Genomic DNA, 54,022 nt, shown 5'->3' with positions numbered 1-54,022 from the left:
GCATGTATCCTTGCTGCTATCGATAGGTCTGATCCAGGGTGTGGGGACAAGAGTGACTTTATTTGAAATGCTAATCTGCCATGTAACTTCTGACTAACCCCAAGTCCAGGAATGCTCCCAAAATGTCTAGTCGATGTATTACTCTTTAAGTAGGAACACCTATTCACTGTAAATTTCCTCCAAAACAACCCTTGATGCTGTTGCAGAAATCACAGGCTGTGATACCTGTAGCCACCTAAACATTCCTTCCAGAGTACGTATATTTTCCCCAAGATATAAGCCCTGGGTTTAGAGGGTTAGCCCTGGGTTTAGTGGTATGGAGATCTACCTGTCTTGCAGCCACTCAAGACCACGCTTCTTTCTGTAAGTTACCCTAATGAATCACCCAAGACCAACGTACTCGATTTTTCTGCATTTTTGGGTTCTTGGCTTCTTCAGCATTTGGGGGTTGCTTTGCATATACAGCCCTTTCACAGAACACAGGGAAACAGACTGAGATTCAAGACTTGCCACCTGATATTTATTGCAGAGTGCTCTTTGGGAATAATAACTGTCAGGAGTGAGGAGACAGGATTCTACAGAGAGATAAATTATGCTGCATTATTAGCAACAATCTTCAGACAATCTTACAGGAAGTGCAGAAGCTGGGATGGCCCTCCAGAATTGTCACTGTTGAGGCTAGAGGGTCATGTTTCTATCAATGAATCAAGAAGTCTTTGGATATCACTGAATCAAATCCAGAGAGGAGGGTTAATCTTGGGTGAGGCAGCAGCTCCCTTTAACCAGAGTGCAGTTTTTGAAGTGGAACTTGGCCTAGAGCCCTCATCAGTGAGGGAAGAAAATCCTTTAGTCCTGAACAAGGATCTAGGCAGTGTACCAAAGGTCCTACCACACATACTTTTTCAGTTTTCCAAAGACAAAGATATGAATGGCCTTCTTTCAGCTTCATGCCTCCTCTTTCTCATCCTTCTTATTTGGTCTTCCTCCTCTAAACAACCTCTAAATGTTGGTGCCAGGCCTCTTTGCTGCATTGGCCCTCTAGGTGATACAACATACTCCTGTATTTTTAAAAGCCATCTACCTATAAACCACTTTCTCCCAAATTCAAATCTCCATCCCTGACCTCTTCCTGAAGGTCTAAACTCATATATCAAACCTCCATTTGGATGTCTGATGGGCATTTCAAATTTAATAAGCCAAAACAGATTTCTTGATTCTATCCCATTCCGCTTTGTTCCTTTCTCAGGCCTCTTTATCTCTGTAATGACACAACTATGCAGCCAGAAACTCTAGCTAAAAAACTTACAAATTGGCCAGTCGCGGTGGTTCATGCCTATAATCCTAGCACTTTGGGAGGCCGAGGCAGGCAGATTACAAGGTCAGGAGTTCAAGACCAGCCTGGCCAATATGGTGAAACCCCGTCTCTACTAAAAATACAAAAATTAGCTGGGCGTGGTGGCGGGCGCCTGTAGTCCCAGCTACTTGGGAGGCTGAGGCAGGAGAATTGCCTGAACCCGGGAGGCAGAGGTTGCAGTGAGCCAAGATCGTGCCACTACACTCCAGTCTGGGCGACAGAGTGAGACTGTGTCTCAAAAAAAAAAAAACTTAAGAATCATTCTTTACCTTTCCCTTACCAGTGCCTCCTGTCTTTTGCTTCTAGCTCCAAAATAGTCCACGTCTTCACCTAGTCCATCTCTACTGACACTTCTCCTAGCATTCCATCATTTATTTTGTAAACTGCAGCAGTATCCTAATTAAGCAATTTGTACCCACCTTGACTCCTTTACAATCTATTTCCTGTCCAGAAAGTGTAGTAATTTACAATTAAATTTTTATTTATTGTAATCAAATAATACAAATATATCATTTAAAGGGTCCAATAATAAGTTTGTCATGAAAATAAACACTTCCCACCTGACCATCCCCAGATGCCACTCCCCAGAAGCTACTATTTTCAACCTGTTTTGGTGTTCTTATTGGTATCTCTTTTCTAATTAAATATTTTAAAATCATATACTGCCATTTCTTGATTTTTAAAGCCATAGACATTTTCTATTGTTATAGATGTAAAATGAGAATATGTTACTCATAACTGCACTAACCTGCCAACATACACATTTACACAGACTTCCTGATCTCACATCCTCCAATATAGTTCCATCAAAATTATTTTGGTTAAATCAATATTTAATTTTTATGTAAATAATTATATTCCTTGTATGGTTTTTTTTATTGTTCTAAAATTAATTGCCTGTTTTCTGTCATCATCATTTGCTTAGTTTTCTAACTACTCATCACTAACTCATCTTGAAACACACTGCTGGAGATGTGTATTAGTTTCCTATTGCTGCTCTAACCAATTACCACAAACTTACTTAAAATAACACAAATGTATTATCTTATACTTTTAGAGGTCAGAAGTCCAAAATGGGTCTCACTGGGCTAAAATCAAGGTGTCAGCAAAGTTGTGTTTCTTCCAGAGCCTATAGGGGAGAATCCATTTCCTTGCCTTTTCCAGTTTCTTGAAGTTACCCACATTCCTTGGCTTCTGGACGCCTTTCAGCAATTACGTCTCTCTGACCTCTGTTTCTGTCATCACATCTCCTTTTCTAAGACTGACCTCCCTATCTCCCTCTCATGAGGACCCTTGTGATTATATTGTACCTACCTAGAGAAACCCCTCTTGTCAAGATCCTTAATCACATCTACGAAGTCCCTTTGCCATATAAAGTAAGATATTCACAGGTTCTGTTAATAAGGAAATATAATCTTTAAAAAAATGTTTAATATTAGAGATGGGGGTCTCACTATGTTGGTCAGGCTAGTCACCAACTCCTAGCCTTAAACAATCCTCCCACGTTGGCCTTTCAAAGTGCTGGGATTACACGTGTGAGCCACCATGCCCGGCCGGGACATAAATATCTTTGAGGGACATTATTCTGCTTAACAGAATATATTTCTCTCAGTATGGTCATAAACATGAAGTGATCTGTGAGTTGCTTCTTCCCTGCCTCCCTCCCTTTCTTTTTCTTCCTTTCTGCCTTCATTCCTGTCGTTCTCTCTCATCTAGGTAGAGTTTTTTTAATGGAATTCCATATGTTCCACTTTCTTTTTTGAAATGGAGTCTCAATCTGTCACCCATGCTGGAGTGCAGTGGCGCAATCCTGGATCACTGCAACCTCTGCCTTCTGGGCTCAAATGATCCTCCAACCTCAGCCTCCTGAGTAACTAGGACCACAGGCACACATCACCATGTCCGGATAATTTTTTGTATTTTTGGTAGTGACGGGGTTTCACCATATTGCCCAGGTTGGTCTCAAACTCCTGAGCTCAAGCAATCTGCCTGCCTCAGCCTCCCAAAGTACTAGGATTACAGGTGTGAGCCACCATACCCAGCCCCATACCTTCCACTTTCTTTGCTTCTTCCCTCATTTTGGTGGGAACTTCCTGGGGAATAATCAGAAATAATGTTTCAGGAGAAATTATTATTGAGTCATGAATTATCATGTCATTTCATTGATAACAAATTTTCCATTGTTTTTTGTTGTTATTCCTCTCTGTATTTCTTATTAGTTGGATGTGGAATCCAATTTCTCATTTGATTATTTTTCTTTCCTGTTTTTCTATCCCTTGTTCTTTTTGTCCTCTTTTCTGAGAAATTTCTTCGGCTTTATCTTCCAGGCCTCTATTAATATATGTATTTTAGAGTATGCAATATTTTTAATCCCAGCACTTATTTCCTATATTGGATTTAGAGATTCAATACATTTTCTCATCTATCTGAGGGTATTAATTGTGGTTTCCATTGAAATATTTTTCTCTTTCTTTCTTTGTCTGTTTCTTCAGAGCTTACTTTTTAATTTATTATTATTGTTTAGTTTTCCATCTTACTTGCCATAGGCTGTACTCAAATGCTTGGAACCCTTGAGTATCTATTCATATTTAAGAATAAGACATTAAAGAAACCTTCTATACACTGTGCATCAGCAGGGCTTGTTTATTCACCAATTGGCAGCCTTCCCACAGAGTGGTAAAATGGGGACCTGGCTGTTGTCATTGGATAACTTCCTTAAAGTTGACATCTGTAGGTCTTTCTCTTGGGACAACTGATTTCTCTGGGGAGGAATTTTCCAACCTCCTGCCTTGGAGGCAGAAATCACATATCACGATGTGATGGAGGAAAAGGAGCAAGAGGTTCATAATTTAGTATTTAGCCTTCACTATTTCCCATTTTCAGTCCAGTGCCTTTACCCTAAGGATAAGGTCAAGCCTTTGAACCCCCTAGGAAAGGGTTCATAGCTGTTTTTTTGTTTGTTTGTTTTCTTCATGAACTAAATCTGTAGTTTTCTGTCTGGAAAGGAAAGAGGAGTCTCACAGCAACCTAGCTGTATTACAGTTCTTCAGAGACACATAACCAATACTATATACGAGAGGCAATTTATTAGGGAATTGACACATGATCACAGAGGTGGAAGTCCCACAATAGGCCATCTTGCAAGCTAGAGCACCAGAGAAGCTGGTAATGTGGCTCAGTCCCAGTAGCCTCAGAACCAGGGAAGCAGAGGGTGTGGCCCCCAGTCTGAGGCTAAAAGCCCAAGAGTTCCTGGGAAGCCACTGGTGCAAATCCCAGTGTCTAAAAGCTGAATATGGTGCAATCTGATGTCCAAAAGCGGGAGGGAAAAAAGTGTCTTGTTCCAGAAGGAAGAGCGCAAAGAGAGAGGATTCCCTTTCTTTCCTGTTTGCCCCAGCCTAGCCCTCAGCTGACTGCATGGTGCCTGCCACACTGAGGGTAGGTCTTCCTCTCTCAGTCCACTGACTCACAGGTCAATCTCCTCTGGAAACACCCTCACACAGATACAGCTAGAAACAATGCTTCACCAGCCATCTAGGCATCCCTCAATTCAGTCAAGTTGATATCTAAAATTAACCATCACATTTGTGATGGAGAAAATCTAGAGTTGGAGTTCTAACTGTTCCTTATTCAGACTTTCGGCAAAATGATCTTTTATTTAGTTCCAAATGTCACCACCATTTTTAGAAGTATCTTGTCTTTAATTTCTGAAATTTTCAGATTTCTGGGAAGGAGGAGTGTATTAAGATGGAGTAGGGACCCTACTTAGGGGCCTATGGGCAACCCCCAAGCATAGAAATAAAGGAAAATATTGAGTTCCTTCAAGGAAAATTCCAGGAACCTAGCTAGTTCTGAGAAATAAATGAGCAATTCAATAAACAAAAAGGTAATAGTAGCTTAAAACAGTAGCCCCCCCGCCCAAACAAAAAGTCAGGAGATGTTTTATTCCCTATAGAAACTTATTATTTTAACTTATGACCCTGTGTTGTTTTCCAGAAACTCAGATCCCCCACCAAACAGATCTACTGTCCAACATGATTTGGCCCCTGTCTACAGATAAGGGTAAACTGAAAACTAAATCCTGATGTCTGTTCTTTGTTCTAAATTTCTTCCCAAGGGGCCTGGAGGAGATCACACCCCTGAGCCAGAGCTAATATTCTTTTCTGCTGATCCCAAAGTTTTAGACAAAGTTTTGCCTCCTTAGCAAATCAAACATCAGAAAATCTTTGAATCCACCTGTGACCTGTGCCCCCACCACTTCAAGATGTCCAGCCTTTTAAAATCAAACCAACGTATAGCTTCCATGTATTGATTTATGATGTCGCCTGTAACCTCTGCCTCCTCACCTTTAAAAACTCTTACCTGTAAACAATGTGGGAGTTCAGGTCTTAAGCATGAGCTACTCAATTCTCCTTGCTTGGTGCCCTACAATAAATGCCTCAACTCTCTTGCTGCTTTCCCAGTGTCAGTGTTTGGCTGTGCTGTGCTGGGCAAGCAGAAACCCGTACAAGTCAAGACAGTATGGCTTGACTTGTTTTTTGTTGACATCTGTTCTGAGTTAAGTTCATTATTAATCATTCATCTTTTTTTAGCTTTCAAAGTTTTGTAAAATCTCATTAGCTGTTAGTAGTGTTATTTTTATTTTCCTCCTATCATTTTAGTAGTTTTTGAGAGGCAGAGAAATATAAATGTACATATTTGATCTTCCATGTTTGTCCACAAATTTCCAGAATGATTTTTTTTTTTTTTTTTTTTTTTGAGACAGGTTCTAATTCAGACGCCCAGACTGGAGTGCGATGGTGCCATTATGGCTAACTGCAGCCTCAACCTCCCGGGGCTCAGGTGATCCTCCCACCTCAGTCTCCCGAGTAGCTAGAATTACAGGCCACATCACCACGCCCAGCTAATTTTTGTATTTTTTTTTGTCGATATGGGTTTCTCCATGTTGCCCAGGCTGGTCTGGAATTCCTGGGCTCATGTAATCTGCCCGCCTCTGCCTCCTAAAGTGTTGGGATTACAGGCGTGAGCCACCGCGCCTAGCCAATTTTTAAAAATATACTGTTTATCATCAGATAACATCACCCTCCTATTTAAATACCTCACTAGCTTTCTACCAGGTCCTACATGATTTGGCCCCTGTCTACAACTCTAACCTCATCTTGTAATTATATTCCCCCTTACCACATTATGCCTGGTCAAAAAGTGTTCTTTTTGCTCCAGCCTTAGGCCTTCGTTTTTGTTATTTTATCTGTCTGAAATGCTCTTTCCCCTGTTGGTGCAAGGTTTGTTCATCAGCACACTCAACTCTTCAGTGAGACCTTTTTTAAACCTTAGTATCTCTATAATCCAGTTTTTTTTTCTTTTTTCCTTTTTTTTTTTTTTGAGACTCAGTCTCAAAAATCTATCGCTCTATTGCTCAGGCTGGAGTGCAGTGGCACGATATCAGCTTGCTGCAACCTATGCCTCCCGGGTTCAAGCGATTCTGCTGCCTCAGCTCCCGAGTAGCTGGGATTACAGGCACCTGCCACCACATCCAGCTAATTTTTGTATTTCTAGTAGAGACAGGGTTTCACCATGTTGGCCAGGCTGGTCTTGAACTCCTGACCTCAAGTGATCTGCCTGCCTTGGCCTCTCAAAGTGCTGGGATTACAGGTGTGAGCCACCGCGCCTGGTCAATCCAGTTTTATTTTCTTCATAGCACTTATCGTGATCAGTTAATTAACTTTTTATTTCCTCTACTTCACCAGCATGTAAGCCTCAAAAGTCCTGAATTTTGTGTGTTTTGATTACTGCTGCAGCTCCTGTTCCAAGCAAAATGCCTAACAGACACTCTTTAAATATTTGTTGAATGAAATAAAGGCTGAATGACATGATATCTGTGATTTTGGGCTAACATGGTGGCTCACACTTTAGGAGGCCAAGGTGGGAGGATCATTTAAGGCCAGGAGTTCAAGGCTGCGGTGAGCTATTATAGCCACTGTGCTCTGGCCTGGGTGACAGAAAGAGTCCTCCTCTCTAAAAATACATACATACATACATACATACATACATACATACATGCATGCATACCAAGATATTTGTTATCTTGTAACCTTGAGGAAAGAACTTGGTATCCTCCACCTTCAGTGCATAGCTGGGAGCTTGATACCTAGCAGCATTATAAGCCCTTTATTGATACTAAAATAGAGCGCTACGCAGCAGGCCCTACAGGGAGTTTGTAGACTACTATTTGCCCCAGGACCTGCCCTATGAACTTATTCAGATTAAGTCTGAATGACCTCAGAGCCCAGTTTTCTCTCCTAGCAAATCAGGAGCAGGAAACCCGATGGAAGAAGGAAAAACTGGGAAATGGGAGGAATGCAAAAAATGACTACATCTCCCAGAATGCACTGCACACAGACCGGCGTCGAGCGGCGCATGCTGGGATTCTTTCTTTTCCGTGGGCGTAAGGAAGTGCTTTTTGAATGAGGTACTGAGGGCCGAGGTGTTGGAAGTACCTAATTCTTTCCTCGTTAACTGTGAAACTCTGCGTATTGGAAAGGCCTGGCCTCAGTCATCAGGCCGGGAGAGGTATTGGACGCCGCGCACGCACTCCTCTGCCAGCGAGGCCCGAAGGGGAAGCCTAGCGACGCGCAGTGTGGCAGCTGCTGGCCTCTGGGCCGGTAAGAATTGATGGTCCCCTCCCTCATTCCCCAGGCCCAAAGCCTTGACCCACTTAGTACCTGCTAGTTTCGCGTCCCTGGCTTGTGCCTTTGGCGCGGAACGTTTGGGAGACTCGGCCTTGCGGCATTCTGACTTCACCCACCAAGTGCCTAGCCTGGCACTGGGTACCTTCTTGTCTCTCACTTGCTTCCTCTGAGGCGCCTGGGTACCCTCTTGTCTCTTACCCGCTTCATCTGAGTCCATGCCCAAGTGCATCATTCTGTGACCGTGTCCCAGCCACCGGAAGAGAATAAACTCCGGCTGTGACTTTAATCCCACTGGGGACCCGGGAGAACTGCCTTCTAAAATCAGAGACTATATCCATTTGTCTGGAGAGAAATGAGAAAAATAAGGACAATGTAGGGAGGTATTTTAAAGGTAAATTTGTTTAAATGAAGGGAATAGTGCCATTACTTTTCCTGTTTGATTTTAAATAGTCTTTAAACACTTTTATGTCAGTAGTCAGCACTTTATTTGTCCATAAAATCCAAAAGTAACTACCTTTGGATTTTACAGTAGTCTTTGACAACCTCAGAGAGATGAGATACCTTGCCCAAAATGACGAATCTGAAATTATTACCCAGTTCTCTTGACTCTGGAATAAGTGCTTTTTTCTACTATACCACTTCTGCTTTTATTCTTGGGGCTGAGGATACAGGCTGCGGAGCATGACGGGGTTGGCATTTTGGCTTCCACCTTTTTCTGCTTGTGGTGACCTATCTGAGCCAGAATTTCTTTGTGTAGAACGTTAATAATAGCACTTAAATTAGTGTGACACATTTAAGGCTGTTTAAGTGTTAAACTCTGCTATTAAGATGTGTTTATTTACCCTCCTCAATATAATCAGCTTCAGTGTTCAGTATTTAGATATATCAGTTGATAAATAGGTTTCTTTCCTTCATTTTTTCTTACCTGATTTATCTTACCTGGACAATTTTTTAAACGTTATTTTTTCTCCGCCTTGGGCCAGAGACATTTTTTTGAAATATTTTATTTTAAAAATTACTTGTTTTCATTATTATTGCCTTTTTTTTGAAAACATAAACTTGAAATTTTGGTTGATAATTATAAATAAGTTTTTGTATTTGAGGAACAGTAAGTACATTGAAAACTTCTTCATCAAAATAATCCAGCGTTAAAGACCAAATAATTGTCTCAAATCATTTTATGAAACACATTTTTCCTTCAAATCTTACTTTGAAATTTAAAATAATGTTATGTTCTTTTCTAGCTACTTGTCATACCATGCTTTCCTGTGATATTTGTGGTGAAACAGTAACCTCAGAACCAGACATGAAAGCTCACCTAATTGTTCACATGGAAAATGAAATTGTATGTCCATTTTGCAAGTTGTCAGGTGTGAGTTATGACGAAATGTGTTTTCATATTGAAACAGCTCATTTTGAGCAGAATACACTTGAAAGAAACTTTGAGAGGATAAATACTGTACAATTTGGAACTTCAGATAACAAGAAAGACAACACCCTACAGTGTGGAATGGAAGTTAATTCAAGTATTCTTTCAGGTTGTGCATCTAATCATCCAAAAAATTCATCTCAATGCCTGACTAAAGATAGTACTTTAAAACATGAAGCCTTTTATTCAGAGAACTTAACTGAATCTAGAAAATTCCTGAAAAGTAGGGAAAAACAGTCTGGCCTAACCGAAGTAAAAGGATCTATTTATGAAACAACGTACGGTCCTCCCGAATGTCCATTCTGTGGAAAAATAGAGGAGCATAGTGAAGATATGGAAACTCATGTGAAAACAACGCATGCCGATCTTTTAGACATTCCATTGGAAGGTAAAGTTTTCATTTCAATGTAAATTATTATAAGTCTACAGCCTCAATTTAATATGTGGTGGTCTAAAAGTTGGTTTGTAAGTCAGCTTAACACAGATGTGTTTTGAAATCCATTTTATGTCTATAGCATTTTTCATTTGCCATTATTGAAATATAAAAGTACATTATGGAAAAGAATTTTGATGCAGATGTAAAATGTTTCAGCTACATTGAGAGTAGTTTTGGAACTTTCTGTCTAGTTTCCAGAGGGTATTCTTTTTATTGTCACTAACCCAATAGCATCTGGACTGTCCTGGACTCTCTGACTTTGCATTGAGTTCTAGTTTGACTCCATTATTCTGTTATGATTGGAGAACAAACTGTCTGTGATATCAGTTCTTTTAAATTTGTTGAGGCCTGTTTTATGGCTCAAGACATGATCTGTCTTGGTCATGTTCCATGGGTACTTGGGAAAAAAAAGTGTATTCTGCTTTGTTGGGTGGAATGTTGTATGTATGTCACTAGATCCTGTTGTTTGTGTTCAGATTATTTATATCCTTGCTCGTTTTCTATAGTAGAACTGTCTAGTAGTTCTATCAATTTTTGAGAAGGGGTTGTGAAATCCCTGATTATATTTGTAAATTTATCTATTTTTACTTCCAGCTCTGTCAGGTTTTGTTTCATGTATTTTGAGGCTCTGTTGTTGGTGTGTACACATGTAGAATCTTAGGTCTTTTTCTCATTGTTGGACTTTAAGAATTTGTCGGGCCAGGTGTCACGGCTGTTGCCTGTAATCCCAGCAAGCTGGGAGGCCGAGGTGGTCAGATCTCTTGAGCCCAGGAGTTGGAGACCATCCTGGGCAACGTGGCAAAAGCTCGTCTCTTCAAAAAAAACAAAAACAAAAACGAAAAACAGAAAAAAAAAAACACTAGCCAGGCCTAGTGGCTTGCGTCTGCAGCCCCAGCTATTTGGGAATCTGAAATAGGAGGATCACCTGAGCCTGGGAAGTGGAGGGTGCAGTGAGCCGTGATCACACCACTGCACTCCACTCTGGGTGACTGAGTAAGACCCTGTCTCAAAAAAAAAAAAAAAAAAAAAAAATTGTTCTGTATTTTGGATACAAGTTCTTTTTTGGATGTGTATTTTGCAAATATTTTCTCCTAGTCTGTGGCTTGTTTTTTCATTCTTTTAACAGTGTCTTTCATGGAGTAGAAGTTTTTAATTTTAATGAAGTGCAACTTGACAATTTCTTCTTTCATGGATCATGCTTTTGGTGTTGTGTCTAAAAACTCTTTGCCAACTTCTAGAAGTTGGATAGTTTTGCATTTTACATTTAGATCTGTGATCCATTTGAATTAATTTTTGTAAAAGGTATGAAGTCAGTGTCTACATTCTTTTTTAGTGCATTTCCCTGATTATGAAATCAATATCTTGTATGTAGTTATTTTAATTTCCTCTATTATGAACTGCATGTTACATTTTTTGTACACTTGAGTTACATGGATTTTTCATCTGGATATTGTCAAATATTTTTTGAGTTTTTTTCAGTTGCTTTTAAAATATATTCTCAATACTAATCCTTCAGCTGTATTCTATAAGATGTTGCTTATCCTTGAATTTTGTGCAGTATTTGAATTTTATTTTTGTTTTCTATGTATTGTCTAAAAAAGTATTCTTTACTCTGAGTTCAAAAAGGTATTCTCATATATTCTAAAAACTTTAATGTTTTATATTTTCACTTTTTAAAATTTTTTCTGGATTGTGTGTGTGTGTGTGTGTCTGTGTGTACATGTGTGTATTTTGTGAACTTGGGATCTAATTTTTAGGTTTTCTCTGTACAGAAACCAGATTTATCTCCGATTTATAATATAGTTTCTGTCTTTTATTACATTTTCATATCTGTGTGGGCCACTTTCTGGTCTCTTACTTCTGCTTTATTTATGTATGTGACTTTCGTTTCCTTATTACACCACCATTTTAATAACTATTTTGTAAAATGTCATCAACATCAGATAGGACAGTTTTTCCCTTGTTCTTCATTTTCATTATCAACTTAGACGTTCTCATTCTTTTCTTTGAGTTTTATAGCCATATTGTCAAGTTTCATGAAAACTGTTGTAATTTTGTTTCGAATTAGATCAAAGTACATCTCCCCATTAATTGAGGTCATCTTTTGTATCCTTTAATACAATTTTGTGTTTTGTTTTTTTTTTTTTTTGAGGTTGGAATTTTGTCCTGTCACCCAGGCTGGAGTGCAATGGCACGATCTCTGCTCACTGCAACCTCTGCCTCCTGGGTTCAGACAATTCTCCTGTCTCTGCCTCCTGAGTAGCTGGGACTACTGGCACCCACCACCACGCCCAGTTAATTTTTGTATTTTTAGTAGAGACAGGGTTTCGCCATGTTGGCCAGGCTGGTCTGAAACTCCTGACCTTAGACAGTGCACCTACCTCGGCCTCCCAAAGTGCTGGGATTACAGGCATAAGCCACCATGCCCGACCTTGTGTTGATTTTTCATTGCACATTTGTGTTAGCTTTATTTCTGTATAGTTTATAGTTTCTGTTGCTTTTGTAAATTAGATTTTTTCTCTCTCATCTAAGAAACTTTTGCAGTTGTATAGAAACACTGTCAATTTTTATAGATAGTTGAGGTATCTAGTCTTATTCAACTATTATTGATTTTATTTTATTTTATATTTTTTGAGACAAGGTCTCATTATGTCACCCAGCCTGGAGTTAAGTGGCATGATCATGGCTTACTGCAGCCTTGACCTCCTGGGCTCAAGTGGTTCTCCTGCCTCAGCCTCCCAGGGAGTTGGGTCTACAGGCCTGCACCACCACGCCCAGATAATTTTTTTTTTAGTGGAAATGAGGTCCTGCTATGTTACTCAGGCTGGTCTTGAACTCCTGTGCTCAAGCAGCCTTCCTTCCTCAGCCTTCCAAAGTGTTAGGATTGCAGGTGTGAGCCACTGCATCTGGCCTGTTACTAATTTTAATAATTCTACATTAATTCCCTTGAATATTCTAAGTAGATCATTTTATTATCTGCTAACAATGAAAACTTATGGACTGCTGCAAGGAAAAAAATAAGTGTATTGATTAAAAATGCCTGACAATCCTTTGCTGACACAATGTTTCCTGTAAGTTTCTCAGGACCAGTAAACTGGTGAATTATGGTAGTCTTATGAGTCTGAATGTTTAGTTGAGTTTAAAAAAGACCTGTTGTCATTAGAAGTACAGAAGTTAAATAGGAAAATAGCTAGGTTTAACCAATGTTCAGTTATAGTAAATGGAACAGGTGAATTTGCAGGTGGTTTTTAGGGAATGATTATCATATAGAGAAGATGCATGGAATCTGGACTAGAAAGTAAAGAAAAACATGAGGGTGGTAATGAATGACAAAAAAATAGGGTTTGTATATTCTACACAGGAGGTTTTAGTTCGGTCAAACAGTTTTTAGAGTGGTAGAATTAAAAGAAGTGAGGTGGAAGGATAGGTGGTCGGGAGTGATATTTGAAATTGAGATTTCAGATGTGGTTCATTTATTAGTGATAACAAATTATGGGTATAATTTTTGTCATTCGGTGGGTAAATTAGGGTAAAGCAAAAGATTATTGGAAATAAAGGCATAGAACTATCCCTATGGGTATTGAAGTTGCTAAGAATGATCATAGTATAGGGGCTAGGAAAAGAAGATTTTGATCCAGGTGTTAAAATTGCTGCTAGTAAATGAAAGGAATGTCTAAGACTTCAGAAAATATTAGGCACTAAGAAAGGTAGGCGATGCCATATTATGGTGACATGAATTATTACAAAAATGGGGCTTAAAACAGGTTTGACAGTGATGAAAGGGAGCAAAGGGGATGCCTCTTCTAGTTCTAGGGCCCTGAATTGTGCAAGAAAAGTTGCCTCTGTGTTAGGGGGCTGTAGAGAAAATGGGGTGTCATGAACCAACCAGATTTTAGTTAAGAAGGTGAAGTGAATATTCAGAGAAAGATTGTATGTATAGAGAAGCTGACTAATGATAGGTGATATTTCTGGAAGGCATTGGGTAGGTATTGGGAGAATAGGAGGGGTAATAGCTTGGGTCAGATCAGTGGATGTCCTTCAGATATTTAAAGATTGTTAAGACACTGCCACTGAACAATTAGATTGGATTCATTGACAGAACAGTGTTGGTGGTTATGTCAACCCTAGATGACTCCACTGGACGATGATGGCTAACCTCTGAGGCTTAGTTTAGATTCTGGTGGTAAAAAAGGTATACAGGGATATGAGGTGTAGTGTGGTCTAATGTTGAGGAAGGTTGGTTATCACTTAAAACTAGAAGGGATGGAGGGGTTGGCTTGCAGTAGTGTGATGATCAAAGAGATAAGCAAAGGCCTCCTTGACATTGGCTCTGACTCTAAGTCATTTTATGGTAGAGAACTGGCTGAAAGACTTCTCTTATATCCCCCAGCATTACTTATGGAAGCTGTATACCATTATTTCTTAGTGCAGCTTTTGGAAATATTTTTTGAGTACTTATTAATACTTCATTTTCTCTTGAACTTTGCCATTGAATTTTTTATTCCAATGATTATATCTTAATATTTTCATTTTTTTCATCTTTCTATTTTTGCTTAGTAACTTTCTGTCCTGGTTTCAAAGATTCAGTTCCCTCCTTTATTTCAGTGAGCATTTCGAACATACTTATTTTACTGTTTATTAGGATGACTGTAGCTCCATTTCTTCACAGGTAACTTTTTCAGTTTATAGATTTCGGGGCTGTTTTTCTTGGCATTGCAGCCCCCAATGAGTTTGTCAATTCAAATTTTAGTGTTCATCTGTTCTGGGAGTTTTATATGATCCCTTCCCTGTGAAGCAGTTTCATGGTTCCTTCACCCTGGCTGTTCACAGTCTCTGCTTTCAGACCAGGCCTTACATATACGAATTGCTCCATGCTTTCACTCTGCGTATACACACAATTCTGGGTCCCTCTTCTATGTCCCCTATCTGCTAGGTCTTGGTCTTATAGATGGACCACTTCTGTTTTTGGCAAGCTAGACCTGTCTGCCTGCAGTGCTATGTGATGGATGTAGCTCTTTAATCTCCTGCTCCTGTGTAGACAGTATTACCCTAATTCCCAGCTTTATGCTGAATGTTTAAGTTCAGCACCTTAGCACTCTGGTGGGTGCTGAGAATTTAGCCCTAAAAACCCATATCTAGACTGGGCCCTACTTACCACTTTGGTTTTCCTTTCTGCTTCTCTTGTTTTGACTACAGATCTGAATATTTATTATTAATATTTCCTTTTTTTGGAGTGGTGTGAGAGGTTTTGCTATGCTCAGCCTTCTATCTTGACCCTAGAACTAGAAAAATAGCTTTTAAATCCACTACAAAGAGCTTTTACTTATATAAGGTTAATAAGTGGTAGACAGTCTTTGACATGGGGTGAAATACCTAAAAGTTAAAAAAATAAAACCAACTTGGTTGGGCATGGTGGCTCATGCCTGTAATCCCAGCACTTTGGGAAGCTGAGGCAGGAGGATCACTTGAATCCAGGAGTTTGAGACCAGCCTGAACAGCATAGTGAGACCCCATCTCTAAAAAAAATAAATAAATAAATTAGCTGGGTGTGGTGGCGCATGCCTTTAGCCCCATCTACTTGGGAGGCTGAGATGGGAGGATTGCTGGAGTGAGCCATGATGGTGCCACTGCACTTCAACCTGGGCAACAGAGCAAGACCCTGTCTTAAAAAAAAAAAAAGAATTAAAATTAAAAAATAAAAACAACTTAATTATATCTCTAATACAGACTGTGATCAGCCACTCTACGATTGTCCTATGTGTGGGCTTATATGTACCAATTACCATATTCTTCAGGAACATGTTGACTTGCATTTGGAAGAAAACAGCTTTTGCCAAGGTATGTTTATATGTTTAAAGATAAAAATATCATTTAATTTCTACTTTCTAGGACACATATCTAATTTTTAGATTTGTGACATGGAAAAAAAAATTTAAAAATACATCTTTTCGTTTAAAAGTGTTTTATTTACAAGTTGAGGCCATTTCTTTAGCAGCTAGAAGTAACTGCATATTGTATTTGGTCAGCAAAAATTGTTGAACAAGAAAACTGCCATATGGCACCTAAAATTTGACAAATGAATGTGAACTATATAACCAAAACATCTTTCAATGCATCTTGAGCTGCTTGAGCAGCTTCTAAATGACTTATTGGTTTTATTGTGATTCTATAAAAGTTTTCCTTTCTCCCCTACGTTTTTTAATAGTGGCTTTGTTTAAGTAATTATTATGGTGTCTTAGAAGTGGAAAAATTCTATATGAATTTTAGAAGCCCACTGAATGAAAATAAAAAGTAGATCCCAAGAGAAACCAATTGTATTTTACCCTATTTCAGTTTTTTAAGGTACGTAGATAGCTTCTATTAAGACAGAAGTCTTTAGTGTCCAGTGTCAATGATCTTAGTACCAGTATCAGTGTTCATGGACAGTGTTACTGCTCACTCACCTTAACCCAAAGTTGAGATTATTGGAGCAAAGATGGAAAAGTCCTCTGCTCTGGTGGTTTCTGAATGCCTGCTAATTCTTACTCTTATTTATGATAGGCTTTGTATGAGCACATATATTACACTGTAAATGTATAGTGGGTAATAAGAAAAAGATACGGTCTAAGTAAATCACTGTAGATAGCCTCAGGGGACACTAAACATTGATTGTGACTTGTATATCTCCAAGAATGGAAGGGTGACCAAATAGGAAGATGTAGCAGCAGCTGAGAACTTTGAAAGGAAAGGAGGAATATTCAGTGATATAATTAAAACATCAGGTCGAGGGGTTAAGGAGACAAGATAGTGGCCAGAAGCCACTGACAAATGGATCTGGGGGACACTGGGTAGAGAAGATGCAGGATGACATGTTGCAAAGTTTTACCATTTTCAGGGGCCAAACAGTAATTAAATTATTATCTAACACCTGTACTTTGTAAATGTGTATTTTTATGCTCTTTATTATTTTCTTTTTCTCCCCTAGTATTTCTCGGAAAAATCAATCTGCCTTAGTTATGTTAAGGAGTATCAATGAAGGATGTTACTTAACCTTTTAAAATTCCGGTTTCCTCAGTAAACAATAATATCTACTTCATAAGATTGTTATAAAGATCAAATGATATAATTAATGAAAAGTGCTTGTCACAGCTTAAACACTTAGTGAGGCTGGACATAGTAGCTCATGTCTGTAATCTCAGCACTTTGGGAGGCCGAGGCTGGTGGATCACCTGAGGTCAGGAGTTTGACACCAGCCTGACCAACATGGTGAATTCCGTCTCTACTACAACTACAAAAATTAGCTGGGCATGGTGTAAGGCACCTGTAATCCCAGCTACTCGGGAGGCTGAAGCAGGGGAATCACTTGAACCCGGCAGGCAGAGGTTGCAGTGAGCTGAGATCGCACCATTGTACTCCAGCCTGGGCAGTCAGAGCAACACTCCGTCTCAAAAAAAAAAAAAAAAAAACAGTCACTATTAGTTGTCATTTAGTTGGAGGTTATTCCTTACTGAAGCAGTTCTAAGTTTTGCTAGATTTGTACTCAGTTCCAAATCATCACAGTCATGAATAAATGGCAAATAATAGCATTTACTCTATTTTAAAAACATGTATTAAATAATAAATAATCTTTGATTGTAATAGTTATTTTATTCTGAACATTAAAAATACCTGACAGGCATGGATAGAGTCCAGTGTTCTGGTGATCTACAGTTGGCTCACCAGCTTCAGCAAGAAGAAGACAGAAAGAGGAGATCTGAAGAATCAAGACAAGAAATAGAAGAATTTCAGAAGCTGCAGGTACAAAGATTAATAAGAATTATAATATTTTGATTTGGTAAAGTTATTTTTCAAATATGCTTTCAGGACTCTAGTATATTATTTTTGTCCTTGTTATTATTCAAAAAAAAATTTGAACATGTTTGTAACAGCCACCATTTATAAATATTCATTCTAGTCGGGCACAGGAGTAATCACTTCACATATAATATCTCAAAATATTTACAACAAATTCATGGTTATTTTAGGCTCCCCCACCCCCCCTTTTTTTTCAGATGAAGAAATGGAGACAGAATGGTTAAGTAACTTGCTCAGTGTCAGGCAGCTAATTAGTGATAAAGCTTGTATTCAAACCTGTGTAAGCTGATGGGACAAATTAGGAAACCAAGACTCAGAATTTAAGTGTTTGTATAGATACTTGGAAGTGAAATTTATACCTAGAATTAATGTCTCCTGAGTCTTAAATTATTTTACAGATTGCAATTTCAGGCATTTAGGAAGAACTATTTTATGGGAAAATGCTTTTTTTTAATGATATTTGAGGCTTCATTTATCTTAGGTGGGTGATTTTACCTGTTGGACTAAACTGGCAGCATCTGCTATATTTTTAGTGCATTTAAAATTTTAATGTCTGTTTTCCTTTTTTCAATCCTAATTTGTAGACTGTAGTGTTACTTGTGCTAATAATGCTTATAGATTTTGTTGTTGTTTGTTTGTTTTTTTGAGACGGAGTTTCGCTCTTGTCACCCAGACTGGAATGCAATGGTGCAGTCTCAGCTCACTGCAACCTGCGCCTTCTAGGTTCAAGTGATTCTCCTGCCTCAGCCTCCCAAGTAGCTGGGATTATAGGTGTGCACCACCATGCCCAGCTCATTTTTTTGTATTATTAGTAGAGATGGGATTTCATCATGTTGGCCAAGCTGGTCTTGAACTCCTGACCTCAGGTGATCCGCTGCACCTCCCAAAGTGCTGGGATTACAGGCCTGAACCACCGTGCCCGGCCTATTGCTCATAGTTTTTAAATGTTCTGTTTTTAGTGATGATAGGATAGTGCATAAATAAAAAGGGTTTACAATTGAATAGGTTTGAAAGTGTTCAGTTAAACAGGTTTGTATACTTAGGGACTTCTCAAAATCTTTAATATACTAATGTGCATGTACATATCACAATTTTCCTGGACGTATTTGACCTCTCTTTTTTTCTCAAACATCTCACATGAGTATTGTTGCTTAGAATGTGCTTTGGAAGACCTAACGTAGGATTTTTTTTCTCACTGGTGACTCATAATACTTGCAAAATAGGAAAGAAAATTGGCTTTTCTTAAGACCTTTATGCCTTATGTAATTTAAAACATGATCAATACAAAAAGTTTCCAATATTTAAGGAGATTATGTAACTTTGCAAGTTAGTCATTTATGTCTCTGAAAACTTTTCTGTAGAAAAGTTTCTATGAAAACTTTTCCGTGGTTTTATACATACTATTTGAGATTCTCAGTCCAGTGTACAAAACATAGTTCATTTATTGTGTAACATGACTGACTAAATGAATTATGGATTAAGTAAGCCTTTGTGGACTAGACTGGGAACCAAATAACAAGGACTGACAAGTTTCCTTGAAAAAATCAGTAATGCATTCAGAACTCTTCTGCCTCTCCCAATACCTGAGGTAGAAAGACAGGATCCTCTGCTTTCCCTACTTCAGGAAAAGCAAATCTCTTGCCCCTGAGACTGATTATAAAGAAGTGGTTGCTTATTAAGTCAATACTTTTTTTGTGTGTATGTTATTAGTTTTTGTGAAAATCTTTAAGTTACCTTGTATAAAGTCTATAAACTAGAATGTTTCAACGTGTTTCCAAATAAAATTATAATAAGTTTCCATCCTCATAGAGTTACAGGGATGTAAAAAGTCATTTATTTTTATGTTCAATAGAGACAATATGGTTTAGATAATTCTGGAGGATACAAACAACAACAACTACGAAATATGGAGATAGAAGTAAATAGGGGAAGAATGCCTCCATCTGAATTTCATAGAAGAAAAGCTGATATGATGGAATCATTAGCTATTGGTATTGATGATGGAAAAACAAAAACTTCCGGTGAGTACTTAAACATCAGTCATTGTTTTAATGTTGCTTACACCACTGAACTAATAATGAGAATCATTTTAATTTTGCTTAATTTTCATAATCCATCTGTGCACATTATTTTTTTTAAATGTGTCATTTTAAAACTTCTGAATTATTTTTACAGTAAATAATTCACTTAAAAATTTTATATTGTGTTACTTGACATTTAAAAAACTGCTCTAGACAGTGCTAAGAAAAATATAATGTGAGCCACATATATAATTTTAAATTTCCTGGATCCACATTAACAAAAGTGAAAAGGAACAGGTGAAGTTAATTGTAATAGTTTAAACCAGTGTATCCATGACATTATTATTTCAAAACGTAATCAATATTAAAACTATTACTGAGACATTTTACGTTCTTTGTACATTCTTCAAAATTCATTGTGTATTTTCTACTTCACAGCACAACTCAATTTGGCAGCCACATTTCAAATTCTCCATAGTCACAAATGGCTGGTGGCTGTTTTATTGTTTGTGCATTTTTAGACACTGACAGCTCTATATACATTGTATCCTTTAACTCAGACATCCTCTCCTGTACTGTTATATATTCCAGATAAGGTCACTGTTGCTTAGAGAAGTTACAGTGACTTTGCCAAAGCAAGGTTACACAGCTGGTTATTCCTAATAATATCTTCCTTGCCCCATAATATGGCTTTTTTCTGACAAGTATTAAAATTTTTTTCTTTGTATATATTAATATATAAACAGACTTTTTATGGAAACAAACTTTGTTACTGCCACCCAGATTTTTGGAATCTTAGTGTTTTGCCATATTTACTTAAAAGTTTTTAAAGCTTCAACACCTTTCATAGGTATTCAAAGCCCTTTATGTACCCTTTTACTGATTCTAATTTGCCCTCCCCACAAGGGAACTATTATCCGGAGTTTGATATTTATCAGTCTCGTACATGCTTTAGTACTCTTACTGTGTATGTACACTTGCATAAAATATTTTGCATGTGTTTATATATAAATGGGATACAACATGTATGCTATAAATTGTTTTGCTCAAGTATGTTGGTTCTTGCAGTTCTACTTCATTCATTTTAGCTACTGTATAGTATTTCCTTGTATGAATTATAGCTCACTTACCTTGTTTTCATATTGATAAACATTTAGATTGTTTCCAATTTTCTTTTTTTTTTTTTTTTTTTTTTTTTGAGACGGAGTCTTGCTCTGTAGCCCGGGCTGGAGTGCAGTGGCCGGATCTCAGCTCACTGCAAGCTCCGCCTCCCGGGTTTACGCCATTCTCCTGCCTCAGCCTCCGGAGTAGCTGGGACTACAGGCGCCCGCCACCTCGCCCGGCTAGTTTTTTGTATTTTTAGTAGAGACGGGGTTTCACCGTGTTAGCCAGGATGGTCTCGATCTCCTGACCTCGTGATCCACCCGTCTCGGCCTCCCTAAGTGCTGGGATTACAGGCTTGAGCCACCGCGCCCGGCCAATTTTCTACTCTTATGATTTATTAGCATGTCTCCTCCAGGAGTTTCTCTAATATTGCATCCAGAACTGGAATGCTAAGTTAAAGGGCATGCAAATCTTCAACTTTGTTAAGGTTATTGGAGAATTGTTTTCCAAAGTGCATGTAATCTGCACTCACACTAGTGTATTTCACACACTGTATGGTGACACTTTTAAATTTTTGCTATTTAACAGGTTATGAGATGATACATGTTTTAATTTGCATTTCCTGGATTACTCCTGAGTTAGTTTCCTCTTGAATGAATTACCTATTCTCTTCCTTTCTCTGTTCTCTATTGGGTAGTTTATTCTTATTGATTTATAGTAGTTCATTAAGTATTCAGAACACTATTCTTTCATTAGTTATATGAGATGCAAATATCTTTTTCAGGCCTATGGTTTGTGTTTAAATGTTATATATAGTGCCTTTAATTAGACAGAAGTTTTGAATTTGAATATAATCAAAGTTCTCAATCTTTCTATTTATTATTTGTGTCTTAAGTAACTCCCCCATCTTTAAGATCACAAATATATACTTTTATGTTTTCTTCAAATATTTCCATTTTGCATTTCACATTTTGATTTTTAATCCTCCCAGAATTTATTTGTATGTATATGTTGGAGGGAGGAGAAAGAAGATAGGAATCTGATTATTTTCTCCTTATTTATAACAGTCCTTATAGCAAGTATGTATTATTCTTATTTATTTCACTACCATTTATTGAATCTATATTTTCTCCACCTATTTGTAATACTGTATATTATAGATTTTCATATATCCATGAGTCTGTTTCTAAAGGCTGCCTTTATATTTTTTCAGGGGTCTCCACATAAAAAAGTTCTCACTATGGCATAGAGCATCCTCCAGATGTGTGATATGATTCATTAGGATACAGGAAGAAAACATATCTGTAAAAAAGCACACTGCCCTGTAATATAGAAGTGATTTACTGTCAGAGATTTTTATTTTTCATTAATTATGCAAGTGTTAATTAAGCAGCTATCATTTAAAGAGTCTTCACTATTATACTGCAATCTCATTATAATTTTAACAACAGAATATAACTGAAGATAAGTTTACTGTGGAAAATGTCTAAAGAGAAATTTCTTTAGACATTAATAAATAAAAGACATTAATTAATAAATAAAAAGTATAAGGAAATTTCCCCCTAAAGCAGTTGTATGATGTTGCTAAGACAGTGTGGCACTCCATCTGATATGTAACATATATACTTAAATATACTAGAATGTTTATTACTTTTCTTTCTATTTTTTCTGTCTGCCACCCCACCTCATTCTTAAAGGGCTGTCTCAAATCTTGATCTCTTAATCAAAGTCTATATATTAAAATCTACATTTAGCTTTCTTTTTCTGAATTCCTAGGGTACCCATTCATTCCATGCTACAACATTTAGTACTCAGTTATATAGTATTTTAATTGTTGTTTTTCTTGAATTCAAGTCTTTCTAAGTTCTTTGGAAGTGGTTATAGTGATCAGTATTTCTCCTTTTCATGGTGCAAGGCACAGCTGCAACTATTGGTTCATTTAATTGTTTTTATTTATTGATCTTTTATTGTCTTTCTTAAAGACAGAAACCCATTTTCTTATAGGAAACCATTCAAGCAAAAAGGATTTAGTTATTGTCTTTGGTGCCACAAGCTATGAGAAAGTTATGGGGAATATAAATAAGATCTCCCTACCCATATAGGCTTCACAGAGTCTGTAGAGTATGTAAATATACACAGAGAACTATAGTATTCTGTGACTGAATGTGGCTAGTACCTTGGGGACACAAAAGCAAGGTTAGAATCAGAAAAAGAGTCTGTGAAGACAGCAGCATGTGAAGGATCTATAATTTTGAAACATAAGGAGAGTATACTAAAAGCAGGAAAGGAGCAAAGTCAGATGTCCATTGTCCTAACACCTTGTTTTTCCATATTATAGCACTTGTTATAGTTGGGGTCCATGACATTTTAAAGGATATTATCATATTTATCTTTTTGTACTTAGCACTTAGATAGTGCCAGGTGTATAAAAAGTACTTAGCAAATGCTGAATTTGAAAATTATAGTTTAAAAAATTAAATTGAATTAAAACTCCATGGGCCAAATTATGTTTAATGTGTTCAGTTAGGCCACAGTCAAATTTAAAGCAAGAAGAGTAGTGTGAAATAAAGGTAAGTCGATGGATAGCTTTCTGTGGACTTCATATAACATAGATTAGAACTATTCTAATTAGGTTTATAAGGCTGTTAATAAGATTCCTAAACCTATTGTTCTGCCTTAAGAAAAGTTGTCTTCTGTTGTCTCAAACAAATTAATTCATCTCCCCAAATAGCAAAATGGAATAAGTTACTAAAGGGTTGAAATTTAGTGTATTGGAGTATGGGATATGTTTATTATTCATGAAGTTGAGTTTTAAAATGAAAACATTTGTGTTATCTCATGCTTTGAAAATTGCAGAATAATCTGCAAAATAAAATCTTAAATTACAAAAAAATTAAAACTGTTAGTAATAGAAAGCTATTAATATTTTTTGATCAGGAGCAAATTGATTAAGACTGATCTCCTGTAGTCTATACAATAAAATGGAGAGACAAGAAGAACATTCATTCAACAGTTGTACTTTATGTGCTGGGCCCTGCAGATGCAGAAAATTTCAATGAACTGTAATAAATAATATGCTAGTGTGAGGAAACTTGGACTACAGTAACAAACAAGGGCACAAACTAAGGTTATAGCAATAAGAAGGTGAAGAAGATGGAATTGACAGGATTTAGATATGGATTGTGAAGGAGAGGTTGATACTAAAAATGTATGGCATAGTCATATAAAAGTGATAATGACTGCTTCTAAATCTCTTTTCTACTTTAGGAATTATTGAAGCACTTCATAGGTATTATCAGAATGCTGCCACAGATGTGAGGCAGGTGTGGCTTTCTTCAGTGGTGGATCACTTTCATTCATCTTTAGGTGACAAAGGTTGGGGTTGTGGTTACAGAAACTTCCAAATGCTACTTTCATCATTATTACAAAATGATGCTTATGATGATTGCTTAAAAGGTATGTGAAATCCAGTACTCTGAACTTGTCATCTGATAAAATACATATGATATAGAATGATATAGCATACACAATTAATAGCTTTAACAATTAGCAGATATTTATATAAGAAACCTGAATTCTGGTTAGAAGAAGAGAAAATGATAGAAGACGTCAGGAATAACTGTCTTAAAAACTGTAAAGTTCCCCTAGTACATGATGCACTGCTAAATGATATTATTCAGTACTTTATTAACAGTCATGTAATATGTTTGCTTGTGTAATTTTAGGTATGTCGGTTCCTTGCATTCCAAAAATTCAATCTATGATTGAAGATGCATGGAAGGAAGGTTTTGATCCTCAGGGGGCCTCTCAACTTAATAACAGGTTACAGGGAACAAAGGCCTGGATTGGAGCATGTGAAGTATATATACTCCTGACCTCCCTAAGGGTAAAGTATGTACCTTAAAACCTAAATAAATGTTATTTCCTTATCTGGGAGCTTTGTTTTTTAAAATTTTATTTTTTATCAAAGATATAGTTTAAAAATAAAATTAAGTAGCACTGAATTAAGTAGCAATGAAAATCAGTAACCTATTCACTATCTTGTGCTCTCCTCTACCCTCAAGTCCTGTCCCTTAGAGGCAACTGTCACTTCCATTGTTTTTAAATAGTATGCTTTCATAGCTGTTTCTTGGTTTATGAGTTGTAAGTATTGTCTGTTTTAATATCTTATACCTGTTTACCTTCAATTCTTCTAATATGATTAAACCTCAGTTTTTATTAAAATCAGAGTTTACATCATTTTATAAAGTCAGATTTTATTACACAATTGCATAAATATTGCTTATTGCTGATTTTGTTTTCTAAAATCATTTATAATTTTTTCTTGAGTTAATAATTGTGTTTCCTTTTCTCTTTTACTATAATATGTGACTACATCATGGCCTCAAGTTTTTGCACCCCACCTGTCATGTAATCTGAGGCTCTCCTTATTCTTGGACACATCCTTCTTAGAGCCTTCTGTCCTCTTTGCTCCAATCTGGACTTTTTGCCTTCTAGATCTACAGCTATTATCATGTAGCATTTGTTCACTCTGTGTGTGTGTGTGTGTTTTAGGACCTGGATTTGTCTTGGATTTCATGTCTCTTTTTTAGGTTACTTCCTTTTGCTCGAGCACTTCCTTCATTAGTTTCCTGAGAAAGGGTGCCTAGTCATTATTACTTAAATGATAGTTTGGATGACTATATTATTCTTAATTCTACAATCATTTTCACATCAAATTAAATTTCTATTCTTCTGATGTCTAGCAATGAATATTACTATTGAGATGGTAAGATGTGATCAGATTCTCATTTTTAAAATGTATAACCTATTTATTTTCTATGGAAGTTTTTCCAGTCTTCTCTTAGCCCGTCATAATTTCACGATATTATGAAATTTCATTGTGGGGTGTAGGGCTTTGATTCATTGTGTTAGGCATTTGTTTTTCTCTTTGAATCTGGAATTGTGAGTTGTCTAAGATCTTAGTTCCATCTAGGATAGTAGGTAAGAGCTTGAACTTTGGAGTGAGACTGCCTAACCTTGATTCATACCTTTCCTACTTAATAGCTGAATGAATGAGCTCATCTGTACCTAGGTCTACCATTGATAAAAGAAGGTATTAGTAGTAGTTAGACAATTAAATGGAATAATAAAGTGCTTAGAACTGTGACTGGCACACAGCATGACTTCAGAGGTTAACTATTGTTGTTTGATAGTTATAATCCCTCCGTTTTCTTTGTGGAACCGTTGATAGATAGCCACTGAACTTCTCTTTTTTTTTTTTTTTTTTAAATTTATTTGAGACGGAGTTTTTGCTGTGTTGCCCAGGCTAGAGTGCAGTGGCGCGATCTTGGCTCACTGCAACTTCCGCCTCCTGGGTTCAAGTGATTCTCCTGCCTCAGCCTCCTGAGTAGCTGGGATTACAGGCTCCTGCCACCATGCCTGGCTAATTTTTGTATTTTTAGTGGAGACAAGGTTTCACCATGTTGGCCAGACTGGTCTTGAACTCCTGACCTCAGGTGATCCATCCGCCTCGGCCTCCCAAAGTGCTAGGATTACAGGCCTCAGCCACCGCTCCCGGCCTGAACTTCTTTACCTTCTAAGTTTATCATGTCTTTTTCTTTAAAATCTTTGCTTTTTGTTTTATTTTCTAGATTTACTCAAATTTATCTCCCAATTACTGTATTGAAATTTTTATTTTCACCATTATGTTAAGGGGTAATTTCACAGCATCATTTTCTTTATGGTTGCAAAATTTCTTCCAATGTTTTCTTTCTATTGCCTGCATTTTGTTTGTTCCATATTAATTTATTTTCATGTCTGTTTACTTTAGTCTTTTCTATTTTGAAAGCTTTCTTTTAACTTTTGGAAATCCTTAGTTGTCCATTCAGAGAGTGAAGAATGAAACATTAAAAAGCTGATTTAATGAAACATTAAAAAGGACTGCATAGAGCTTGCAGATTAGCAGATTTCATTTAAAAGTCTTAGGTGGAAGGTTACTATTTGATTGGGGTACTCTCAAATATTATTATATAGAGAGATCTTTTTCCAGAAGTTATCCAGAGAAGTGTATTTCACTTTCCTGCCTAGAGTTCCTGCATTAGTGGAGGGGAGAGTTAAGGTGTGATTTGCCTTCGAAGCAAACTTTCAATTAATCTCATATTTTTAGCCTCACTGTTCTCAAACCTTGTGCTTCTAAGCTTTCAGCCTCTCTCTGATTTTGATACATAGTCTCCATTTTCTTTTATTTACTTGGATATGTTCTCTGTGCTGCTTTTCATTTTCTGAAGATGTGAGCTTTTTTCCTCTCTATTCCCATTCTCTTTGTCCTTGGATGTTTAAATCATTTTCTCCTTCAGTATTGTGTCATCGGACTTTTAAGAGGAAATAGAGATAGATGTCTGTGATCATGTTTAATGGAACATTTGCCTTAAGCTTTATGGCTTTATATTTTCTTTTATGTTTGTTTCTAAGTTATTTAACCAGTGTATCACATTCTTTTTACCACATTAATTGATTAGATTCAGAGGTAAAAATATTTCTTTCATTTATATAGAAAAACTAATATTGTGTGTATATATAATAACTTTCTGGAATTATTTAAATTTAAAGAACTATTTTAATGCCCTCTAAATTTATTTCTGCTTTCCTCCTTTTTCTTTTTGCCAATCTGTTCACACTTTCAGATTATATATACTCTGTCATGTTTTGATGTTTTGAGTTTTAAAGTAATTCTTTTTCTTTTTCTTTTTTTCTTTTTTTTTTTTTTTGAGACAGAGTCTGTCTCCAGTTTGTCACCCAGACTGGAGTGCAGTGGCGCGATCTTGGCTCCCTTCAACCCCTGCCTCCCAGGCTTAAGTGATTCTTGTGCTTCTGCCTCCTGAGTAGCTGGGATTACAGGCATGTGCCACCACACCTGACTAATTTATTTATTTATTTATTTTTATTTTTAGTAGAGATGGGGTTTCACCATGTTGTCCAGGCTGGTCTTGAACTCCTAGGCTCAAGCAATCCACCTGCCTTGGCTTCTTAAAGTACTGGGATCACAGGCGTGAGCCACTGCACCCAGCTGTAATTTTTGTCCAGCTTCTTTCTTGGTACCTTAAATAATTTAGAAAGCTTTTTTACTAATATATTGTGAATGTGTTTAATAGTTATTTACATGTCTTTCTGTTGCTCTCTATATGAATTATACTCTGTAGGGTACTGTTTAATTAGTATTCTAAATGTAAATATGCAAACTGCTAACCCCAAAACATTCTTTTTACCTATAAACAGTTTATCCAGAAGTTTATTTAAGCACTTAAAACCCAGTAACCAGCATTAAATTTGCTGAGGCTGAGGTTAGCAATTTGAATGTTTTAGAGATTTTATTGCCAAGAGAAACAAGGACAGGATATCTGTGCTGTAGTTTAAAGTGATGATAAAGCTATCAAATGCTTTTAGTTGTACCTGACCTTTCAAAAACAGTCGTTGAGTAGTATAACCAGTGTTTCTGGCTAAAAAATTGTTTATTCAAGGGTGACTTACTCTTGAAGGAGGAATGCCGCAGTGGTCTGGTGGCAAATAGGAGATAGATGTATAGATGTGGGTACACACACATTTTTTATGATCTTTGCAATTATTTTCTGTTACAGAGATTTGAAGTATTTAGGGTGTATTTGATATATACAAATGGCTATTGAATTAAAATCAGAAATCAGCTTCTAACTGATCATCAGGGTTAGAAACTAAATACTGTGAAAAAAGTATGTGTAGATGACTTTTTAAAAATCAAGTATGGTCATTATTTACTATTCATGGAGATTTTATTTATCAGAAAATATTTGTAACCTTTAGGTTAGTCAGCAGACTTAATATGAAGTTTTTTAAATAGGTAGCTAGTTAGAGGAATAGTTAAACGGAGAGAATTGTTAAATAGTTATCCCCCACAAAAAGGAGTTTTTGAGAGAAATAATAAAGATTTGTATTTACTTTTCTTTCTTCTTTTACAGGGAAGTAATGGCTAGAAAAAGGTAGTTCTAAACTAAGAATTTGTTGTATTTGATAACTCCATCAATGAAAATGTTTTAAAATGCCCTTTAAATATGCATTTTGTCAATTTTTAATAGGTGTCATATTGTTGATTTTCATAAGTCAACTGGTCCTTTGGGTACACACCCTCGCTTATTTGAATGGATATTGAACTATTATTCTTCAGAGGGGGAAGGGAGTCCAAAGGTAGTGTGTACATCTAAACCTCCTATCTATCTTCAGCATCAAGGTTAGTATTAATATAACTCATACTTGACAATGTTATTTGTAAGATAAATTGTTGCTTTTGGACAGGTTAAGGTTTCTGTTTGTTTGTTTGTTTGTTTAGAGAGAGTTTTGCTCTGTTGCTCAGGCTGGAGTGCAGTGGCACATTCTTGGCTCGCTGCAACTTCCACCTTCCAGGTTCAAGTGATTCTCCTCAGCCTCCTGAGTAGCGGGGATTACAAGCGCCTGCCATCATACCTGGCTAATATTTGTATTTTTAGTAGAAACGGGGTTTCACCATGTTGGCCAGGCTGGTCTGATAATAGCAGAGAGTATTATGACATTAATCTGTCTCATTTTTCAGAGCTCCTTTGACAGTACAATACTGTCTTAGGAAATTAAGATTGATATTTCTACAGTACTTTGTTGGGTAATGAAGGTTGATATTCCTGACGTCTTCAGGACCTTTTGCACTTGTTGTTTTCTGTTTTTGGTTCACTTGTCCTTCATTGTTCATCCTTTATCTTCTTGGGTCTTTACCCACATGTCACTTAAGTGAGGCCTTCCCTGACCTTACCTTACCTTACTTAAAAGTGGAACTCAAGGCCAGGCATGGTGACTCATGCCTGTAATCCTAGCACTTTCAGAGGCCGAAGCAGGAGGATTGCTTGAGCCCAGCAGTTTGAGACCAACCTGAGTTGACATAGTGAGACCCTGTCTCTACAAAAACGTAAGAAAATCAGCAAGGCGTCGTGGCACATGCCTGCAGTCCTAGCTACTCAGGAGGCTGAGGTGGGAAGGTCAGTTGAGCCCTGGAGTTGGGGGCTATAGTGAGCCATGATTCTGCCACTGCACTCCAGCCTGGGCGGCGGAGTGAGGCTGTCTCAAAAAAAAGTGCAACTCATCCCAACATCCCACCACTGGCATTTTCTTCATTTATTTACCTCGTTTCTAGAGTATCTCTTCCTATTAGGATATAAGTTCCAAGAAGGCAGGCACATTTGTCTGTTTTGTCTGCTGTTATATACCTTTGTGCTTGGAATAGTACTCCGCACATAGATACTTGGTAAATTATGAATGATGGTTTGGATTGACAGGAATAAACAGAAGTAAATATTAGGAATTTCATTGTTTAGGGATACAAACTATAAGAGGTTAAGCTTCCTCCACTGATATTCTAGCATTTATAGATTTACTTTTGTTTACCTTTTGGAATCATGAGAATTTTGTTCTAGAACAGTTTTTGTTCTTTCATTTGAGATAATTTGAATAAGAAGGATCAAGGGATTGGGAAAGGAAAAGTAAAATATTTGGCAGAATAAAAGCAGAGTTTTTTTTGTAATGAAGCCTTTAGAAAACTAAAGTTAAATGAAAAAACTGAAGTAGAACTAAACTCTTATGTCTTAGGAGAACTCAGATACATATGTGTCAGAGAGTCTGACTATATTTATATTCTAAACACACATATGCTCACACAGCATATATACAGAGACTATTTGTATAACTGTAAGTAGATGTAACATGTATGACAAAAAAAAATCTTTTGATAGGTCACAGTCGAACTGTTATTGGAATTGAAGAGAAAAAAAACCGAACATTATGCTTACTAATATTTGATCCTGGATGTCCTTCTCGAGAAATGCAGAAATTGTTAAAGCAAGACATAGAGGCTAGCAGTCTCAAGCAACTTCGAAAATCTATGGGAAATTTAAAACATAAGCAATACCAGATAGTGGCAGTAGAGGGTGTTCTTTCTCCAGAGGAGAAAGTTGTAAGTATCTAAATATTTATATGTGAAGTTTGAATGAGATGAACTTAAAAGTTTAAAACTTTTAGTTTAAAATCAATGTTATCACTTTTTTCTTTTTTTCCTCCTTTTTTTTTTTTTTTGGAGACAGGGTCTCACTCTGTTGACCAGGCCTGAGTTCAGTGGCATGTGATCATGACTCACTGCAGCCTTGACCTCCCAGGCTCAAGCAATCCTCCTGCTTCAGCCTCCCGAGTAGCTGGGACTAAAGACACACGCCACCACACCCGGCTAATTTTTATATTTTTTGTAGAGACGGGGTTTCACCATGGTCCCCAGGCTGGTCTCAAACCCCTAGGCTCAAATGATCTGCCCACCTCAGCCTCCCAAAGTGTTGGGATTACAGGCGTGAGCCACTGGGCCTAGCCCACTTTGTATTCCTTAGTACCTTACTCTGTTTCATTAAGTTTGAAAAGACATTTGGTTTTATATGTTTTTAGTTTTCTGGAATTAACATATTTATATTTGAAATGGTACTTTAATGACTTTCTATACTTAGAGCTTCATAAAAGTGTTTAATGTCAGGTAAGCAATGAATAATAGAAACATATATAAGAAAATCTAACTTAATCCAAGGAGACCTAACTCATATTGGTCTTATAATTATGGTTTATTAAAATATGATTCTTGTGATTCCTAAGGCTCTATTTTATGCACTTGGGCTTATTGGATATTCACATTTCTAGAATTTAACTTCATTAGAATTTCCTCTTGTCTTTATTCTTTGCAGTTAAGTGATGCGCACAATATTACAGAAAAATTTCTAGGAATTGAATCCTAGCCACTACACTGTCAGGGAGGGACATAATATTATAGAAAAATTCCTAGGAATTGAAAATTTCCACTTGATATGATAGCACATCAAGTCTAGAAAATGTGTAAACCCTAAATTAAGGAAAAAAGCTCCAAAATACTTCACATTGATTTATTTCCCTCTAAAGAGAAAAGACACTGAAGACTAGAGACAAACAGTTATGGAGAATAATGGGATCATGGGGGGAAGGACTATAAGTTTTTGAAATAATGGAGCTAGAGTAATCTTTTCAGCCTCGTAATATGGGATGTAAAGGCAAGGATTGTTTAAGAGGTTCTTTAAGTTACTTATGATACATTAAAAGATTTCTTTGTAATGATTTAAGTATAAAAATTGCATTCATTTTTTTTTAACCCTATCATTAAATTGTCCAGAGAAAGTTAAAGTTTTGTTTTAATTATTTTAAAATACCAAGATGCTTACTCACCAATGTACACATTGAGAACATTTCATACATTAATTTTTTTTTTTTTTGGAGACCAACACTCACTTTATCACCCAGGCTGGAGTGCAATGGCTTGATCCCAGCCCACTGCAGCCTCTGCCTCCCTCCCCAATTCAAGTGATTCTCCTGCCTCAGCCTCCCGAGTAGCTGGGATTACAGGCATGCACCACCATGCCCAGCTAATTTTGTATATTTAGTAGAGATGGGGTTTCACCATGTTAGCCAGGCTGATCTTAAACTCCCAACTTCTGGTGATCCACCTGCCTCGGCCTCCCAAAATGCTGGGATTACAGGTGTAAGCCACCATGCCCAGCCACATTAATTTTTTTAACCCTATCATTAATTTGTCCAGATAAAGTTAGAGGTTTGTTTCAATTATTTTAAAATACCAAGACACTTGCTCACCAGTGTACACATTCGAGAGCACAGGTGTGGTTAAATATTACTATGGAGTCTTGCTGAACATTTTAGTTAGCTGTTATCTTTCTGGTTTTGGAAATGGAGCTGTTTATGGTGTTAGAATACTAAAAATGTGCTCTCTGCACTGTACATTTGATGTTCTAGTTTTCTGAGTCATGAACAGTAGCTGTGCTTTAACTGTAAGAATCGTAACTTGGCTAACAATGTGTAACACTGCCAGGTAGAAAAGGAATAGTAATAATAAATATAATAAGATTTTAATTATAATAGGTTGAAATAACACTTGTCTAATGCTTATTCTGTACTATGGGCTATCCTATGCAATAGCCATGTTCCTTAATTCTTTTTCACATTATGATATGCAGTTTTATTTTTATTTTTATTTTTTATTTTTATTTTTTTGAGACGGAGTCTCGCTCAGTCACCCAGGCTGGAGTGCAGTGGCCCGATCTCGGCTCACTGCAAGCTCCCCCTCCCGGGTTCACGCCATTCTCCTGCCTCAGCCTCCCAAGTAGCTGGGACTACAGGCGACCGCCGCCACGCCTGGCTAATTTTTTGCGTTTTTAGTAGAGACGGGGTTTCACCGTATTAGCCAGGATGGTCTCAATCTCCTGACCTCGTGATCCGCCCACCTCGGCCTCCCAAAGTGCTGAGATTACAGGCGTGAGCCACCGCGCCTGGCCGATATGCAGTTTTAAAGTTACCCCACTATATTCTTAATTTTCCATTGTGTCATTCTTGTATTCTCAGCTTGATTTAACTTAGTTTTAATTTAGCTTGGTTTGACATGTCTTGATTTGGAACTCAGGTTTTGAAAATAGCACAAACATTGAAAATTTTTTTGAAGTGACATTTTTAAGACTATAATGAGGGATATGCATAATGTTTTATAAAGTTTCTCTCTGCACAGCCCTGTCTTCCTCTAGCCTCCTCTGTTTTTATTCATCTCTCTCTGACTTTGAGCCAGCATTTTACTTTTGACTCATTATTCCATAAAAAAGTGACATTTTCTATTTCATACTGTTTTGTCTTTATCTGGAATTTTCTTTGTTTATGTCTTGACTGAAAAAATGTTTATTCCTAACTTTATAAGTTTGAGAATACAATTTTTGATTATTTTAAAATACCAAGATGGAATTTTAATTATTAGGAATAATATAGGAATTTAATATAGGAATAATATAGGAATTTTCATTATTATCTTGAAAAAAAATCCAGATTTTATTTTTTATGTTAGAATGACAACACATATTCTAATTAATTGACTTATAGCTTAAAATTGTTTTTTAAAATTTCTTTTCAAGGCCAGGAGACAAGATTCTCAAGTCTTTACAGCCGAGAAGATTCCTTGAAGAATCAAGCATTTCAGTACTTGAGAACAATACTTTGTTTTCTAAATGTAGATATTGAACTCCTTAACACAATTGTGAATTTGTGAATTCTCTAAGTCTTAACATAATTTAATTTCTAAAATGCCTGTGTTAATTAAGTTATACCTATCATACTTCATTGTTTGGTAAGTATTTCAATAAAATGTCTTGTTTTTGCACTGTGGATTTTGTTTTTCTTATCTATGTTTCAGAAACCAGTTTTATTTTATAGCTGTAAGCTAATATGCATTGGGTCCTTACTTCTGTTAGGTACTCTTAGTATGTTACATATATTACTTAGTTTAATCTTCAGAGTAGTTCTGTGAGACAAGTACTATTATTAACCGCATGAAGAAGCAAGCTAAAGCCCTGAGAGGTTAGTAATATGCCCAAGAAAATAATCTTGATCCAGGGTATGAACCTAGGCTATCTCACTTCCAATCAAACTCTTACCATTAAACTATTTGGCTGTCTTCCATTAGAGAGCATATATAATAAAATGTCTTCCTCATTGCTTAGAAATAATATTTAGCAGGCATAGTTCTATAAACAAGGATTTGCTTTTATTGTTTAACTATACAACTGTGATTTAGAGTCTTGTGTTTAATGTGTTCTGTAGAAAAGAAACTTTCCACTTCTTGTTGGATATGCCATGTGTGGTTGCAACCAAGAATCCTGGCCAATGTAATTCATCAAAAAATTACCAGAAGCTCACAGTCCGTGGGTAGAACTTAGCTGGAACCAAACCAACATTGGAAACTAGAATATGGTCTAATTTATAGAAGGAACAATCTGGTTAGGAGCCCATAATTTAGATCCCAGAGAGGCTACATCTGATTGGCATGAGACTCTCTAATGGGACAGAGGCAGTTCCTCAAAAGGAAATCAGGGTAGGTAAGGAAATGGATATTAAGCAACAAAAAAGAACATGTCTACTATGTCATGAAAATGAATAACAGCCAACATGAATGAAGTGTTGTGAATTTTAGATATGCCAACAAAGAATGAAAGTTGCACTTCAAGAATGAAATAGTATTGCCAATTTAATTCTGGAAACCATCTTTCCTGATGTTCTGTCCTTCAGACTGGTAACCAGTTTTCTTTTTTTTTTTTTTTATTTTTTGAGACATGGTCTTGCTCTGTCACCCAGGCTGGAGTGCAGTGGCACGATCATAGCTCACTTGACCTCCTGGGCTTAAGCGATCCTCCCATCTCAGTCCCCCAAGCGCAGTTTTCTACTTTATATCCCCTTGCAGTTATCCTGGGTTTTTTTGTTTGTTTGTTTTCTTGAGATGGAGTCTCATTCTGTTGCCCAGGCTGGAGTGCCAATGGTGCGATCTTGGCTCACTGCAGCCTCCACTTCCCGGGTTCAAGCAATTCTCCTGCCTCAGCCCCACAAGTAGCTGGGATTACAGGCATATGCTATGATACCCAACTGATGTTTGTATTATGTTTGTATTTTTAGTAGAGATGAGGTTTCGCCATGTTGGCCAGGCTGGTCTCAAACTCCTGACCTTAGGCGATCCACCTGCCTTGGCTTCCCAAAGTGCTGGGATTACAGGTTGAGCTACTGTGTTACCTGATAATGTGATAACCTCCTAACTGGTCTTCTTGTCTCAAGTCTGGATTCTCTCTCATCCATCTACACTGTAGCAAAATGTTCTCAAATACAAATGTTTGTGTGACTTTCTAATGTAATTCTCTTCACTGTTCATGGGTAAAATCCAGACTTCCTACACGCTATAGCCCTGCTTTGCCCCTGCAGGCTTATCTCTCACCACTTCTTGCAGTTGAAATTTCATTCCTTTCAGCCAAAAGTCCTTTGGCAGGATGCAGCTGATGCCACCAAGAACCTTCTCCCATAGCACTCCACCTGGTGGCTCTTAGAAGTGCTTCCTGACTTGCTGAAGTCTGAAGTCAGTCATCTTAAGTGTTTGACAACAATGTTACTCCAAGTGCAGATCTCTGATCTGCAAACTGAAGGTCTGTGACAAGGTAAGTACAGATGTTGAGAACTCCTGTGTCATTTTATTTTTAAAAAAACAGTAATGGATTGGAATTTTTTTTTAACTTACCAAAATTCCTTTATTATAGAATTTGAGAAGCACTGTTCTGTGTTACCTGTAATATTTGTATCACAACACTTGCTAAATTGCAATTGATTTTACATTTCTATTTACCTTTTTATAGTTCTCTCTTCAGTGAAAGCTCTATGATTTCAAGAGTAGTGCCTAATTTTTAGTCATAGCCACAGGTATATCTGGTACATATAGGACTTAAAAATGTTTTTTTAGTGAGGGAAAATAATGTTTTAGAGAAGTAGTGCTAGAAAATATAAGTCAAGTCTCTGGCTGTATCCAGCTAACCATATCTGTGCAAAGCAAATCATTTTTCCCCAATCAGTTCAAATCAATTTCTGTAGGATGAAAGAGGAGTCTGAGAAGACTTTGAGAAGTAACAAAAGGGTTGAAAATTTACTAGCCTGGCTAACATGGTGAAACACCATCTCTACAAAAAATACAAAAAAAGCCAGGCGTAGTGGCGCGCACCTGTAGTCCCAGCTTCTCAGGAGGCTGAGGCAGGAGAAACGCTTGAACCCAGGAGGCAGAGGTGGCAGTGAGCCAAGATTGCACTACTGCACTCTAGCCTGGCGACAGAGACTCTGTCCCAACCACCTCCCCGCCAAAAAAAAAAAAAAAAAAATTCAGTGTTCCCTACAGTTTTAAGCAGGTGATGGAATTATGATACTATCTCAGGAAAAATGAATATATATGCTATACAGTGTTTGCACACAATATCACAGTCACGACCTCAGGTATTTACAAAGGTTTAAGAATACATGCTGAGATCAGTTTTTACAAAGGTTAACAATACATTACTTTAGTGACAATATTTTTTGTCTTCATACCCCTTGGCACTCTTAAAAAAGTATTGATGTTTCCAAGAATTTCCTGTGGGTTGTATCTTCCAGTGTTTGTCATATTACAAATTAAACCTGAGACCATTTATTTATTTATTTTAATTATTTTACCTCACCTGGACCATGTGAAACCTGAGCCCTTTTAAAAGCAAAAATGTACAAGCACATATTCCATTATCCATAACCCTCAGAACAATGATGTGATTGCCTGTTATTTAGCCTCTGGAAAATCCCATGAGTATCTTTCAATAAAAATGTTAATATTTCTACATATGAAATTTCAAGCTTGATATTTTCAAGATTGACTTTTGCAGTTGAATAATTTCTGACGTGTATGTATATACACACACAGAAAAGTGTAAAATTAGTCTCATATAAGGGGTATGTGTGTATCAGTGTCACATAAAACCAGGCTAATTTTATGTTTATTAGTCATAATCATCTTCCTCATCTTCATCTTCCTCAGATTCTTCATTCTCAGCTGCAAGTAGAACTGCTTCTTGTGCAGCCCTGAAAGCTTGCTCCTCCTCCACACTGGGGTCATCCATTTCTGTAATTTCTGGTCCACTGGGGTATTCTTGATAAACTGGTGGTGGAACTGGGGGTGTATAATTGTCTGGACTATACTTATGACCCCAACCTATGTAGAAATTTTCAAACTTTCTGTAAGTAAAAAAAAAAAAAAAGGAAAGAAAAAAGATCATTATATAATTTCTCAGAAAAATGGACCCTTCTGTAATATTAAAGTACTTAGAATATCATGGTCCTATAATTTAAAAAGCAATACATGTAAAATGCTAGAAGTAAAATATTCCTCAATGATTTTTCTACCACAGGGAATTGTTTTTGTTCAAACTGCTTAAGCTGGTTAAAAAAAATACTGTGGGACTAGACACTGTTAAAATGTACCCTACACCTAGACCACAAGCAAAAGCCTTTCTTCCTTCAATTATTTTCAGGGGAGGAAAAAAAAAGTTATTACCTTCCACAAAGTTAGAAAGATTTAAAAATAGCTAACCCTGCAGACTCCTGCCTGGGCAAGGAGTTGGGCTTGTGGTTAGAAACCTATGTGTTACTTTTTTTAGGTATGACCATAGGCAATCACAAAGAGTTTACCTGGCACACCAGACTTGGGGTACAGTGCATTGCTGTCTTTACGGGAAGTTGCAGTCAAGGACGCTGGCCCCTTTGGCTAGTCATGCTCTTCAATGTTTGCATTCCTAGACCAGGTGCTTCCATTCCTAGGTCTCTTTATCTGAGGCCTTCAGCAGAGACCTTTCCAACCCCTCCTTTCTCTGCTCTCTGTGCTCAGCACTTTTTCACTTCCAGCCCCTCTCATCCTCCTCTTGGTCTCCAGGTCTGTAAAACTGCAGGAGCCGTTTGAGGATTCCCTTGTCAATGAGATGACCCCAGCACCTCCACATCTATGATAGCCATATCTGTGCTGATCCACCTGACTCTCCACTAGAGGGTCATTCCACGGGGGGAAATGGAACGGGGATGTCAAAGCGTTCTCTTGCTTATACTATCACAGTAAATGATTAAAGGCTTAACTCTCATTTTTAGCTTGTTGTGCTTTAATGGCTACTCTAACACCTGGCTGCTCAGCTTTCTCTCCAGATAAGCTAAGCTTCTGACACTGGGTTATTAGAAAAGAAATGGAAACATAAGACAAATAGAAGTATATGTTCTAGGTAAGGGATAAAATTATTTTTAGTGTCCTCTTGATCTTAATTCCTTTGAAAGCGATAGCCTAAATAAAGCATATTTTAATTATCTTTTATCAAGATTTCCAACAAAAATGATCTGAGATTTAAACTAATTTAAATACAGCTTAGAAATACCTCCATTAATCTTCTAAGTGAATGAATAAGTCATTATCCAAATAATCATTGATGAAAAACCGTATTTTATTTCAACAAACTGATAATTAAGATGAAAGGGTAGAAGTCCGAATTACTACTTAATGTCCTGAATTTGATGTTTTATTGTGTATCACAGATGTTATTTTAATAAATTTTATGCCAAACACACATAATATGCCAAAGATGCGTTAAAACGATAGTAGCGGCCAGGCATGGTGGCTCAAACATGTAATCCCAACAGTTTGAGAGGCCAAGGTGGGGTGAATCATGAGATTAGGAGTTTGAGGCCAGCCTGGCTAACATGGTGAAACCTTGTATCTACTAAAAAAAAAAAAAAAATTAGCTGGGCACAGTGGTGCATGCCTGTAATCCCAGCTACTGGGGAGGCTGAGGCAGGAGAATAGTTTGAACCCAGGAGGCGGAGGTTGCAGTGAGCTGAGATCATGCCACTGCACTCAGAGCAAGACTCTGTCTCAAAAAACAAAACAAAACAAAAAACAACAAGAAAACAATGATAGTAGCTTAACATTGTAGTGGTTATTTATAATTTCCAGAGCTTAACTAATCACAGAAATGGCTTTATAAGTGATCAGATACTTACTTGCCATTGGAGAAGGCATATGCTCCAGGCCAAAGGTTGGATTGAAGGACTGCAATAGCATATTGTGGAATGAGATTTGAGGATAACCGTGTTGTCCAAGGGGGTATATTCTGAATCTCTGGAACCCAAAGAGAAATGCAAAAGCTTAATTCCTGACTAGACAAGAATCTACTGTGTAAGCTATTTTTTTAAATCCACACATGCATGCACAAACACAGATACACATATATTTGATATAGAAAGAAAAAACAGCAGCAGCTTAACAAAATCAGGAGAGTACTTCATGAATGTTTTGGAACAATGGAATTTGAAATATATATCTCCATTTTTGCAACCAAGACAAGAAATTTTATTAAGGGGAAGGAGGCTTGTGTGGTAGAGTGAGTAGTATTTGATGGCCTAATGAAAGGTATATTATTATTAAATGAGATCAAGGGTTGCAAGCACAAATACTCCAAAACTGAAAGGAAAGAAATAAGAATATAGGAATGAGAGTAGAGTTTTTAAAAACCAGGACCAAGAATATTTATGCCATTTGTTTATGGTCTGCAGAATGCAAGACAAGAATAATAAAGGAGACAATTGTCAGCATTTCCAGAAAGCGCTACAGCCAACTTATGTTTCCTTTCTGCATGACTCCTTCAACCTCTGTCAGACAACATTGATGTGGCTAGCTATATTCTTCACTCCCTATCATCCCAGAACACGAATGGGAAGAGGATGAGACCTTGGCTCTTGTTCACTTTTTAGAGCTTTCCAACTCTCATATTTACTATATAACGCACATAGTATATTATATTGTTTGTGTGTCTGTGTGTGATAATAGTTATGTAAAATAACCTAAATCTTCAGAGATTGGTGTCAAAAGAGGAGGCCCCACTTCCTGTTCTATGTAGTCAGGCTCTTCTTTTTCTTCATCTTCTTCCTCTCCTTCCTCTTCTTCTTCCTCATTTTTTTGTATGGAGTTGAACCAATTACAGCGACCCTGGGAATGAATGTTGCAAGATTTAGTAGTCTAATGGGGACCTTAAAATTTCAGAACATTCATTTGAATTGATCAGGATGAAGCGTCACTCTGTGGGAATTTAATCGATTATTCATTCATTCATTCTATGTACATTTTCCAAGTGCTAGTTTCATCTAGGTTGTTTCAAGGAAAAAGCCATGCTATTTATATTGAGAATTTGCCAAATTCTTGAAGTCACAGAACGTGTATTTTAAAATTATCACTTATATTTTAAAATTAGCAGAACCTTAGTGAAAAAGGTAAGAGTGTATTTTACTGGTTTGTGGTAAATAATCTATGAGAGAGCTGAAGCTATTATGATAATGATTATTAACAATAACATTTAAATGTGGTAATAAGATTATTTATGGAGGTTTAGGGTTTATAATGTCTCATTTAGTTAACTCTTATGTAGAGAAAGCTAAGAGTATCTCTTATCTAGATCAAAGTATAATAAAGATTTTCTACCTGCAGATGAGGTAGTATAGCACAAGGGTTAAGTGGATGCACTGGGTCCATTCTGTGCAGTCTCACATCTGATTCTGTTCCTTATTAGCTATGTTCCTTTTGTCACATTTCCTAAACTCTCTGTTTCTATGTCCTCATCTGAAAATTGAGGATAATAATACTGTTTCATGGGGTTGTTGTAAAGATTAAATCTTATACACACACACACACACAAACACACGCACACCTGAAACAATAGGTGTTACATAACTGCTATATAGCACTGTTTCTTTGTTTTTTGTTTTTGTTATAATCCCTTACTGTTCTTGACATAAAAGCTACATGTATTATAGAGATAAAATTAAAGAACTTTTCAAAATTAATTTACCCATCTATATTAAACATATAAAAAAATTGCGTAATTGCAGAACACACAAATCTAAATCTGTACATCATTTGTCAAATGTTCCACAGAAGAATGTGTTTTATTTTCAAATAGAAAATAAAGTCTGTTTGGAGATCCCTGGGAACTTCAGTTATATAGACAATTATATAGACACCGGCGTTTTATATTACTCTGCATTTTTGGCTGTGTTTTTAATTATCTCTTTTCCTGCCTATTAAGTAGAATCCAAAGGCCTTTATTTTGTATATCTTCATGCATTATAGTGATAATTTAATGAATATTTGCTTAATTACCTGATAGATTGAGAACTGCAAAGCTCGTACCTGAGAGAGAATATGCTGTACATGATGAACCCAGTTGGATAGGGATTCTACTAGATCAATCACTTGGATGCCTTCGAAATCAGGGTTTTCCTCAAAGCTATTTTGCCCACCTTCTACCTCTTCTTCTTCCTCTCCTTCCTCTTCACCAAACTGATAAAATCCTAGAGGACTGACGTGGGTTCCTGCTGAAATTCGGGCAATTTGCGCTCGTAAATAATTACTCTCATTTCCTGGGAAAGGTGGGTAGCTTATAATGGGAGCATCCAATCGCCCAGTGAAAAATTTCTTGATTTTTCTTGCAATAACAATTTGTGCAGGTATAACTGGTGGTAACTTCACCCATGGTCTTCCTGGTTCATTGCAAACAAAATAGACATATTTGTTGGCACCTGTCCTACTTTCTTCTTTTGGTATAGCCTGTGGGGCCTTGTAAAAGGATTTTGGTAGTTCATCTTCCTCATCTTCATCAGCTTCACTTTCTCCATTGTCCCTCTCTTCAGCCACATCTTCCTCTTCCACTTCCTCTTCATCTTCCCCCTCACGAAACTCCACTTCAGCTACAATATAATTCATTTCCAGACCCAAGATCTTTCCCCAGAAGCGGCATCTTTGGATTGGGTGGGTATCAGTAAGCTGTTTGAGGGCAAGAAATATGCGGTATGTCTCATCTGTGCCCAAACCAACTCCAGCTTGTTCAAAATAAAAAGCTGACTCCATTACATTTGGAAGAGCGTTTTCTGCCTGCAGAAACAAATGCTATGGTTAAAATTTATCGATAAGACAAATGCTTGCTTCCCTTGTCTTTTTTATGTATCTTGATATTCTACTTTCTCCACCACTTCTTTGACATTTCTCTCAAGATTTAGATCAAATTGGCTGGGCACGGTGGTTCACACCTGTAATCCCAGCACTTTGGGAGGCTGAGGTGGGTGGATCACCTGAGCTCAGGAGTTCGAGACCAGCCTGGCCAACATGGTGCGACCCCCGTCTCTAATAGAAATACAAAAATTAGCTGGGCATGGTGGTGCCTGCCTGTAGTCCCAGCTACTTGGGAGGCTGAGGCAGGAGGATCACTTGAACCCAGGAGGAGGAGGTTGCAGTGAGCTGAGATTGCACCACTGCATTCCAGCCTAGGCAACAGAGTGAGACTTCATGTCAAAAAACAAACAAAAATACTTAGATCAAAGTATGATAATTCCTGAATCTCTGTTCTTCTCTCATTATTTATAAATGTAGCTTCTCTTGTATCTTATACTCATTAATGTATAATAGCTACCTTGTTTATGTACATAGGTAGAGAAAATTTAATAATCACTATGAATAATAAAAATTCAACATTCCTGTTTTATAAAAAATATTTAAGTGACTCCCTTACTATCCTAAAATAAGATGTAGAATAACTATGTACATATATGTTTAGAACAAAGTATAGTTTTACATATGTCTATATTACTATATATCTTTAAAAATAATAAACATTTATTAAGTGCATGGTTTTATATATATAGGATCACTAAAAATTAATATAGTCTGTGTAATGTAATGTATGGAATAAATAAAAGGAACATATAATAAAGTACTCATGTCTATACTTGAAGACATAATGTAGTCAGATGCTCCTCCTACTTATAATAAATTATTTTGAATTTAAAATGAGAGAAATAAAAAAAATTCCACAAAAGAAATACAGAGAAATGAATAAGCAGAGTCTCAAATGAACCATAGAAACACATTTGTGAAGGCTGGGCGTGGTGGCTCACGTCTGTAATCCCAGCACTTTGGGAGGCTGAGTCAGGCAGATCACAAGCAAGACCATCCTGACTAACATGGTGAAACTCCATCTTTACTAAACACACAAAAAATTAGCCGGGTGTGGTGGCGGGCACCTGTAGTCCCAGCTATTCAGGAGGCTGAGACAGGAGAGTGGCGTGAACCCGACAGGCAGAGCTCACAGTAAGCCGAGATCACGCCACTGCACTCCAGCCTGGATCACAGAGAGAGACTCCATCTCAAAAAAAAAAAAAAAAAAAAGAAAAAAGAAAGAAAAAGAAACACATTTGTGAAAAAGTAGGAAAGAACTTCAACTATAGGTCAAGAAAACTTGCAAGACAAACCTTGACCCTCAAGATGAAGAACTTGAGAGCTCTGCTATTCTTACAAATGATATGCTATTATTTATATTATAATTGTAGTGTCAAAATAAGTATAATGACTGTTTAAAATCCTCATCGCCTTGATGTAGGATTGCAAAAGTCTTTCCTTGACATTTGCTGTACCTATCCTACTTGGCCCTTTAGAACTATTTCATCTTAAGTCTCTTTAATTGCTCCCTTATTTCTTGAGCTCCAAATGTTGATGTTGTTAAAATATCCTTTTCACTTATCGCATCTCTCAACACTTTATGCTTGGAAGAGTTCTCCACACCACTTCAAGTGATAAGTGGCTGTTTAAAGTTTCTTTAACTCTGATTTTCTCCCATATTCTACACATATTTCTAGCCACTTCTGATCAATTTCACTTGAGTATTCTAAAAATACCTCAGTTTAATATTTAATTCATGTTTCTCTCAAAGTTTTCTCTTTTTTCTATGTACTCTTTCTTCACCAGTGACATCTCAGTTTCTCACACCAGAAAGTTTGGTCATCTTTGTTTCCTCTGACTTCCTTGACCCTCAATATTTAAGTAGTTAGATTCCTATTGATTCTAGCACATAAAAATTTGTTGGCATTATTTCCTCCTCTTGTATTCATTTATACTGCATTAGTCACCATCCTCACTACTTGTGCTATAGCAGAAGGCTTCTAACACTCTCCTCCCGGCCCCATTCTACCTTTCTTTTTTCATTATCTTTCATATTATGATCAGAGTTATCTTTCTAAACCAAAAGTCAGACTATGCTATTCTCTATTTAAAAACTTCTTACTGTTTACAAGAAAGAAGGTACTTATCAACGCACAAAGAACAGTCTGGCTTTAAGCACTCTGTTCGCTTCATTTCCATCAATCACTCCCTCAAACCCACACTCGACTTTTCCAAACATCAAATAATCTTTCCTGATTATTTTATTGTTCTTTTTTCTAAGAATTTAATTTCTAAGAGTCTTCCCCTGGTGAACTCCTGCTTATCCTTCATGGCCCAAATGAAATATTACCTCCACTAAAAAGCCTTGCCCAATTACCAATAGCAGAGTTAATTGTTCCATTCTGTCATTTATCATTTTGTCAAAACAATATAATAATAATTGCTACTATTAAGTTCCTATTATAGGCCAAATCCTTTATATATACTACCTCCACCCCTCAGGTTTTTGCCATTTGATTGTCCTTAAGGCTTGGAAAGTTTAGCCTCTTGCTCAAAATCACACAACTATCAAGCTAGTTGAACTAGGATTCTAACTCAGATCTGGCTACCTCCAAAGCCCATGTTTACTCCATCAAATGAGGCTAGCTCTTTATTGCACTAATCAAATGGCTTTCCAGTCTTTTTTGCCTTTCTCTAAGTCGTAAGCAACTTAAAGTCAGAAAAGTCTTTTTCCCATGTGTATCTCAGTACTTGGAATGCAGTAGTCACATTGTGTATGAATAAATGGGTGAATGAATAAATGAATGCTGAAGACTAAGCAAATGAATTCTGGTGTGGTTAAAGGCAGGAATAAAAACATGAACACTCTAAACATGTAAGTCAGGGACAGGGTTGGTCATGTAGTTCATATTTCAATGCATCAGAGAGACCTCCGTCTATCTGTTCCTGCATCTTTCTACTTTCTGAGGTGGAGCTTTTAATCTTCACCTGATGACTCAGCTGTTCCAGGCTGTAAAGCCAATCTTATCCCTTATGAGGAAGATTTATGGAATCTAGTTAAAGGGCCCAGGTCCCATGATCAAAACAGCTTATTTGTATTCTCACCCCATATCCTAGTTTTAGGACGCAAAGTCCTACTTTGTAATGCTGTGCCTATAAAGGGCACCCATTCTTACCCTGGAGTCTGAAGTTTCTTTGATTAACTCCTGCATGAGAATGCCTGCCTATCTGCCTCATCTCCATATGCTGTTCGCTCCCAGACTCATCATCACTGGATATGGCTACAGAACCAACTGCCACCTTGTTGAAACTGTCCAATGTCAACTCCTTGACACCTATCACCTGTATGAGTACTACAGATCTTACTGTCAGTTAGCTCTCTCCTCATAGGCTGCTTACCCTAGAGACAGCATCTACTGTCTCTCTTCTCTCTTCCCTGACAGAGTGCTATTTTGAAAATACCTTACTCCAGACATCAAATTTGAAAGCATATAGACACATCTTAAATAATCTAGTGGTAACAGAACGTAAGTTCAGCAGATGTGTACAAATTACAAGTATATGAGTATTTAGGAAACAGAATAGCCAATACTATTATGAAATATTTGAAATTAAAATTTCTTTGATATATAAGATTTTATTCTCTAATTATAGCTTTTTTCAATCTCTGTCACCAACTCCAAATATTTTCAACATTTTGTCTATGACGATTTAAAAAAGTATTTTACTCCTCTCCTCTTGTATTACGTCCCATTGATGTAATATACATAATATCAAGTCATAACATAAGGAGCTTGTCTTAGAAGAAAATACAAATGACATTAGAAGTGCTTCTGAATTTTCTAATAAATATGCAACTTGATTTAAAACCTGATTTTTAATTATCTAACATTTATTCATTATTCAACAAATCTTTAGCAAAAGATAGCTGTACATCCAGATCTGCACCAGGCACCTTGGAGAATATAAAATGTGAAGAAATCCTTTTCTCTAATATTAAGAAACTTAGCATACAAACCTATAACAATCTGTTTTAGCTTGCAAAATACTAAAACACAGTATGATAAAACAAGAAATCCCTAATCAAGGAAATGAGTAGTGTGAAATGAGGTTGACTAAAGAAGGCTTGAAGATACTTTCAAAAAATAAGATGCAAATACTATGTAAGAAGCTATAAAGGCCAGGTGCAGTGGCTCACTCCTGTAATCCCAACATTCTGGGAGGCCAAGGTAAGCAGATCACTTGAGGTCAGGAGTTTGAGACCAGCCTGGCCAATATGGCAAAACCCCATCTCTACTAAAAATACAAAAATTAGCTGGGCATGGTGGCACGTGCCTGAAGTCCCAGCTACTCGGGAGGCTGAGGGAGAATCGCTTGACCCTGAGAGGTAGAGGCTGCAGTGAGCCAGGATCGTGCCATTGTACTCCAAGCCTGGGCACCTGTCTTTAAAAAAAAAAAAAAAAAAAAAAAAAGCTATAAAATACAGTTGGTATGAATTTAAAGCCACAGCTATTCATCCGAAATAAAATCCTAAGATTTAATTATTAAAATTTATAGTAGTGACTTACTATTTCATCTTCCAATTCTTGGTCAACTCCTTCCAAATGTCCCTGGAGAAAAAGAGCCTTTTGCTTTTCTGCTATTTCATATGTTGGAAGCATCTCATTCTCATTGTGGAGTGCATCAAATTTTTTACGAAAATGTGCCATCTTCACATCTTGGCTAATATTTTCAAAGATGTCGACAGCATTTTCAGGACGCTCATTTAATATCTTGGTCAACATATTAGAAAGATGATCATATCTATCCAAACAGAGAAAATTCCAGATAATATACATGTCAAGAGCATATGAAGAAGCATTTTTCTTTGACATTTCTGAGGTCATTAGATAAATATAGACGTTAAATGAAAAACAAAAAAAGAAAAAATATAGCTTAGGTCAATTAATAGAAAGTAGGCAATTATTGAACAGCTATTTGCAGACTCAGTTTGTTTTTAGGGAACTTCAATAACTGAAAGTCTTCAGAGATTTTCAGTGGATAACACTTAAGGTAATTTCTACTATGCTAGAAATAACTTATCCTAGAGTTTTCCTCAGGAAATGATTCCAGTATAATAAGGATGTTTAAGTTATTAAAGAAAAACATTTTAGAGCATGATACATATTCCACATCAGGTGCATTTTCACATTTTATTTCTAAAATTACAATCTTTTGGTTATATATTTAAAAGTTATTAACATTATTTTTCACTGTTTACTATAACTTCTTTTCCATTCCCCTTCCCCCGCCCTCACCCAATCCAATTTGATTTCTAATCCTGTTGACTGTCTTTAAGATCTGTTCTCTTTCTTTCCATTTTTTTTTTAAAGCCAATTGGTACTTCAGTGTTTCTCAGACCATCTTGCATTTCATATTGTAACATCCACTTACACACAAAAAAGTGCCATTAAATATTACTTACCTTTATTGAAATGTGATACAATCTAACATTTTGTTCTATTCTATTACAAACACTGCCCTAGATTTTTATTTCACAACTGAATTAGTGAAATTGCCTCTATCCTTTCAGTAATTCATTACATTTTATATAGAACTGCTAGTGTTTGCTTTTTCAAATACCAGAATTACAAAGTGAATGTTAAGAGGCCAAAATGTCTATCAAAGTGTTCCTGTGTCCTGTCAAAGTGCTCTTTTCTTGAGAAAATACTCCTCTGTTCAATGTGGAGATTTATATAAATTGCTTCTCTGGTGGATACGCATCATATCTCTCCAACTTTGTTTCTAATTATTAGTTCATTTAGACCTTCTAATAAACATTACTTTCATGTATTTGCTAAGTTCTACCTGGGAGCTTTTGCTTGCTGTGAACCATATATATAATTTCTCTCAAAAAATAATTTAAAACTCCTTTCATTCTTAGGGACTTAGCACTCAAGTCATTCCCCAAAATCATCCTTCCCCGGTTCAGAGGGGTTCTTTCTGAGAACAATGATGTGCTGCTCTAAAATTTTATTACATTATGTATTTCCTATTCAGCAACTGCAGTAGTTTCTTCACAGCCAAGATTAGGGTTTTATATATCTCCTCTCTTATTATAGTGAAACAAAATAAATAATTATTCAATAATTGCCTACTTTCTATTAATTGACTCAAGCTTTATTTTTTGTTTTTTCTTTTTCATTTAATGTTTATATTTATCTAATGACCTCAGAAATGTCAAAGAAAAAGATGTATGTTATATGGGAGATCAATGTAAAGGGCAGTTAAAAAATATTATATGGTATTTGAAGAATATAAAATTACTTCCTCAAATAATTCTTGTAAATGAACAGAAATATTTTGACTAGAAGTTTCTTTAAAACTTCATCAAGCTTCCTTAATATTCATGCACTGTTGGAACTCATGGAGAAGGCTGGGCGCAGTGGCTGCCTGTAATCCCAGCACTTTGGAAGCCAGAGGTGGGTGAACCACCTGAGGTCAGGAATTTAAGACCAGCCTAACCAACATGGTAAAACCCCGTCTCTATTAAAAAAAAAAAACAAAAATTAATCAGGTGTGGTGGCAGGCACCTGTAATTCCAGCTACTGGGGAGGCTGAGTCAGGAGAATCACTTGAACCCGGGAGGCGGAGGTTGCAATAAGCTGAGATCGTGCCACTGCACTCCAGCATGGGTGACAAAGTGAGACTCCGTCTCAAAAAGAAAATAAAAAAAGAAAACTCATGGACAAGACTCCAGACTAAAAACACTGTTCGTTATTGGGCAATAGCTGGGTTAATAATGAAAGGGTTTGATCTGCTTCAGTAGCAGATGTGGATGGCATCAAATTAGGGACTCTCAGTCCAAATTTTCATTTTATTTTTCAGGTTTCAATATAATGCATATATGTGCTTTATTCAAGTCCACGCCTGAAAATGCCTTTGTGTCAAATTATGAAATATATGTATTAGGTTTTAATTTACAATTATAGTTTTTTCTATTAGGGAGAATTAACAATTTATTTTTTTAATGGAAGAAAAGGAGCAAGCAATTCTTTCCTATAGCTTTTTAGTTCAATGATGAAACACTATTTTCAGATTCCATATTTCAGTAAAGATAGTTTAAATTGCCATGAAAAATAGCTTTTATGGCTCTCAAATTAGATCTGCATATAAGAGATGGAGTTAAAGTCATCTTTTAGTAAACAATTTTGAACTGCAGGCACTAAAGTACTTAGAGGATAGCAGTGAATATTATGGAAGATATTCACTTATTACCTCAGAGACAGCATTTGGAAATAAAATTAAATTTAGATATGTAAGTAATATCAATTATAAAATAATTCAATAAAGAAAAATTTCTCATGTTTTTGCATTCAGTTTTAAATTGTTAGTGAACTCACAAGTATTTGTAATGTGTTCCTTTGCAATTTTAACAGTTTGTAAATTCGTGCTTGTTATCTAACATGGGGCAATATGTCAAGAAGTTTATATCAGAAATTCAAGTAGAATCCACTACAGGGTAGCAAATTACATTCTTGCAGCTTAAGTAAATTGTAGTTTAAAATATTAACTAATAGGCTGGGTGTGGTGCCTCACGCCTGTAATCCCAACACTTTGGGAGGCTGAGGCAGGCAGATCATGAAGTCAGGAGATCGAGACTATCCTGGCTAACACAGTGAAACCACGTCTCTACTAAAAATACAAAAAACATTAGCCTGGTGTGGTGGCGGGCGCCTGTAGTCCCAGCTATTCGTGAGGCTGAGGCAGGAGAATGGCGTGAACCTGGGAGGCAGAGCTTGCAGTGAGCCGAGATCATGCTACTGCACTCCATCCTGGGGGACAGAGTGAGATTCTGTCTCAAAAAAAAAAAAAAAAGATTAACTAATAAATAGTATTTCAAACTGATCTCACATTTCATGAGATTTCTCACATCATACATTAATGTTTTTATTCATTAGACTTTAAAATTATATCTCCTATATCATAAAGCCTACTAATAGCTGTAAATATATGCCACAATGTATACTCAGTAGGCATTTAATATTTGCTGATTAATCAGGAAGCACCCCAATAGATTATGGTGAAAACTTGGGAATTATGATTTGTATACATTGGTTTTCATCCATAGTTTCTGACTCATAAGTCTCATACCGCTTTTCATTTCTCCCCAAGATAGGCCTTAGAAACTGAAAGTATACTCTAACCTTTCTCCATGTCTGGCCATAATGAAATTCTCTAACCTACTTTGTCTGATTGATGGTCATAAGACTCGCATTTCAAAAGAGGTCCTGCTCCATATCAAGGAGGAAAGAATGCTCCACAGAGAGGCCAAGAAGAATCTGGATAGACCTTGCTGGGTTTCCCCACTCAGTCTATTAGCATTAGATTATACCCCTATAAGTCACATTTCTACACAGTCATCAATCATGCCGATCCAATAACATCTCCATAAAAGACCCAAGAGAACAGGTTTCGGGGAGCATCTGCCAGCTGAACACATAGAGGTTGCTGGAGGGTGGCCTTCCCAGAGAGGGCATGGAAGCTTTGCACTCCTTACCCAATACCTCTTCATATGCATCCTTTGTAATATCCTTTATAATAAGCCAGTAATATTAGTGTTTCCCTGAGTTCTGTGAGCCACTCTAGCACACCAGTCGAACCCAAGGAGGGAGTTGTGGGATCCCTGATTTATAGCTGGTTGGTCAGAAGCACAGGTTAATCAGCCTGGGGCTTGTGATTGGCATTGGAAGTGTGGGGAAGTCTTGTGGGATTGAGCCCTCAACCTGTGGAATCTGATGCTATCTCCAGGTGGATATGTCAGAATTGAATCAGAGGACACCTAGTTGGTGCCCACTACAGAAGTGATTGCTTGCTTGTGGATAGGAAAACAGAACCCCAAACATCCTGTCACAGAAGTCTTCTGTGTTGAGGCTGGGCGCAGTGGCTCACACCTGTAATCCCAGTTACTTGGGAGGCTGAGGTAGTGGAATTGCTTGAACCCGGGAGGCAGAGGCTACAATGAGCCGAGATGGTGCCACTACACTCCGGTCCCAGCGACAAAGCAGACTCCGTCTCAAAACAAAGACAAAACCAACAGCAACAACAAGAAGTCTTCTATGTTGGTTGTTGTAGAGTGAAATAATATAAAAAGCATTCATTTCTTCTTACTCGATTAATAGTTGCTAGCACTGTGCTACCACTAAGTATATAGTGGTATACAAAATTCAGAGTCCCTGACGTCTGGGGGCCTGCAATCTAGTGGGAGAGTCAGATAATCAAATATAAGTCTATCTCTCTGTATATAAAATTATACATGACATTAAATGCTATGAAGGAAAAGAATAAGCTTTTTAGTAGTGTTCCATAGAAGTTGAGTTCTGAAGAATGAGGAGCCAGCCAGCCAAAGACTTAGAAAAGAAGCCTTCTGGGCACAGGGAACAGCCATGGGGCTGGAGCTTAGCGATGGAGGGAGAGGTAAGAGTCCGTAAGTGTTGTCAGCCACTGGAATCTTGAGCAAATTAGGTTCACCATGACTTGGTCTCCTCATGTACAAAAACTAATGAGTTGTATTAGATGTTTTCCAAAATCCCTTCTAGCCCTAAAATACTATTGACCCTATCATTATGTAACTCTGGAAGCAAAAATCTATAGAAATCTATACTGTCATAAGTTCTAAAATTCAAGCTATAATGGGATGGGCAGAACATATGTAGACTATTGATCATCACATTTTAAGAGACTTGGATAAAATGGCATGTGTTCTAGGTGGCTTGTATAGTGACCAGTTCTCCCAGTTTGTGAGGACTAAGGGGTTTCTTAGGATAAAGAACTTTCAGCACTCAGCCAAACGGAGATGGTGGTCACCCTAGCACAGCCTGGGTTGGGAACTCAAAAGCCATGCAAGCGATAGTATCTACAGATGAGAGACATGTGATCGCTTTCACTGGCAGACAGTTATTTTTCACAAGCATCCTGCAGAGATGCTTGGACTTTATGGTCTTTATGGTATCTTTCAAGCCCGAGACTCCATAATTCCTAAGTTTTATTTTTTGTGTGTGCCTAGGATCTTTAAAGAAGCTGCAGGAAAAGCCAAAAAAAAAAAAAAAAAGGTTAGGAAAAAGAAGGCATAAGAATCTCCATTAATGATGTGTTTTGAGTCATGTGATCCAGAGTTATGTCATTAACTCTCTTTTACTAATGCAATCTTTTCAAATATATTTTGATTCACTCACAGAAACACACTCTCACACAGAGATACTCACACACCCTCTTGCTTTGCCAAACTTTTATCTTTTTTCCCTCTGAGACTTACAGATTAAAGCCCGACTTGCTACTAGTCTTCAGCAGGTAAGCCTTAGCATTCTGAATGGCGGTCTCAAGCATGCTGGGGGCCCCTTCAGAGCCCCCAGGCGCAGGCAGCTGTAAATCACAGTCACTGTTTGAGTCTGCCTCCTGAAAAACGTCAAATCTCAGCTCTTTCTGTTTAGCGTTGTTATAGCTCACGTCCCTTGGTCCACACAGGTGGGGTTTGGGTTGCTGAGACTGTTGAAAGGTGTTTCGCTCTGACTGGCTTGTGTGAAGAGGAATTGATTCTCTTTTATCAGATGATTGTTCCAAAGGATCAGGAGAAGGCGTCCCAGCTTCAGGAATCACACTCGTGGTCCTGTCTGACTGAGGTGGTGTCGCGAGGTCTTGTCTGGGCGGAGCCGGGGGAGAAGGAGTGGAAGACGGCTCCCGCGGAGAGTGAGGAGCAGGTGATGATGTTTCTGGCCCCGCGGGGCCACCCAGAGGCGTCCTGGTTCTGGACTGGGGGCTCCAAGGACGGCTGCTTCGGGACTGGCGTCCAGTTTCTGGCCCCTGCTTCATCTCCAAGGGCTCAGACGACTCAGGCTCAGAATATTGGGGAGAAGCTGCTGTCTTTCCTTCCCATGACTGCCTTGCTTCCCCTAGTTCTTCTTGGTTTTCTTTTTCTTGCTTCGGGGAGGTTAAGTCTTCCATGGAAGCAGTTCGAGAAAAAGTGTTCTGGATGAAAGAGGCGTGAAAATATGGAAGAAGGCAATTCAGTTCAGTTACTTTGCCGCGGTCTCTTAAGCGATTTCTGGGTCCTGGTTGCTCTGTAAGTTGCTGCGTCCTATCTCCATAGCAACCCCAGGCCGGGTTCCTCTCAGAAAAACACACAGCGCCCTGTTGCCAGGATTCGAGGGCGGAGACTAAGAGAGAGATGAAAATCCTAGCTTTGTGATTTGGTATAACCTCGTTCTATCGCAGCCAATCCGACTTAGACTCGACCAGTCTTGCTTGGAAACTGAGAACTCCAGGTCCTGTGCCTTGAGCACAAAGCAGGAAGAATGGCGACCCCATGCGAGAGATCTTCAGGGGTCTGAGACTTTGATCCAAGTTGTGCTGTGAGGAGCGAGTGGTGCGTTAGTGGAGGGACAGTATATCCATGAAGCGTGTGTGTGGAGGGTGTGTGTGTGAGAGAGAGAGAGAAGGAAGGGAAGAAGAGAGAAAGGGAGGGCGGGAGGGAGAGGGAGAGAGACGGGGAGAGAGGGCGGAAGAGACCGACCTTGGTAATCTTGGAGATGCAGGTGACAACGGGACCCCAGTGTGCTGACCATGAGAGCCCAAGCCTCACATTTAGCGTGCATCAGCTACAACCAACCAACTCTAAAGACTCGGAGAATAGACAAAGCAGTCCTGAGTTTTGTTCTTCCTGCTTATAAGGAATCTCCTGA

The 54,022-nt window shown here is 37.4% G+C and overlaps 2 protein-coding genes across 6 annotated transcripts; one reads left to right on the top strand and one right to left on the bottom strand.

The window, feature by feature from the left end:
- The first annotated feature begins 7,783 nt into the window (after window positions 1–7,783).
- ZUP1 (zinc finger containing ubiquitin peptidase 1) lies at window positions 7,784–34,120 on the top strand. Of its 3 annotated transcripts, none has more exons than XM_008007242.3 (10): window positions 7,784–8,013; window positions 9,285–9,857; window positions 15,633–15,743; window positions 17,560–17,681; window positions 19,591–19,759; window positions 24,131–24,319; window positions 24,589–24,754; window positions 28,954–29,105; window positions 30,631–30,851; window positions 33,871–34,120. In XM_008007242.3, the coding sequence occupies exons 2-10, from the start codon at window positions 9,299–9,301 to the stop codon at window positions 33,916–33,918; spliced, it is 1,737 nt and encodes a 578-aa protein (XP_008005433.2). In that variant the 5' UTR covers window positions 7,784–8,013; window positions 9,285–9,298; the 3' UTR covers window positions 33,919–34,120. The 3 variants fall into 3 exon arrangements, 2 of the variants coding, with proteins under 2 accessions (XP_008005433.2, XP_037856913.2); XM_038000985.2 differs by having other exon boundaries at window positions 7,785–8,013; window positions 9,579–9,857; XR_012095033.1 differs by lacking the exon at window positions 33,871–34,120 and having other exon boundaries at window positions 28,954–29,880; window positions 30,631–30,780.
- A 2,629-nt stretch (window positions 34,121–36,749) lies between these two features.
- RSPH4A (radial spoke head component 4A) lies at window positions 36,750–53,664 on the bottom strand. 3 transcript variants are annotated; one of them, XM_008007244.3, is made up of 6 exons: window positions 52,600–53,664; window positions 46,874–47,108; window positions 41,505–42,245; window positions 40,163–40,307; window positions 39,323–39,440; window positions 36,750–37,519 (listed from the first exon to the last, which is right to left on the bottom strand). In XM_008007244.3, exons 1-6 carry the CDS (start codon window positions 53,283–53,285, stop codon window positions 37,285–37,287), a joined length of 2,160 nt encoding a protein of 719 aa, XP_008005435.2. In that variant the 5' UTR covers window positions 53,286–53,664; the 3' UTR covers window positions 36,750–37,284. The 3 variants fall into 3 exon arrangements, with proteins under 3 accessions (XP_008005435.2, XP_037856911.1, XP_037856912.1); XM_038000983.2 differs by having other exon boundaries at window positions 36,784–37,519; window positions 41,475–42,245; XM_038000984.2 differs by having other exon boundaries at window positions 37,383–37,519; window positions 40,203–40,307; window positions 41,475–42,245.
- Window positions 53,665–54,022: the final 358 nt, after the last annotated feature.

Source organism: Chlorocebus sabaeus, chromosome 13 (assembly GCF_047675955.1).
Source record: "Chlorocebus sabaeus isolate Y175 chromosome 13, mChlSab1.0.hap1, whole genome shotgun sequence".
Taxonomy (NCBI): domain Eukaryota; kingdom Metazoa; phylum Chordata; class Mammalia; order Primates; family Cercopithecidae; genus Chlorocebus; species Chlorocebus sabaeus.
Note: the sequence above shows the minus strand (reverse complement) of the source record. Positions and strands in the feature narration are given on the sequence as shown.

What these genes read in the sequence shown, in the direction of transcription:
- ZUP1 (XM_008007242.3), top strand. Translation starts at nt 9,299, where the DNA reads ATGCTTTCCTGTGATATTTGTGGTGAAACAGTAACCTCAGAACCAGAC. An exon ending in TTTAGACATTCCATTGGAAG is followed by an intron (nt 9,858 to 15,632) that starts GTAAAGTTTTCA and finishes TCTCTAATACAG; the next exon opens with ACTGTGATCAGCCACTCTAC. An exon ending in AAGAATTTCAGAAGCTGCAG is followed by an intron (nt 17,682 to 19,590) that starts GTACAAAGATTA and finishes TATGTTCAATAG; the next exon opens with AGACAATATGGTTTAGATAA.
- RSPH4A (XM_038000983.2), bottom strand. Translation starts at nt 53,285, where the DNA reads ATGGAAGACTTAACCTCCCCGAAGCAAGAAAAAGAAAACCAAGAAGAA. An exon ending in TGCAGTTCTCAATCTATCAG is followed by an intron (nt 40,308 to 41,474) that starts GTAATTAAGCAA and finishes ATTCATTCCCAG; the next exon opens with GGTCGCTGTAATTGGTTCAA. An exon ending in TATGCCTTCTCCAATGGCAA is followed by an intron (nt 37,520 to 39,322) that starts GTAAGTATCTGA and finishes TTTTACTTACAG; the next exon opens with AAAGTTTGAAAATTTCTACA.